Source organism: Nilaparvata lugens, chromosome 3, assembly GCF_014356525.2.
Source record: "Nilaparvata lugens isolate BPH chromosome 3, ASM1435652v1, whole genome shotgun sequence".
Lineage (NCBI taxonomy): Eukaryota > Metazoa > Arthropoda > Insecta > Hemiptera > Delphacidae > Nilaparvata > Nilaparvata lugens.
The window spans coordinates 39,454,287-39,526,375 of record NC_052506.1 but is presented as its reverse complement, the minus strand read 5'-3'; the positions used below and the strand labels follow the sequence as shown (position 1 = coordinate 39,526,375).

At 33.8% G+C, this 72,089-nt stretch overlaps 2 protein-coding genes across 4 annotated transcripts; one reads left to right on the top strand and one right to left on the bottom strand.

Moving 5' to 3' along the window:
* Positions 1-7,461: 7,461 nt before the first annotated feature.
* Positions 7,462-8,578, bottom strand: LOC111048627 (vacuolar-sorting protein SNF8). The gene has a single exon (XM_022334553.2). The coding sequence runs from the start codon at positions 8,243-8,245 to the stop codon at positions 7,493-7,495; it is 753 nt and encodes a 250-aa protein (XP_022190245.1). The 5' UTR covers positions 8,246-8,578; the 3' UTR covers positions 7,462-7,492.
* A 10,094-nt stretch (positions 8,579-18,672) lies between these two features.
* On the top strand, positions 18,673-64,698 carry LOC111048633 (52 kDa repressor of the inhibitor of the protein kinase). 3 transcript variants are annotated; one of them, XR_002605929.2, is made up of 5 exons: positions 18,777-18,999; positions 46,286-46,544; positions 50,676-51,274; positions 52,095-52,198; positions 64,085-64,698. XR_002605929.2 is itself a non-coding variant. In XM_022334558.2 (3 exons), the coding sequence occupies exons 1-3, from the start codon at positions 18,890-18,892 to the stop codon at positions 51,171-51,173; spliced, it is 867 nt and encodes a 288-aa protein (XP_022190250.2). In that variant the 5' UTR covers positions 18,673-18,889; the 3' UTR covers positions 51,174-51,181. The 3 variants fall into 3 exon arrangements, 2 of the variants coding, with proteins under 2 accessions (XP_022190250.2, XP_022190251.1); XM_022334558.2 differs by lacking the exons at positions 52,095-52,198; positions 64,085-64,698 and having other exon boundaries at positions 18,673-18,999; positions 50,676-51,181; XM_022334559.2 differs by lacking the exons at positions 52,095-52,198; positions 64,085-64,698 and having other exon boundaries at positions 18,756-18,999; positions 50,660-51,702.
* The last annotated feature ends 7,391 nt before the right edge of the window (positions 64,699-72,089 follow it).

Here is a 72,089-nt window from a genome sequence, read left to right as displayed (position 1 = left end):
ATCCCTCACACATCCCACCAATACAAACCTATAAACCTGTTATAGAATAAATTGTATATTTATATTATATAAACTCATGATATTTTAATTATGCACTGCATACTGCTGTACGGTATATTACTAGAAGTTGATTACCCTACTACTACAGCCTACTCCATTTTATTCATCTATGATTCGATCTTATCTACCCATATAATTATTTTACTTTATTAATTTTCTGCTTTTCTTTCTCTTGAATATCATATGGATTAAAACTTTTACAATATTTCCATTTATAAATAAATCCTCAGATGAATTGATGAAATTAACGTTTTGGTAGAGACTTAGTGGTAAGGATATTTTGAATATTCTTTCTGAAGAATGGACATTGATATGTCCAAAGCTCCGCCAATTTAGTAGATGCATAATAATATTATCTTTAGTTATTACAAATTGCTTTTTTCGTATCATATACAGTTAAATAATTATTTTCTTATTCTATATTATGTAAATTCATCTATAATTTTGCTGTATTGTAAGCTATTTTATAAAAGTGTATAGGCCATTATATATTGTAATCTACATAAATAAAGTAATCAAATCAATCAAAAACAATAACTGAATAGCAAGCGATATAAAAATTTCTGTCAATAATGACCACCATCTTGAATTTTTCAATGATGTCGAATATTTTCTTTGTTTCCATCATCAATATTCTTATTCGACTTGTTGTAACGAAAAGATTGAGACCATTTGCAAGTCTTTCGATTTTATAGTTCAAGCTTGTTACCTCATGCATACAGTATGGAACTACGCACCAGAAATCATGCAGGGTTTTCATTGGAGGGCGCTGTAGAACACATACTTGACGTACAGCACATGAAGGTATATATAGTTTCAAAGCTGAAAAAACGATCAACATTTTCATAGATTGATATTAATTGAGTACCACTTTCAAATGAATTGCTTGAGTGAGTGGGGCTGGCGTGAAGCACTAAATGTGCTCTTTTAGGACAAGGGAATGAGCACATTTTTTCAAAGTGCATATTGCGAGAGCACATTTTTTTGTACCATTTTGAAAGCATTCGGTTGAGTGGGTGGGGCTGGCCCCACACTAAAGCACTAAATGTGCTTTTTTCAGGGCAATGGAATGAGCACATTTTTTAAAAATGCATACCCTGAGTGCACATTTTTTCTGTGCCACTTTCAAATGAATTGCTTGAATGGGTGGGGCTGAGCGTGGAGCTGGCTCCACCCCATGGTATTTAGATGAAAATATTTATTTATTTCTTCTATATACCTTGGCTCCACCCACTGAATGTGCCTTTTTCAGGACAAGGGAATAAAAGCAAATTTTTACTTTCCTTGTGCTATTACCATTTCAAAAAGATGGATCTACTGGAATTAATCAGGATTAAAAATAACCCGACTTTTTTGCAACCGGCACCAAGTACCTGATTGATTATAAAAGTTCAACAGCTGGGTCATAATTTTGACACAGTCCCACACACATGAACTCGCTCACTCACTTCCATCATCAACAGACGATGAAATAATTATTATCAGCTGTTTTTCCAAGGATGACATACATTTTCAACAAGTCACTTGAAGAAGGCAATTTCCCTGAAAACTGGAAGTTTGCTCTGGTTCGCCCTCTAAATAAAGTTGCACTTATTCATGCTCAAGTTGTAAAATTTCTAGACAACAATAGAAAGCTTCATAACTTTCAATCAGGCTTTAGGAAATTCCATTCAACTGAGACAGCTCTCCTTTGTGTCACTGATGATATATAAGGTAAGCTATGGACCAAAGAAAATGCACCATCCTCACCCTATTTGATTTTTCTAAAGCATTTGATACTGTTGATCATAAAGTTCTTTTAAATAAGTTAGCTATTCTTGATTTTAGTCACAACTCCCTAGTTTGGTTCAAATCCTATCTCTTAGGTAGGAAACAATGTGTTTCTGTTGGTGACAACAAGTCAAATTGGAAAAATGTTATGCATGGAGTACCACAAGGTTCAATTTTAGGCCCTCTCCTATTCACTTTGTATGCTAATGACTATTCTTCCATTATCAAGTTCTCCAGCTTCCATACTTATGCAGATGACCTTCAAATTTATTTAAGCTGTCCTATAACAAAAATAGATGAAACAGTTGGAATTATGAATCAAGATATCAATTTGATACTTGAATGGACAAAGAAAAATGGCATTAAGCTTAATCCCAACAAAACACAACCCATTATAATTGGATATTCTCGTCTTATAAACAATATTGACCTTGAATCGATCCACAAAATTAGTGTAGATGGTAATGACATTCCTTACAGTAGCTCAGTAAAACATTTAGGAATTATTATGAATAATACTCTTGACTGGTCAGAACAAGTGAACAAAACATGTAAAAAGGTATTTTCAGCAATGCATTCATTGAAGAAAATGCATGACATCCTCCCTAGAAACATTATTTTGTTATTGGTTCAATCTCTTATCTTCCCACATTTAACGTATTGTAATTCTGTTCTCAACGATAGGCAAGTCACTCTGAATGATAAACTACAGTGTTGCCAAAATTATTGTCTACGTTTCATCTACTCTCTTCAATGTCATGAACATATCACCCCTGTCCACATTGCCAGTTCAACATTGAAGCTTCCCGATCAAAGACATTTTCAAATAGTCAAGCTAGTTAGAGATATCTTGAAATATGGAAATCTGAACTATTTCAAAGATGATTTCAAATTTGTTTCTGAAGGTAGGAGGATAGATGCTTCACATACTAGAACCGGTGAATGTACTTTAAGGATACCCAACCATCGAACCACTATTTTCACAAAATCCTTTTTAGTCAGTGCCTGTCGTGCATGGAATGCACTTCCTGTTTCTATCAGGTCCATCGAGAGCCGAGTGAGCTTCATCCTGACTTTAAAAAACATCTTTTGGAACAAATGACTGAAACTGTCCAGCCCTAGAACGATCACATGACAACCATCCCTCACACATCCCACCAATACAAACCTATAAACCTGTTATAGAATAAATTGTATATTTATATTATATAAACTCATGATATTTTAATTATGCACTGCATACTGCTGTACGGTATATTACTAGAAGTTGATTACCCTACTACTACAGCCTACTCCATTTTATTCATCTATGATTCGATCTTATCTACCCATATAATTATTTTACTTTATTAATTTTCTGCTTTTCTTTCTCTTGAATATCATATGGATTAAAACTTTTACAATATTTCCATTTATAAATAAATCCTCAGATGAATTGATGAAATTAACGTTTTGGTAGAGACTTAGTGGTAAGGATATTTTGAATATTCTTTCTGAAGAATGGACATTGATATGTCCAAAGCTCCGCCAATTTAGTAGATGCATAATAATATTATCTTTAGTTATTACAAATTGCTTTTTTCGTATCATATACAGTTAAATAATTATTTTCTTATTCTATATTATGTAAATTCATCTATAATTTTGCTGTATTGTAAGCTATTTTATAAAAGTGTATAGGCCATTATATATTGTAATCTACATAAATAAAGTAATCAAATCAATCAAAAACAATAACTGAATAGCAAGCGATATAAAAATTTCTGTCAATAATGACCACCATCTTGAATTTTTCAATGATGTCGAATATTTTCTTTGTTTCCATCATCAATATTCTTATTCGACTTGTTGTAACGAAAAGATTGAGACCATTTGCAAGTCTTTCGATTTTATAGTTCAAGCTTGTTACCTCATGCATACAGTATGGAACTACGCACCAGAAATCATGCAGGGTTTTCATTGGAGGGCGCTGTAGAACACATACTTGACGTACAGCACATGAAGGTATATATAGTTTCAAAGCTGAAAAAACGATCAACATTTTCATAGATTGATATTAATTGAGTACCACTTTCAAATGAATTGCTTGAGTGAGTGGGGCTGGCGTGAAGCACTAAATGTGCTCTTTTAGGACAAGGGAATGAGCACATTTTTTCAAAGTGCATATTGCGAGAGCACATTTTTTTGTACCATTTTGAAAGCATTCGGTTGAGTGGGTGGGGCTGGCCCCACACTAAAGCACTAAATGTGCTTTTTTCAGGGCAATGGAATGAGCACATTTTTTAAAAATGCATACCCTGAGTGCACATTTTTTCTGTGCCACTTTCAAATGAATTGCTTGAATGGGTGGGGCTGAGCGTGGAGCTGGCTCCACCCCATGGTATTTAGATGAAAATATTTATTTATTTCTTCTATATACCTTGGCTCCACCCACTGAATGTGCCTTTTTCAGGACAAGGGAATAAAAGCAAATTTTTACTTTCCTTGTGCTATTACCATTTCAAAAAGATGGATCTACTGGAATTAATCAGGATTAAAAATAACCCGACTTTTTTGCAACCGGCACCAAGTACCTGATTGATTATAAAAGTTCAACAGCTGGGTCATAATTTTGACACAGTCCCACACACATGAACTCGCTCACTCACTTCCATCATCAACAGACGATGAAATAATTATTATCAGCTGTTTTTCCAAGGATGAATAATAATTATCCTTTTAATGTCCTTCAGCGAGTTTTCCCAGGGATGAGACCTAGTGCAATCGAGTTTTTATATTATAAACCTACTATGTTCTGAATTTCGTGAGAATCGTTTTCGAGATCCGGTGAAATACAAACATATAAACAGAAATTGCTTGTTTAATAGTATAGGATGAATCGTAAAAGCAACAACACTTTCAATTCATCTGTCACCATAACACTCATACAACATGAAAATTCAATGAGACTTGAGACATCGAATCTGATGAATTTATAGGTTATGTGCTATTATATGATGGCTGTGACGTTGCATATTGAGCTACCTGTTCATAGCTGGCAATCATTCTCTATAAAGGCCAGTTAGTTGATTTCTAATAACTGTTCATTCCAGTTCCAAATAATCAATTATATTTTATTAAGCTAGAAATAATATTTTTCAATAATTGCATAATTAATTTTCATTATTAAGATGAAATATTTTGTTAATTACCGGTATTGATTCTACATTGTTAAAAGACGATCTGGCAACAGAGCAAAACGAGAAGAGATAGCACTATCCGCTTTGTCATGATATCTGCAATATTATTTTCTGAATCAACCTTTACTATGTCAATAGTACCATCCAAATAATTTTCATGAACAAAATGATAATAAACTAAATGATAGTACTTCAATATACTAAAAATTAGCTTTGCTTACCGCTAAATGCTTTGTCCATTTAATGATAGACAAGGACAGAAACACCAATGCTAATCAAGTGTGACCTCACTATAGCGCATATTGAATTTTTGCGGTAGGTGACCAGAGGCGGCTGCAGCAGGGAGGCGCTTGGACACTGTCCTCCCTCACTGTAATTTTTAAGCAAATTTAATCAGTAAAAAGACTCAATAATCAATTTTGTTTCATATTTTCAGTTTCTATTACTATTTTAAATAGTAAAAAGTCAAGATAGATGGTTTAAAATGTTCAAATTTGTTGCTACTGCAGGTGGTGTTCTTTAGAAAACATCCATGTTTGATGCTTTTTACCATCAATCATTGAGCCAAGCATCAATGTGGTTCAACGTGACAACATTGTACAACGATTTTGTACGGGCTGCAATTCATGGACACCGCTTGGTGTCCCATCCTATAGCATGAGTCTATGTATCAGTGTTGCCAATTTTGCAATCATAATCCACAAGCTAAAATGTGGCTCGTTGAGCCTCCGGCCTTTTTAAATTCTAACCTCAAAATTTTCAGTGCAAATCTGTAGTATGAGATTCCATGTTCGAGACTTACAAATAATAATAATTATTGTTATTAATTTCATTTTTAGAGGTGAATTTTCATATGTATTTTTTATAATATGTTTAAGGCTACTGGTATGTAATTTTCTGTAAATTTATTGCTTTAAAAACCTGAACTGATCTGTAAATGGTGAGTGGATAGTGGATTTGCTTTATTTCATTACAGAGGAAATATAGCATTTATGCTAACTTTTCTCTGTGATATTATTTAAACATGTTATTACAATTTTCAAGTATGACATGATTCAAATAGGTGCCATATACTGAACCTAATAAGACTTCCTAGTGACCACAAAAAGTGCTAACTTAAGTGACGTTTCTGTGGTCCCTACAGCCCCCTGAATCAAATTGAAAATAGGTAGGCCTTATGTCCCACTTATGTTCAGTCAAAGTCGCCACTGTAGGTGACACCTCATGTAAATTGTAGTGCAACATTTCAAAATTTTCTGTCACAAATATTGTTGTTTACAGAGACAGTGATTATATAATCCTAGTTTCAGCGGTCTCAAGAAGATATAAATAGCCTACATGAATATGGATATCTATTAGTAGAATTAAAAGAGCTTCAAACTTTGAGGGATATGTGGAGCAGAGAAATGGAGAACCAGTTCAACCAATTGATGTGATGAATGGAGTCATAGAAAGAAGCGCGGTTGCCAAGTTGACGATCAGATAAGTCCATGCAGTGCTCCCAGAGAGGAAACTGGGTTTGAGTGCCATCAGATGTTGAACACTCACTAAAGACTACAGATCGGTGTACGTTCTAGCATGGACATTGCCGCCGTTGCATCCCTACTTCTCTCTGCTCTGCATATCCCTCCAAGTTGAAAGCTCTTTTAATTCTACTATAATATATCCTCCTGAGACTGCTCTCTTTTGCACACAATAGAGTTTTATTCCCACAAATCAGTGTCAGTGAAAGTGACCTGTACAGCTAGAATATTATTCCCAAGTTTCAATGGGTCTATTCAAAGTGACCAGTACAGTGAGAATATTATTATTATTAAATGGAAATCCAAATTGCTGTGATTCACCCCGAAGACTTCTGCTACTGCAAATATTGACAACAGGGTAAACAGCTGGATGGAAATTCGATGAGCGCTACTATTAAAAAATTATTTGTCAGCCCGGGAATCGAACCCAGTACCTCCTAATTGCCGGTCAGGAATGCTTACCCTTACACCAAACTGACAATCTCTGGATAGAATTGGCTGAAAATTGATTTTTGAATAGTAGCGCTCATTGAATTTCCATCTAGCTGTTCACCCTGTTGTCAATATTTTCAGTAGCAGAAGTCTTCGGGTGAATTACAGCATTTAATTTGGATTTTTGTTTAATAATAATAATTAATTTATTAGCATTTGAATAATTGCAATATTTCAGTAATTTCCATCTGTATATTATTTCCAAGAGTTTCAATTGGACTAGTCCATTTATAATCGCTCAGCCAAGCTGAGTCTAATAAGAGCTCATAGAGATAATATTTTTACTGTGCTGGTCACCTTTACTTTTACTGATGTCTATAATATCCATAAGAATCCAGCTAAAAGCTTCAACAAGAATAAAGATTTTTACTTGGAACAGTTTTTGATAATTACAATATGAATATAGGCCTACTTTGTATCACAAAAAAAATTCAAAATATTAGCACCTAACTTATTTATTTTCAAAGCTTATCGAGCAGAAACACACTCTGAAAACATACTAGGAAACCAATATAATAATTCTTCAGTGTTTTGTTTATCAATCCAACAGAGTCCTTCCTTAATCATATGTTCCAGAGCTTTTTTAGCACGCTCCTGATCCCAATTGAGCTGAGTTTCAAGGATACTGATGGAAATATTTGCATTACCAAGGCTTGCTGTCTGCTGCAACACTGCGGTATGGTCCATACTCAATTCACCAGGAACTGATTGTACTAGGTACTGTCCTTTCCCAATAGGAACTATTGAAAACCCATTTCCAAATATACGTAATTTCCTTGCTGCACTCAGCAAATCCTCTATAGTTATTTCCTGATGCTGCTTACTTCGTCCCCGAGCTTTGATCAGACGTTGTCTCAACTCATCCAAACTTATCAGTCCACCATTCTTGAAGTTAGTAGCTAAACATACTTCCACAATTTGAACACTCAACTCAAAGTAGAAATCTCCTATACCCAACACGGACCAAAATCCTTTTCCAGAAGCAAGAGGATCAACACCAATAGAAGCACACATTTCTTGAAACTGTCTACGAAAAGTGGAATTTTTCTTGATTTCATTTCTATGCTTCCCTGCAAATTCTTCCAGATTGTTTCGAAAAACTTCAAGTTGTTTTGACATTTGTTCCAGTTGGCTCTCTTGTAATTCGCTTCCCTTATTTTTGTATTTTTCTTGTTCCAGCTTCTGTTTATGAACTGCGCCCATTCCTGCACGTCGCCTCATATTTGCAAATAAAATATTCCAAAGAAAATAGCACGAAGCACTAAGTTACACAAAACTATTAGCACATTCTAAAAATAAAATATGAAAGTAAAATTACAGCACAATACCGTACCAATCCTGCAAATACGAGTAGTTTATATTTCACATTCTAATCTTTCTATCACTTTCATTTATTTTCTAAATTGCAAATATATTATAGGTTTAGGTTAAGATGTGATAGGGGAGACACCGATTGGCGATTGAACAACGAACCGATTAGACGACGTTGTAAACAAACCACTCAACAATAATTAGTCGACGTTGTAAACAAACCTTAAACCAGTTATAGAATGGACACGGCCCATTGTAAATTCATTCTGAAAGTCGATGAAGCCAACATTTACTGCTATATCACCATATCGTGACGTCAGCATCGGAAAGAAAACTTCTGTAGAGTTTGTTTACATTGATTTCTATTTCAGCGGAAGTTTACCATTTTCATAAATAATAATTTACTTCCATCTGAAAAAGACACAATCAGCTATGGAAAACAATGTAAACAAACTCTGCAGAAAAGTTTTCTATCCGATGCTGACGTCACGATATGGTGATTTAGCAGTAGATGTTGCCTTCTGAGTCTAGACTTCCCATCGTGTCTATTCTATAACTGGTCTAAGAACTGGTCCAAGCCAGCAGCTTCTCTTTGTCACGGGTCGCATGAATTGGGAATATCTGGAACTCAAAATATCTTGCAGCTGGCCGGAATTGAAAATATATGGAACTCCGAATATGTTGACAGGTGGAACTCCGAATATCGTGCAGACTGGCGGAACTCAAAATATCTTGTCAGCTGGTGGAATTGGAAGTATGTGGAATTGGAAATATATCGAATTCACAATATCGATCGTTATTAGCAAGACTGTGTAGATGTGGAATGAAACAATTTTTTTGCAAAACAAATGAAGGGTTCTATAGTTAACCTAAAATAAATTTATCAACACATCAACAGTCGTCAGTCTTGTTTGTTGAAACAGATAACAGAGTTTTGAAAGCTTGCATAATATGTATGAATATAATGAATATAATTGAAAAAGAACGACATACCAGGTCCAAAAGTATTCTATTCCCAAATTTTGATAATGAAAAACAAGTCCAAAAAGATCAGCCAAGTTGTTTCTACTGTTTAAAGTTCAAGTCCAATATTTCCATTCAAAATTAATATATAATGAGCTATGAATTACCCTAAGTGGGCTAATTAGTCCATATCATTCCAGAAAATAAGTCAGACTTGAACCATTTCTCAATAACAAACACATTACCAGTACTCCCACTTTGGCACTGATATTCTGAGTTCCAGATATTTCCAATTCCGCCATCTGACAAACAAATAATTTGAGTTCCAGATACTCCCAATTCCGCCTAGCAACATATTTCGAGTTCCGGATATTTCCAATTCCACTGTCTGACAAATATTCGGAGTTCCACCCAGCAACAGTTTTCAAGCATAGGACATTTAACATTGATATTTTGAGTTCCAGATATTTCCAATTCCGCGGCCCCTTTGTCAGATACAGAGTAACGGCCAGCAACGGTCACAGTTATCACATAGTTATTCAAAAGTATTCTTTGAGTATCTATAGTGAGGTCCACGTTATAATGGTAGTGTGTGATTTGCAATGGTGTTGCTATCCTTGTGTATCATTCAACAAAGCAAATGGCACTATCTCTTTCACGCATTGCAATGTAGAAATTCAACTAATTGACAAAATAGGGTTAAGGATTAGGTTTTATTTAGGTTATATTTAATAATGTTTCTTAAGGATAGGTTAGGTTTTTGCTTTGAAATTGCAATATGCTAGAAGGTCTAGGGTCTAGGTAGAGTTATGTTTTTTTTGTTTCTATTGGATATCGACGAGTATCGATGTGTACATTTATATCTAGTATTGATTACTAATATCGATTGTTCATTACTTGTATTCATGTATCAATTGCACTTTGCAGAAAAATGGCGACTGACGTATTTTAATTGTGCTAATAATGTTTATCCAGTTTATCGTATTGGTTGTGGTTTACAAGTTCAATAAATGTGAGTTTCATAAAAGTGTGTATTATTATTAGCATAATCCAACATGGTAGCCGACCGTTGGTTTAAAGGAGAAGAAATTTCCAGAAACTGAAATCGGTAAGGAACGGTAACGGATAGGTCAAGTTTCAACAAGTAACAAGTTAGTGTAAACGTGAAGTAAAATTGCAAGTCATGGTGGAGAATATGGTCAATATTCCAATATTTGATGAACAAGAATATGCATCGTGGAAGAAGTGGTTAATTATGTTTTTAAAAATGTGATGTTGTAGTCACTCGACAAAAGACTGAATCAGACAAGGACACAGATTGGATGAATATGGATGTGAAAGCTATAAACTTCATGAACTGCGGCATAACAAAAAAAACAGTTGGACTTTATAAGTGATTTAGAAACGGCTTATGACATCATAAGAAAATTTGGTCAAATGTATTTAAAGGAGTCGACTGCATTACAGATCGTTTGCAGAAACAAACCAGATAAGATACGACTGAAAGACTACACCGACGTTTCAGACTTTTTCAGTGATTTTGAAAAAACAATGAATGAACTAAAAAGTGCTGGTGCTAAAGTTACAGAAAAAGAAAAATTGAACTACATGCTAAGAATGCTCCCAGATTCATACAATTATATTGGTGACTTGATAGACGTTCTTGAAGAATAAGATCAGACAGTGGACTATGTGAAAAGCAAAATTCAGTTGATGGATACTAAAAATAAAGGCAGCAACAATCTTCAACCTAATTCAAATGCGTATGCAGTTGAACATTCAGTTGGAGACTCCAAAAACGTGAAAAAAGAATCGAGGTCATGCTTCAATTGCAGAAAACCAGGACATCTGAAACAGGACTGTCGTTATAGGAAGAACAACTTGCAACCAAGGAATAAGTCTGGCTCAATCTACCAAAAGGGACAATTCCAGAAGTCAGGAATGAACAATTTCAATGTTGAAGTACAAAATGCTAAAATTGAAAAACATCAAGTAAGTATGCAAGGTAAGATTAAAATAGAATGGTAACTTGATAGTGGGTGTACTGATCATGTAATTAACAATGATGAATATTTTGATAAAAGTATTACTTTGAAAAATCCAATAGATGTAAAAGTGATTAGTGATTTCAATGTTTTTAATAGAAAAGAAACGATTCAAATGAAAAATGTATAAATGTATAGTTCATACAATCAGGAACCTAATAAGCTATTCTAAAATTACTAATGAGCATAAAATTATTTCATGTGGTAACAGTTCTAAAATCTATAATCATGAAAATAGTCTAATAGCTATTGCTTGGAAAGTTGACAATTTGTACAAGATGACAAGTTTTATTAATTGTAAAGAAAGTAATGTTAATATTTCAGAAGTAGGTAAAGAGACAAATTTGAAAGGGAAACTTCATCGTATGCTAGGTCATGTAAATTTCAATTATTTGAGAAATATGATTGTGTAAAGATCAGATGCTAGAAGGTCTACCTACAGACCTAAGCAAAGAATTTATGAAATTTACGATTTGTATTGAGAATAAAATGCATAATTTACTTTTCAATAAAAACAGAACTAGAGCTAAAGAAATACTTGAGATAGTTCATACTGATTTGAATGGACCACACAATACCACTGGATATTGTGGTGCAAAGTACTTTCTTACTTTCATAGATGATTACAGTAAGTTAGGTAGGGTGTATACTATTAAATCTAAGAGTGAAGTATACAATTGTTTTGTAAGCTACATTAACGAAATTGAAAACTTAACTGGAAAGAAAATTAAGAAACTAAGATGTGACAATGGGACCGAATATATAAATTCTAAAGTGTATGATTTAGCTAGAGAGAAAGGCATAGTTATAAATGCATGTCCACACTATGTTCATGAATTGAATGGCACAGCTGAACGTTATAATATGTCTATCATGGATATGGCAAGATGTTTGTTAGCAGAAGCTAGAGTGCATAAACGCTTTTGGCCTGAAATAGTTTACACTGCTGCTTATAAGCCTATCTTAAAAATAGAACTTTAGCAAACACAATTGAAAATAAAACTACATATGAAATAGTATTTGGTAAGAAGCACAGTATTGAATATTTGAAATTGTATGGCATTAGAGTTTTTGTAAGGGTACAGTACCAGAAGTAAAACATATTTCTAAGTGGGACAAAAAAGCAGAATTAGGAATTTTGTTAACATACAGTGATGTTGGTTATAGAGTACTAGTGAATAATAAAATCATTATTGCTAGGCACGTTGACATTGTAGAAGAAGATACTAAATTTATTGATTTATCAGATAAGGCTGAAATTGATGAAAATTCTAGTATTGAGATTGAGACTAATTGTGTAACTGAAGTAGATGAAAATATCCCAGATGTGACCACCCCAGAAACCTCAAGTAAACCTCAAAGAAATAGGAAGGCTCCAATCAAATTTGATGATTATTATGTATATAATAATTCTTTGGATGTGAACTTTTGTAGTGTAGGAAACCCTGAAAATTATGATCAAGCAATACAATCAGATGATTCCAAAAATTGGATTGAAGCTATGGATAAAGAAATAGAATCATTAAATGAGAATAGTACTTAGGTACTTGTTGACAGACCAGAGGACACAAAAATTATTGATGTTAAGTGGGTCTATACCAAAAGTCAGAAATCAATTTTAAAGCTAGACTAGTAGTGAGAGGTTTTCAACAAAAAGAAATAGTTGATGATATCTATTCACCTGTAGCTAAAATGTTGTCATTGAAAATATTATTGTCATACTGTTGCAAAATGGGTTTATACATAGAACAAATGGATGTTGTAACAGCATTTCTAAATGGCAAGGTTCTATCAGAATTATTTGTACATCAAACTAAGGGATATGAAGATGGAACTAATAGGGTTTGTAAGTTGGATAAAGCTTTGTATGGATTGCGAGAGAGTCCAAGAGCTTGGTATGAATGTTTTGGCGAATTTATTGGGAATTTCACTAAGAATTCTAAGTATATTGAAGTACTATCATTTAGTTTATTATCATTTTGTTCATGAAAATTATTTGAATGGTACTATTGACATAGTAAAGGTTGATTCAGAAAATAATATTGCAGATATCATGACAAAGTCTTTGGCTACGTATTGTAAAATTTAATAAGTTCAAGAAAATTATTAACTTGGTTGCTCAGGATAAGTGCATTATTGAAACATATTGTTCTATTTTACTCATTTTGTGATTTGTTATTTAGATATAATTAATGTAAGGTGTATTGGATATCGATGAGTATCGATATGTACATTTATATCTAGTATTGATTACTAATATCGATTGTTCATTACTTGTATCGATGTATCGATTGCACTTCGCAGAAAAATGGCAACTGACGTATTTTAATAATTAAAATTAGTACCAGGTCTTTAGTATGCTAATTGAGAGCTTTATTGTGCTAATAATTTTTATCCAGTTAATCGTATTGGTTGTGGTTTACAAGTTCAATGAATGTGAGTTTTATAAAAGTGTGTATTATTATTAGCATAATCCAACAGTTTCAAAGGTGAAAGGATAGGTAAGAGGGTTAGGATTTTTCTTTGAAGTCCAAAGTATTAAATGTGAAAGGGTCTGGGGTTAGGTTTTTTAAGTTATATTTGATAATGTTTCATTAAGGTAGGTTAAGTTTTTGCTTTAAAATTGCAATATGCTAGAAAGGGCTAGGGTACAGGTAGAATTATGGTTTTTGATATTTCAAAGGTGAAAAGATAGGTTAGGAGGTTGGGAGTTTGCTTTGAAATTGCAATATACTGGAAGGGATTATGTGTTTTTACCAAGATTTATGTTTATTAATGCTTTAAATATAAAAGGGGAGTTTAAAGGGTTAGGTTTGAAATGACAATATGCTGACTTAGTTATAGTGTTTTTTAAGTTTAGTTAAATAACAACCATTATATTTTATTAATTATATTATTGAAAAGTACTCTTTCTTTTATTGAATGAAATGATGATATATTGATAATTATATCGAGTTTAATGATAAATCATCATTGGATAATAATAATAAATTATCATCATCAAAATGGAATGACGATTGGCTTCAGCTACGGTGCTCGGTAACCATCATCACAAAGAACGTTACATTCAAAGAACTGACTGAATGGAACGGGAAAAAACCATTACTAACGCATGCGCGATACGGTGCTGTCTGAGACCGAGAGTGGTTTGTGTTTAATTTAAGCCTGGTACTATAGTGAGGTCCACGTTATAATGACAGTATTTTTCAACTTTGGTTTTGCTATCCTTGTCTATCATTCGACAAAGCCGGTGTTACTATCCTTTTCTAGGTTCACAACGATGCCAATTATGTTTTTGACAGTGTTGAAATATAATTAATTAATGCAGAGAATCAGTATCGCTATTCTTCTATTTTTATCCACTGCCATTATAACGTGGACCTCACTATAGCCAAGTTTGAAGTTTCCATACTGTATGTATACTGTGACTGTATCTCGACCTTAAACCAGTTATAGAATAGACACGCTGGGAATTCTAACCTCTGAAGCCAACATCTACTGCCATATCTCCAAATCGTGACGTCATCATCGGATAGAAAACTTTCAGATTGTGTCTATTTCAGAAGGATGTAAATTATTATTCATCAAAATGGTAACTCCAGCTGCGCTCCCGCTGAAATAGACACAATCTGCTATGGAAAACAATGTAAACAAACTCTACAGAAAAGTTTTCTATCTGATGCTGACATCACGATTTGGAGATATGGCAGTAAATGTTGGCTTCATCGACTTTCAGTATGAACAAAGACCTTGAAGAGATCTTCAAGGTCCTTGAGCATGAATATACAATAGGCCGTGTCTATTCTATAACTGGTCTAAGATCTCGACCGCCGACTGAATGACAACCGACTCTGACAGCTGTTTCGGACCTGACTCCTGTACAACTGTACACCTGTACTGGCGAAGTGAAACGTTTGTAGATGAAAAGAAAAGAGAGATTAGTTAAATAAAACCGCTGTAAAATTAGCGTATAATTAAAAAAAATACATTCAAAAGTATATGTATTTGAATGTGATATATCGGACCAAAAATATCAATATAACTGATACTATCGGGACGAATTTGTTGATGGCAATATATCAGCCACAGAATATTGATGTATCAAAAATATTGATATATTGCTGCCATCCTATCGACAACACGACAACTCGTGAACCGCAGAACTGGTGATGCCACTGACACAGAATAGGTACAGAATGGAAATTGTCAATAAAACGCCTATCTAACCGATGCTTTTTACATGGTGCAAATACTATAGACACGTCACGTGACCTTGGGAAGTTCCAATCCTGGTCTTCTGATTGGCTCGTAGAAGTGAACAAGATCAATTGAACCGCATCATTAAAGTGATCCGAACCTACAATCAATACTATTATATAACAATATGGCGCTTCCTAACAAGATGGCGGATTTTTGCAACAGTTCTTATATAGTAACGTTATAATGACAGTATTTCATCAACTTTGATTTTGCTATCCTTGACAATCATTCAACATAACCGGTGGTACTATCCTTTTCTAGGTCCACAACGATGCCAATTATGTTTTTGACAGTGTATAAATATAATTAATTAATGCAGAGAATCGGCATCGCTATTCTTCTATCTTTATCCACTGCCATTATAGCGTGGACCTCACTATAGTACCCTGACGCAAAAATCCGCCATCTTGTTAGGAAGCGCCGCATTGTAAATTGTAATATAAGCAGCTTCTATTTGTCTCAGATACAGAGTAACGGCCAGCAACGGTCGCAGTTATCACATAGTTATTCAAAAGTATTCTTTGAGTATCTATAGTGAAGTCCACGTTATAATAGCAGTGTGTGATTTGCAATGGTGTTGCTATCCTTGTGTATCATTCAACAAAGCAGATGGCACTATAGTGAGATCCATGTTATAATGACAGTGGATTAAGATGGGAGAACAGCGTTGCCGATTCTCTGCCTTGTTTATGTAACCGGTGGAGGTATTTTCAACCCTACACCACACCTGACATCATTGTAATTGGAGGAGGTATCTAACACTACCCCCACCTGAAATCATTTCTGTAACTGATGACATATTTGTCTCTATTGAGTTAACCTTCCAAAATATTAAATATATAAGAGTACATGTGGTTTGATAGTCATTCTTGCAGAGACTATACCACCGCTGGCCACCAATGTAAACCGGAGGGGGGTTGTTTCTTCTTTTCTATAATATTTGCTAAAGTTTACTGCTATAAATTCATCTACCGGTATTTGAATCCTTGATTGGTTGGGAGCTTTTAGTGGATTTGTTCATTCAAATGCACAGATTATCATCATTGTCACATATTCTAGCAAACATAGTAACTACGAGCCAGGAACTTCAATGAAAAATACTTTTTAAAATTCAACCTCAGGTTTATTGAACTCATTAACGAATCAATAGAAATCATGTCAAATTTTCAAACAGAGTTACTCAGAAAAAGAAAGAATACTCAATTTCAATCTATACATTTTGGGAACCTGCTAACTTGCTGCATTTAAATTTGGGCCTCGGTCATTCTATGAAATTAAATTTTGAGCTTAATAAGAAAAACAATAAAAGTTTGGCACTCACCATTTTAACAATATTCAAACTTGGACTCTTCAGAAACACTCACATACGCTTTAATAAAACTCACTATACTCAAACTCACACGCACAAATAATTACCTGATTCTACTCCTTCTAACTCCATGAAATTTGGTTTTCTATTCAACTGGATAAAAATTACTGATAACTGAAAGTTTAACAATTTGTCCCTCTGAATGGGAAATTGGCCCATTCAGAGGACCGAGGATCGCACACAGTTACATGATTTTCCGTTCACATCTCAATTCCAACTGTGGCCTTTTCACTGAAAATTATTCCCCCTCCACGAGCGTTGAGCACAACTTCCAGTGGAAAAGCCAAAGCTGCAAAAAGGTCAATGCTCATACAATTTTCAAATACAGTGGCTTTTTCGACATGAAATTGAAACTGCACTTGGAAAATGCACGAAAATTGCTTTAATTTTGACAACTAAGCAACAAGTTAGCAAATTCAAACAAGACAGAGTCAATTCTCACACTAAAAACGCAGGGTTCAACATACAGTTAGAATCAAAGTTCATTTCAGTTCAAAAACCTGAAAAACAATATAAGATACACAAAAACAACTACAATAATACCCACTCAATATCACACTATTACATTTAATTATCTTTCCACATTGTCAAAAACAGATTTGGCATCGTTGCAGAGAAAGAAAAGGATAGTACTACCTGCTTTGTCGAATGATAGACATGGATAGCAACACCAAAGTTGATCAAATACTGTCATTATAATGTGGACCTCACTATATCTCTCTCATGCATTGCAAGGTTGCCATTGACACATCGTTTATCAACAATGTAGAAATTCAACTAATTGACAAAATAGGGTAAGGGTTAGGTTTTATTTAGATTATATTTAATAATGTTTCATAAGGATAGGTTAGGTTTTTGCTTTGAAATTGCAATATGCTAGACGGGGCTAGGGTCCAGGTAGAGTTATGTTTTTTGTTGTTTCAAAGGTGAAAGGATAGATTAGGGGGTTAGGATTTTGCTTTGAAATCCAAAGTATTGAATGTGAAAGGTTTAGGGGTTAGGTTATTTCAAGTTATATTTAATAATGTTTCATAAGGCTAGGTTAAGTTTTTGCTTTAAAATTGCAATATGCTAGAAAGGGCTAGGGTACAGGTAGAATTATGGTTTTTGATATTTCAAAGGTGAAAAGATAGGTTAGTGGGTTAGGATTTTGCTTTGAAATTGCAATATGCTGGAAGGGATTATGGGTTTCTACAAAGATTCATGTTTATTTATGTTTTAAAAATGAAAGGGGAGGTTAGGGGGTTAGGTTTTTGCTTTGAAATGACAATATGCTGACTTAGTTATAGCACAGAGGAAAGAAACACTTTATGCTTATTCCGTGGTTATAGTGTTTTTCAACATTAGTTAAATAACAACCGTTATATTTTATTATATATATTATTGAAAAGTACTCTTACTTTTATTGAATGAAATGATGATAATATATTGATTATTATATCAAATTTAATGATAAATCATCATTGGATAATAATATCAAAATGCAATGACGGCTCCAGTTACGGTGCTCGGTAACCATCATCACAAAGAACGTTACATTCAAAGATCTGACTGAATGGAACGGGAAAAAACCGTTACTAACGCATGCGTGATACGGTGCTGTCTGAGACCGTGAGTGGTTTTGGTACGTTCGGATCACTTCAATGATCCGGATCAATTGATCTCATTCACTGCCACGAGCCAATCAGAAGATCAGGATTGGAACTTCCCAACGTCACGTGACGTGTCTAGTATTTGCGTCATGTAAGAAGCATTCTTGGTTTGATTACAATTATTACAAGTTTCCATTCTGTTCTGTTTCTGTACCTATTCTGTGACTGTATGTATACTGTGCTACTGACACTGACTCTGAGCTCATTCTTGTAAATAAAGTTTTTTTTACGTACCGTATTCAATAAGCCTCCATAATTTATTATTATGTATAGGAAGAGAAAAGGAGGTCGTTGGTGCTCAGCACCCAATTGCCACCGAAATTCAAACTCATATCCTGGAATGACATTTTTCCGGTTTCCAAAAGATGATGAACGGTTAGTAACTTATTGAAATCTCTTCTCAACCTAACAAGGACAAAATGAAAGTTGAGAAAGATCAAACCATAATGTAATAATATGTTGGATTTTAGTTAGCCTACTTTTTTGAACCATTAAGAAATTGCATGTGCGTTAGATTACTTTTTAAATTCATTGTTTTACGTTTTGTTTCTGTTGAAATCATTGATATAAAATTGAAGTATTTTAAATAGGCTAGGTGTCATTCATATTGTATTTTAAATTTGCATGTAGGCTTTTTCTAAAATTATGATATTTCAAATAATATCAACATATTGCCAGTTGAAAACACAGATCGAAGCTTTTTTGTCTGTGCTGAAACCTAACCTCCCCAACTTTTATTTTAATTTTACCTCCTAAACAGAATAATTGAACCAAAGACCTTAAGATTAAGATGCATCTGTTTAAGGTATTTGAATTGAACAGTACCTTTTAGGTTAGACCAGTGTAATAAAAACCTCTGCATTAATGATGACAAATGAATTTCCAATAAATTGAATTAGAATTTAAATAGTTGAACATCTCATACCAAAATCATATAAGAAAAAAGCACAAGTCGTATGATGATTCAATATCATCATTCTTCCCTCCTGCGTTTACACCGGAGGTAATAACACAAGTTTTTAAAATTTTCGGTATTAACTGATGTTAATTACAAAAGTCATTAACATCATGTTAAGTTGCGTTTACACCGGAGTTGAGTTTACACGAATTATTAACAAAATGTTTTCAACTTGACAGAATTGACAAAAAATTATCTTAACAAAAGTTAATAACTTGTGTTTTTTATAGAAAATTCCATGTTATTAACAAGATTATTATTTATCCATCGAGAATCGGTAAAGATTAAAGGAAATGAGTTATGTTAATAACAAAAGCCTCTTTTAGCGCATTAACCTTTGTTAATAACAGGTCCCCGCAACCCCCTCGCCCAGCATCCCTACACTTCATCTACAGTTGTTCCCTACCAAATACAACTGCAGACAAAACACGTGACAAAGTTATTAACTTTAGTTGATAACAAAACTAGCCGCCAAAAGAAAATGTTATTATGTTAAAAACTTTTGTTATCAACTCTGGTGATGATAAACGATTTGCACCTGGATGGTTCCAGCTTGCTTTTTGCTGATGACACCACCATCATTAGTCTGGGCAGACGGCCCCATGATGCCAAATTCGAAGCACAGGAGCTCTTTTCTGAGGCTAAGAAGTGGTTCTCTAATAATAAGCTGAAATTGAATGAGACCAAGACTCAGGGAATTGTCTGTACCCTAAGTAGAACAGAGATTCTTGATGCTGGTGCTGAACCTGTTTCCTTACTCGGTTTTTGTGTTGATAAAAAATGATCATGGGAGTCTCATATTTCCAAAGTCTGCAAGAGGCTCTCAAGAGTGATTTATCTGCTTCGGAAGATGAGAAGACTACTTACTGTTGAACGCCTGTTGATGCTGTACCATGCAGTATTTGCCAGCCACATACAGTATGACATCTTGATATGGGGACATTCGGCGCATGTGAAGGACATACTCCTGCTCCAGAAAAATTATACTCCGTGTAATGACGTTTAGCGAGTATGATGCACACTGTCAGCCCATATTCCAACGCTTGGGCATCCATACAGTTTATGGCATGTACATATTGTCATCGCTCCTACACGTCAGGAGAAACATCTGCACGTTTGCTAGAAGGGAGGAAGTGCACTCACATGGAACTCGAAGGGGGGTTGACTTGGATGTGCCGCGCTGTCGCCTGTCAAGAGTGAAGGACAGTTTTCCTGTTTTGGCGGTGCGAATGTTCAACTGCCTGCCGAACTCGGTTAGGGCACGCCCAGTCAATGTGTTCAGAAGCTCATTGTCAAAGTGGCTTGTTGGAAGGAGCTTCTACCGGTTAGAGGATTTTTTCGGCGAAAGCTTTGCTGGACTGTGACGCTGCCTACAGTTTTATGTACCATGTTTAATTGACACGAACTATCCAGGAAAACCTGGCCATGATTACGACTTTGGATATTTGGTGTAAACGCACTATAATTTGTTTACATTAGATCAGATATGAAGATCATTATGTTAATGATCACACCTGTTTCAATATTTTAAATTGTATTATTGACATTTTTTTTCTTTTTTCCTGGTTGTTATATTATTATGTGAATACTCTCATTAAATGAAATCATATGGAAGTCAGTTATATTGATAACATAAATCTTGTTAATAACAATGTATTTTCTGTTATGAGTTATTAACTTTTGTTAAGAGAAATTTTGGACGATTCAGTCAAGTTAATAACTTTTTGTGAATAACTCGCGTTATTAACTCCGGTGTGAACGCAGCTTTAGGAATTCAATGAATAGTCTTTCAAATAGGAAGGCACTCTGTGCTCTCTATAAGATCTTCGCAGGATGCCATCAGGAGGATCTGCTTTATCACTTAGGCTTGATCCTGTACTGCGTGTATCATCATGTTTTCCATTTTCCATAATAATTTTCTTGATTGTTCTCAGGTTCTGCTTGATCACTCAGGCTTGATCCTGTATTTGTATCATCTTCATTTTCATCATATTTCTCTAGATTGTTCTCTCCTCGAGGCTCTAGGTTCTTAGTGGTGGTCTCTCTTCCATCATTAAGCCGTACCTTGGCATACTGTGGGTTGATTTGAAGAATATCTACTTCCTCGACCAATGAATCGAATTTCTTTTTTATTATAGGGACTTTCATGAGCAATCTGAAGGGGCAAGCCAGGTTGGAAGTGCTATACTATTAGATGATTGTCTAGTGTCGGAACATTCTATCATGTGGCGTCTCATTAGTAGCCGTGCACAACAGGGATCGAATATAATGTAGATAATCTGGAAGCACGGATTCCCAATCTGATAAATCCATATTTCTATGCTTCAATGTAAGAGACACTGTGCGCCAAATTGTATTATTTTCTCGTTCAATGTGGCCATTTCCTGGTGGATTATAAGGTGATGTCATGGAAGTGGCAACTCCTCGATTATGAAGGAATTCCTGCAGCTCTCTGGATTTTAAAGTGGTTCCTCGGTCATTATGTACAAGGTAAATCAAATGTGGCGAACAAGTTCACAAGACACTGAATTACAGTTGATGAATTCATATTTGGACAAGGATATGCAAATGGAAACCTGGAGTATTCATCAATTATTGTCAACCGGTATTTGTTTTTTGTTTTTGATGGAAGAGGACCCTTGAAGACCATGTTAATTCTTTCAGATGGATGTATCGCCTTTATGAGTATTGATTTCAATTTCTTGAAAAATTGAGGTTTTATAGCATTACATGTTCGACATGATGAAGTCATTTTTCTGACATCCTTACCTGAATAGGGTAAATTATGGGCTCTTACCCAATGGATCATTCTACACCTTTTCCAACTGTATTTGAGAAAGTATCAATTGTAATTGAGAGTGGTAATTTGTATTTGAGAAAAAGTCAAATGTAAATGAGAATAGTCAAGTGATGAGAAGTCATCACTTGTAGTTGAGAATAGTGAATTTTATTTGAGAAACTATCATTTCAATTTGAGAACATACGATTTGAAATCGAGAAGTTGTCAGTTGTAATTGGGAAATTATTTTAAAAAACCAGTGCCTCCAGTACTTATATTTTTCATAACTGTACTCATAAAAAACAATATGATAATACTGTACCTATATTATTTTGATATTCCAATAAAACGTTAAATCTTTGAATAAAAAATCATTTTCGAGCCACAAAATCCATTGAAGAATAATTGCTTGATCAAAAGATCATAGAGAATTTGATCTTCATCAAGTGCAATATTTCACATAATGTTCGGAGACAAAAGTCGAGTTGCCAATACATACATAGAAATGATACTCATTAATCATTCGTAAACAGTACAGGGGAAATATTTTCACCATTGAAAATATTAATTTGCCCCCATCAAAGCCTATGGTAGTAATTGGAACACTGTGTACGTATTACAGAATCCTTTCCTGCTCTGATCAAACCTGTAGGCAACAGTAGGCTACAGAAGAGCCACGACATGTCAATTGGAAAATTTTCTCATTTTCAATTGATATCTTCTCAATTACATTTAACGATTTCTCAAATACAAATTTATTTTTCTCAAATACAATTCACTACTCTCAATTACATGTGATAACTTCCCAAATACAATATGACTATTCTCATTTACATCTGACATTCTCTCAATTACAAGTGACTATTCTCAAATACAATTTATACTTTCTCAAATAAAATTGGAAAAGGTGTAAGTTACTCCAGGGTGACACAGGTCGTGTTTAATATAATTATCTTAATAAATCAAACAGTTATCATGTGATTGAATAACATCACATGATATCCAAATATCTTCCCCTTTTACTTTCTCGAACATTTTCTTTTTCAACCTTTTCTTTGATTTCATCTTATTCTTAAAAACCTCTCATTTCCTCTTAATATTCTTCCGCTATTGGACTTCACCACATAATACCGTGGGGTATCAGCTTCATTAATAACTACTCCAGGCTCCCATAATTTTGTTCAATCTTGGATATAAATGGGCTGTTTTTCTTTGAAATAAGAGACACGTTTCTGTGACTGTTTATCGTATGTTGCTTTTTGTTGAATTTTATAGTTCTCTATTTGCACTGCTGTTTCTTTCCGAGGAAGTTGATGAAGTTTCAAACTATCTTGAGGATAAGGAAACTTTGTTCTTATCATTCGACCAAACATTAACTGAGCAGGAGAATTTAAATTTCAATAGACATCTCATTAAATACAAAATTCATATTATATTTCAATCCCTCTAGCTTTTAGCTATTTGAGGGATATGAAAAAAATTAAAATACAATCCCCATTTACTATGTTGCACTTTTATTTGTAAATTTCGCAATTCCAGAGGTAATGAGTTCAGAAGATATGGAATTCTGCACTCTGGAGTTCTTTTACCATAATTATTGTTGAATCTCTGGGGTCTATACATTCTGTTTCTCAATCCACTGTTTATTTCATTTATTTCTCTAAATTGGTTTATGAAATAATTCCGTGTCAAATCAGTATAATTGGCTAGGGCCCCCATGGACATAATTTTCCAATAGCTGGCGAACAATACCTTCAAAAAGAGCTCTTATTATCCTTTTTACAATATTCTGTAATGGCTGTTTTATATATTTCGGAGCTAAACTGTATATTGAGATACCATAGTACAGGGTACTCTGTATCATTGAATAGTAAATAATTATTTTAGTGCCAACAGGCAAATAGCTACTTATTCTAGAACACTTATAAAGTGCTGCTCTCATTATGTTTTTAGTGAATCTTTGTGCGATTTGAATCTCATATCAGAATCGAAAGTTTAGGTGTTATACTTTTACTGTAATCTAATCCTATCTGGTCCTGAGGATGACTTACCATTCAGTTTATTAATAACCAAATACAGAGAATGCAAATTCATGTTCTTGAAGTTCATGCTTAATTTATTGCCTATTGAATGATTTCCCTCTCTTAAATGCTGAGATAAGTCAAAGTGTTGCCCATTCATCCTACCATTAACCTCTTCAATTGTCAATTTAAATTTTTCCTTAAATTTCTCGGTCAAGTCATGCATATGATTTTCTTCAGTTACTTTGAAATTATTTTTGATTGATTCCATTATGGTTGGTTTACGTTTTTTATTGATAAATTGATTAATAGTTTTCAAAGTCTTTTTTGTATTATTAAAATTGTCGGAAAATAATCTATGGTAATAAAGTCTCTTCTCCAAACGAATTTTATTTGTCAGGTCATTTCTAATTGCCTTGAATTGGTTTCTTAGTTCTAAACTAGTAGTTCTGTGAACAGTAGACCTCGCGCTCAGTAAGTTACATTGACCTGTTATGTTTCTCAGAAATTAATAAATAATTTATCAATTTAAAATGTCTAGAAAAAATCCTAAATAAACATATAGCTTTCTGTCCTATATCGTACTGTGACGTGTCGTTCCGGAATGTGAGTGTGAGCGCTGTTATCAGGTCTGGCTGCAACTGTCTACAACGTAGATGAAAAGATAACATTTTTTGTGTTCGATTTTTTCAGGTGTTCGATGTTTTTGAACGGCTAGTATTATACTCAACTGTCTACTAACGTTGATGGAAAGATACATTTTCAAGATGTTCGATGTTTTTGAACGTGTAGTATTATAGTCCACTAGACAGCTGATTTATGATGAATAATTCTATAGTCTGATTTTTACTCCAATATTGGCGTATGAAGGAGGCTCCTTTTTCCTTTTATATTATCCTTGAAATGCAAAATTTCCAAAAACCTTGTATATACGTCGACGCGCAATTTAAAAAGGATTATACCTGTCAAATTTCATGAAAATCTATTACCGCGTTTCGCCGTAAATGCGCAACATATAAAACATTCAAACATTAAGAGAAATGCCAAACCGTCGACTTGAATCTTAGACCTCACTTCGCTCGGTCAATTATGTTCATCCTTTGCCATGTGGGATTTTTCGTATCTATTTGTTGCTTGATAGTTTCATTAATCCAGGGATTCCTATCTGGTTTATTGCTCACATTTATCCTTTACATTTACATTTTATCCTTATTGTACTATTAACATAAATGAATTCAAATCTCTTAACAATTTCATTGTAGATATCTGATGGGTCTCTAAGATCTAAGATAGGCCACCAGTTTTCCTAATTAATTCATAAAATTTTTTTGTATTGATAACACTCTTATAATCATTATCTATTTGTCTATCTGAGGATTTATTCATACTGATCTTTACCCCTGTCCAATAATGGTCGGAGATTTTGTTCTCAACAATAAAAGAAGTATAAGAGCTTTCATCATTCACTTTAACATTTACGTGATCTAAACATGATGACAATAATACATCATTATTTATCTCCTCTCTAGTAGGCTTTTGAATACTATTATAGAGACCATATGAATACAAAACACTGAGATAATTATCTGCACCATATCTATCATTCAAGTAACATATATTAATATCATCCATCATTATAATATTTTCTTCATTTTTTATCCACTCCAGAGATAAGAAACTTTCCAATTCATCATTAAAAGAATTAACATTTCGATTTGGAGGTCTATAGAATGCTGCTACGATTATTGATTTATCCCTATCACTAACTTTCAAACATATTATCAATTCAGCAGATTCAAAATTACATGTAATCTCTTCTATTTTCAAATTCTTCCTATAGAAGATTGCTAATCCCCCACCTCCTCGACCATCCGGTCTACATCTGAAAATACTAGAAAATCCAGAGATCTCATACAATTCAATTTCCTCACTCCTTAGATTAATCTCACTCAGTATAATTAAATCTATCTCATCAATTAATTCATTTAATTCAATGTTCAATGTATCCCAATGTTTCCTCAAAGATCTTACATGTGTACATATACATCTAAATTCAGTTATTGATTTATCAGTCTGTTTTAAAAGGTTTTTCGTATCTATCCAGTCTGAGAAATTTATAAATGTATAATCTGTACTCAAGTCCTCGTCTTCGAGTTGTATCATTGTTGTATGTTCTTATCTAATATGAGAAGAAAAATCTAATCACTAGTCAAAATCGTGAAGAATAGTAAATAATGTACAGTATATATTATCAAATTACCTGAATTGCACAATCAGCTCCTGCACCTCTATATATTACGACTGATGATTGTGCTTTTCATCAACATGGCACAGAGACAAATAAAAGGGGGGGAAAATTTTTGAGTCTATCCTGAAAATACTAAATCAATTGTGATAACGTCTTTAATTCATAATAATTAGGATATTATCTTCCGCCTGCCAACACTTTATCATTCTCCCGCCACAATCACTTTTCCCTATCATAGTACTGCCAAAACCGTTGATATGATGGAAATATCTACAATTTCCGGATTTTTTTCAACAATCAAATCTCACTCTAAAAATATATTTTTCCATAAATCGTTTTCAGCAGGTGAAAGAGAAAATTATATTGTACATTTCAAGATCAAGTAATGACTTTTATGGGGTTACCGAGATACATAGCTTTGAATAAAGAAATTGGCCATTTTTTGTGTATTGGAATATTGGAATTTAGTACACTCAACAGTAAATTTTCCTCTTTTCGACCGAATTTGACTTATGATGCATGATTTTGGACCGCCTTGACGAGCCGAGAATGAAGTGTAGTACGATGAAATCTGAGCATTGTGTCAGAAGTTATAAGTGTTTGAAATTTTGATCCTTGAGGTGTCCTTAAGCGCGCCACTCCACTAGAAAATACTGAAATGAAGTGCATCTAACGGGCGATTCTCATAGAACATAATCTTTTGAACTTATGTCATTGTGCGAAATATCAATGTGAAGACTATGTAGTTGGTGATGATGGTTGAAGCTGAAAGTTAGGTGTTTTTCACAATACAAGGAGCATTGTTGTCAGGTGTACCTGGAAATCTTTTTGAGATAGATTGCTCCACTTGATCTCAGATTGTAGAGCACAAAAAAACGCCTAGAGGGATTTTGAATTATACATCTAAATGGTAACAATCGGAAGATATTGTTGATCAAAATTGATTTTTTCTTCAAATTTCACTCATTTTTGAAAAATCATAACTCAGTACTCATTGAAGATAGAAAGTTCCGAATGATTTCATTTTATTCAGAATTTCATAATCTAGAAAAAAAGCAAGAGCAAATTTTTCCGTCCGATTACGAGATTTGGCAGAAATAGCTGAAAACTGGAAAATGAGCCGAAAATACGAGGTTTTTGGGCCACTCTGTATCTAGCACAAGGAAATTTTGCATGAAGAAATTGGTTCTGGGCTTCTCTTATGTACCCAAATAATATATTGAAAAATCAGAACTACAATATAAATTGCAAGCACACCCCCTTTTTATGTCTATATCGACTGGAATATTACCTATAAATAGATTTTTAATAGTGTAACTATTAGTGTTAGCCTGAAGCTGCGTTTTTACACCGGAGTTAATAATACGAGTTATTAACAAAAAGTTATTAACTTGACTGAATCGTCAAAAATTTCTCTTGACAAAAGTTAATAACTCATGTTTCTAACAGAAAATTCCTTGTTATTAACAAGATCTTGTTATCAATATAATTGACTTAGCCCAGTCAATAAAGGTTTTATCAATCCGAAAATTAAATAAAATCTGAATCTCCCACCATCGATAGAACCCTTCCAGAGGGTCATACTCCCAAAAGTCCCAAGAAATCCCCTTGGAGCTTTCCCCCCTAGCCCCCCTCAAAGTTGGAAAATGCAGGTAATCACGGGAAATCAATTATCTCTGTAACCATTGATAGGAAATAGTTCTATTATACGTCATTCGATTCCTTACATTATGGACTACAATATTGATTATATTCATTTTTTCTATTAACTTAACAGTTTTCTTGATAAAATAATAGATATGTGAAAATTCAGGGAGTATGCGATTTGATTTTTCTGTTTTCTTCGATTAACTTCGAAGAAAGTAATTTTAAAGAAAAATGAGCCAAATAATAAATGTAGCCACTCTCATTGCGAACCCATTGATGTATATTTTTATGTATTTGCGATTCGATTTGACGCCGTGGAAGGGGAAACTGACGACGCGGTACGGCGCGGTATGGCTGACTCGTTTAGCCATAGTAAACAGCAAACAGTAAATCAATTATCTCTGTAATCATTGATCGGAAACAGTTCTATCATACATCATTCAATTCGTTACATTACGGACTACAATATTAGACGTATTCATTTTCTCGATAAAACAAACAGTTTCCTTGATAAAATAATATATATATATATATAAAATTTTTGGGTTTTTCGATTTGATTTTTGTTTTCTCCGATTAACTTCAAAGCAAGTAATTTTAAAGAAAAATGAGTCAATTAATTAATGTAGCCACTTTCATTGCGAATCCATTGTATTGTTATTTACTTGCGATTCAATTTGACGCTGTGGAAGGGAAAACAGCCGACGCGGCTGACTCCCTTCACCATAGTAAACAGAATAGTAATGTTTTCTACATTGCATCTCATTCACACTATGGCGCTCGATACAATTAATTTAGTCTATTGTTTTGACATGCGCTGAATCTAGATTTTCACTTTTCATTACTCTAAAATATTATAATTTTCTCGATTTAACCACGCTGATGATAAAAATCAGGATTTTGTTGTCCGCTCACAGAATATATTATTAATTTGAAGTGTGCCTTGTCAATACGAGTCAGAGGTATCACAATATTATTTGATATTTATGTTTTTCAATGAAGTTTGATGATATATTACCGTATGTGTCCAACTCCTTCATCTTATCCTTATTTTGTGAAAAAAATTTGAACACTTGATAATGAAATGAATATCATCATCAGATCATGTGAACAAAGAAAATCAATCAAATTCTTTATTTACACATTTTTGTACAAAATAAAATTGTATCAAATAGTGTATCGTCAAAAATAAAATCAAAACATAAAACATATATGCCATACAGTAGGCCACTACATCAAACATGTATAGTGTGAGTAATTTCTTATATTATTGTAAGGTTCCATTATCAAAAAACTCGTCAACACTATAAAATGTCCCTTTTACCAAAAAAGAAAAGGCATCTTTTTTGAAATATCTGCGATTTCTACACTTGATTGCAGATGGCAGGTGATTAAAGAGCTTGACTCCCATGTAACTAGGCTTCTTCTCGAAAAGGCTTAACCTATGTGAGACAACACACAAATCACCCTTGCCTCTAGTATTGTGTTGGTGAACCTGTGAGTTTGTCGAAAACTTTTCTTTATTAAATATGTTAGCAAGAGTAATTGATAAATATAGATGCAAGGCACAGTCAGAATACCCTGAGTTACGAAAGCTCCTCTACAAGATTGACCGAAATCAAGTCCAGCAAGGTATCTAACAGCTTTTTTCTGTATGAGAAAAATGTTATCTAAATTTGTTTTACTGGCGCTACCCCAGAGTTGCCGTAAACCAAATACGAATATATTAGTGAGTAGTATAAAATTTTTCCAGTACCAGGTGGAGTAATTTTGGTTAGTGCGTAACAAGAATATACTTTTTGAGATTTTACTAATGAGATTCTCTATATGTGGCACGAAAGTGAGCTTGATGTCCAATAGCATTAAGTATCTTTACTACATTCGAACTTTCTATAGGTTGAGATTCAAGAACGAGCATTGGCAGAAAGATCAAAGGCTTATTTTCAAACATTATCATATTACATTTCTTTTTATTTACACTAAGGTTGATATCATTGAAATACTGGGCCACATTATTGCTATTTAGATTCATGTTCACCTCTAAACTTTCAATGACCTCAGTTTTATATTCATTTGTAATAACATTATCGATGCATGTATTACTTGCCGACCGGGTAACCTCATTAATAGTATGGTGCAAATCAAATTGATGCAATACATTTTCAAAGCATTTAGTCAGAGAGCTATCTACAAGAAAGTTTACATTGAAATCACCCAAAATAACAATTTTACGTTTCAAATCTGATGATTCTCGCTCAACCATAAGAGAAAAGTTATCTAAGAAAATACTCAGATCTCCACTAGGAGGTCTGTATACCCCAATAATCATAACAGTTTCATTTTGTGAGACTAATCTTACAGCTGCTAATTCTATGTGTCCCTCCACACTATACGGTTTTGTGTCAATTGGTATGCATTTCAATGCAACATCCATTAACTTAGTGCTCACAAATAGAGCTACTCCCCCTTTGCTCCTTTCCCTTCTACAAAAATTAGCAAAAATCTTCATATTCTTTAGAATAATCAAGTCTTTAATTTCATTTCTCACTCCAAACTCACTAAGTGCTAGTATATCAGGCCCTTCATCCTCAACGAGACAATCAACTCTATCAATTTTGTTGACAATTGAATTAAAATTCTGGTGTACACATGTACAAAATAAAAGGGTAGGCCTACCTGTGATACTATATGATAACACTGTATTCCTGATAAGTTGAAAATTTTCAAGCTGAAATTAGATTTATTTTTTGCTCATTCGTTTTAAATATTAACAAATGTTACTAAATATTATCTCATACAGTGAGAACAAATTATTCTGAAGCTTTCTATTCTCACTGAACATGAAGAGACAATACTAAGCCAGAATTTTAGTTCCGTTCACAACCATTATTATCAGAACATTCAAATTGATGCTATGTAAATTTAACTATGGGATTATCCCCATCTCACAATTTCCCTATTTATCCTTATCGTGATTTAGAATAAAGTAGTTAATGTTTATAATCACAAAAATGAATGTACAGTACCTATAATAAATATTACAAATACTAAAATTTCTAGTAATAAAGCAATTTTTTTTATGTACGAATTTTAAGGCTCTCAAAATGACTTTTTCTCAATTCCAATCATTATCATAATAGTAATTTAATGAAAATTGTTTATATTGTACATTGTTCGACTTAAGATAGGCTACATCCTTAATGTAATCAACTTATTTATTATGATTATCATGTTTATGAATAGAAGCGAGACTGAGATAAGAGATTAGTCAAACTGAAATATAAAAATTATATACAATGCTTATTTCTGATCTACTCAAATTAAAAAAAAAATGATAGTATCAAGCCGAAATGAATTGAGTAACTGAATTCCAGTGACTATCCACTGTTCAAATTGCACTGTGATTTCCTTTTGCTTCCAAATGGATTAAATTGCTTGACTCTTCAATGTAATAATTATTGTAAAAGACCAATTTACAGTGAAAGTTATCCAGATAGCATTTAAATTTGAATTGTCAGATCATGAAATTCATAACAAACTAATTCTTGAGAGAATAGTGATGAATTGCAAACAGTGGTGCATGTAACATTGATACAAAGCGATACAATGAAAAACAACATCGATTAATTTAATACTGGACTTATCCAATTCATATTACCGTACCTTTTAAGCTTATAAAATGTAAAACCAACATTTTCAATTTTCTCTGCTGGAGCAAATCATCGATACAAAATGAAGAAGAGCCCATTATAACCACAAAATACTTGTACTAGAATTCACCTGAACTAATTCACTTCAACCCTTCAACGATCACAATGAACTAGAATGGTATAAAAACTATAAAATTGATAATCAGGTAAATTTTTCAAATAACTCCACTCAACTTAATCTGCGAATGCCAAGTCATAAGAAATAATGTTCAATACTTCAATAGATTTAATTTGAATGCTTCAACATATAAATAGAAATTGATCTATTCTTTTGGTGCCCGAATCAAAATTAATGTCAATCACCATTAATCAACATCAAGAAAAGCTTCTGCCAACCTTGTAACTCCAGTATGATTCTGCTCATGCTTTACTTCGATTTATAAAGCTCTCATTAAAGCCCTTAATGCGAGTAGAGTTGAAGAATCGATCTGTTAACAAATAATAGAAGATGATGAATCATCTTTCAATTCATCTTATACGGTAGGATACTTTGTACTTGGTTCATGATTATTTACGAATTTTCCATCTCCAATGGACCGTACATCTGGTTTTCAATATTGAATATTCAATATTTTCTATCCTACTTGATCAACTTGTGATATTACGAGGGTAGAATGTAAAACACTTTTATGATTTTCCTACTTTTTATGCATGCTTACTCTTCTTCCTTAATTTGTATGATTGCATGGCTTTCATCTTTAGAATCTACTGAATTTTTATATTGGACTGTTTAGATAATTTAGATTCGACTAGTAAGAACGGAAGATGAGCTACTTTACCGAGAGAATCATAGAAAGTTTCAACTCAACAAGCACAATGTATAATTTTTTGATGCCTCAGCCGTCATATATATATTTTCCTCAACTGTAGGTATATTATCAACTTGGATAGAGAATATTAACTGTGTGAAACAGCAAACATTGCACGCTATGATTTTTTCAGGAAATTGTCACTGTTAACATTATTGTAATCTATGATTCATCTCAGTTTTTGACGCTCATAACTTATGATAAATTATAGCCTAGAATTATGATCATAAACATATATACAATTATTATATTATGTATTAGTATGAATATTTTATCGGTTGCAAAAAATATCTTTGTCTGTCATAGAATGCATGATTAAGAACAACAAAATGATGAGTTAATTATCACATTTCATTCAAAACATAGACAGCAAGATGATGACCGTATTGTAATAGTGGCATTATAATTAATTCACGTAGAAAAATATTGATTTCCTGAACTGGCAATGAAAGCTGAATAAATTTGCTGTAATCAAATTGGCTCAATCTCAAACATTTTAATATTTAGAATAATTAAGAGAACTAAAAAGTGTAAATTTAGTTTCAGCGCAAGTCAGAACAATAGACAAAATTGATTGTTTCCAGCGCAAATCTATATAATAAGAGAGAGTAGGGTTAAAACATGTCAACTTGTGGATTGCATACCGGAAAAACGGTAATGATTTAGATCTTCAAATTTTGCACATAGATTCTAAAAATATCAAAATCGTGCACCTCGAAGCCCGAATTTCAATTTTCTTTCTAGATTTTTTAGAATTAATGTTCAAATTCCATTTTAGGTACATGAATTTCATACAGAATAGCTTACATTGTTGAAAATGTGTTTGTTTATTAGTAAGAAAATAATAACGTTAGTTCAAGGCATCTTGTTTGAACGCAACTGTGGTCTAGAGGTAGAGTACTCGGTTGCGGCGCGAGCGTGCCTCGGTTCGATTCCCGAATACGCGTCCGTTTCTTTTTGTACTTAATTTTTTCCCTCGAAACGTATTAATAAAAATTATTTTTCGAAGGAATTTTTTTTCATCAAGATTGATCATAGATTTCATTAATTAATTATTATTCTATGTAAAATTTTGCAACCAGTACAAATGAAATGGACATGGGTTTCATGATGTGTCATTGGAATTCATAAGAAATGCATAAATAGATAGATCATAATAAAATTAGTACCGTAATAGTTGATATTCTTCAGTTATAATGTCGGCCTACTATTAGACACAAATTAGGAGTGAAACGAATTTTTAGGTATTTTGTTTGGAATTGGGGAAGCAAAAGGCTGCCAGATTCAAATTGAGGAGGATCTAATCGATACTATGAGTTTTTAAAGTATTATGTTTTCTTCAGTTACCGTATCTATACTAATAAAGGAAAGAACTGGCTTATACTTGTAACGGGATAGGAAAATTATGTTTGACGCATCATCACGTCTGAACTACTGGACTGTGTAATTTAAAATTTGCATAAAGATTCTTTATTAACCGAGGATGGTTATAGGCCTATTTTCAATTTTCCAATATTTTATTACGTCAAGTTTTCAGTTCGTAAAGTTTTAAAATAGACCCTTGCGGAGCACGGGTAACCTGCTAGTTGTAAATAAGATGCAACTTAGAGCATGTTCACATGACAGCGATTTACGCTCGGTTGTCGCTCGATTGGCAAATCGCTCGGTTTGCCAGCCTCATACACATGACTTCGATTCATGAGCGGTTTGCGCTTGGTTATGATAAATAATTACTAGGTACAACATCTATGTACTCAATCTTAATCTATGTACTTAATCACTATATTACTCTTAAACATAATATATTACTGCTCTGATCGAAACCGCTCGGTTGACTGAAGACATGTGTACGCTCTCATGCCTGCTCTAGTATATCGAGCCGCCCGGCAACCGAGCGAAAACCGAGCGGTTGTATTCTGAGACTACAACCGCCGCGATTCGCCGGCGACTACTAAAACCGAGCGATGCATGTGTACGGCACCATGTGTTTCCCTATACCTGGCAACCGCACGGTTTGTCAACCGCGCGACAACCGAACGTGAATCGCTGTCATGTGAACAGGCTCTTAGAAAGCAGTACTATTTTACTGTTTACTATGGTGAAGAAGTCAGCCGCGCCGTACCGCTTCGACTGTTTCCCCTTCTACAGCGTCAAATCGAATCGCAAATACTTAACACAATGACAATACATAACACGATACATCAATGGATTCGCAAAGAAAGTGGCTACATCAATTACTTGACTCATTCTTTAAAATTACTTGCTTCGAAGTTAATCGGAGAAAACAAAAAAAAAATCAAATCGAAAAACCCCTAAATTTTTACATATATATTATTTTATCAAGGAAACTGTTTGTTTTATCGAGAAAATGAATACGTCTAATATTGTAGTCCGTAATGTAACGAATTGAATGATGTATGATAGAACTGTTTCCGATCAATGATTACAGAGATAATTGATTTACTGTTTGCTGTTTACTATGGCTAAACGAGTCAGCCGCGCCGTACCGCGTCGTCAGTTTCCCCTTCCACGGCGTCAAATCGAATCGCAAATACATAACAATATACATCAATGGGTTCGCAATGAGAGTAGCTACATTTATTATTTGGCTCATTTTTCTTTAAAATTACTTCCTTCGAAGTTAATCGAAGAAAACAGAAAAATCGAATCGCATACCCCCTGAATTTTCACATACTACTAGTGAAAAACACTAGTAGTGCTCTAATGTGATCAAACTTATTCAACTCATAAAGAAACACTTTTCCGATAAACGTACTGTTCCAGACCTCATAGCAGAGATTGCTATCATGAAAACTTTTCAACATGAGCATCCCCTTGACTTTCTTGACAGACTCACGAAAAGCGAACCAGGGTAGTTACTCGCTACAAATTAGACTGTGTATCCGGTGACTTACTCAAAAACCTTCTTGAACAACTTGACATGACACTTGTAAGGACACTTATTCACGACGTTCATCCAAAACTCGGAGCTCATCTCCAAGTCTACAAGCTTAAGAACTTGGACGAAGCCCGTGACACTCTTCGTAGTGATTGCAGTATTGTGCTAAATCAATTGAAACTTACGGAATCTGTGTCTGATGGTGCAGTTATCAATCCTCAGTTTCGGCAGCGTAACTTCTTTCAACCGCGTTCAGTGTTTCCCCAATTCAGGCATTATTCACCTCGCAGTTTTTATCAACAGCCCTTCAAGCAAAATTTTGCTCCTCTTAACCAACATAGGTTTCAACACAACCAATTCCAACAACCTCCACAAATCCAATCTCAACAGCCTCAACAGAATCTAGTACCATTTAACGCAAGATTTCAGCAGTCTCAATTTCAAAATGTCGAACCAAAATCCTTCAACAGTAACTTTCGTAATTTCCAAGGCGATGCACACAATGTTCGACAGTCTCCAAATTGGAATTCTCAAAATACTGTCTCAATGCGTTCTGTTTCAACCAATCGTAGTAACAACTCTGCTCGGAACAATTCGTTCCACGATGCTCATTATCTGGAAGAAAATTTCATTGACGAATCTAACGTAAATGTCACTCCACTTGATGAAACTAATTTCGTTCAATCTATGCAAACTCAAATCGATTCTCTCACTTCCGCTGTAAATGAATTGGCAGATCGTTTTTTGGAATTAGGCCCAGCTCCTTCGGGGAACCCGCCAATCAGTTCGAGTTGAAGATTATCAACAAATCCCTCCCGTACTTTGTCAATGATTCTAATCTAAAATGGCTTGTTGACACTGGATCAGTGAAGAACTACATAAATCCCGCTATTGTACCACCTGATGTGACTAGATTTAAGGAAGAATTTATCGTGAAGACACCTGCTGGTGAAAGAAAAAGAGATGAGTATATTTTTATGAACTCGTCACAAGTGTTTCCAATGTATGCTAGAATTTAAGATGTATTTATTTGAATTTTCTAAGAAGTATGACATTTTATTAGGACATGAAACTCTAAGTGTACTCAATGCCAATGTTAATTTCAAGGATAAGATATTAGATTATTATAATGGATCGAAAAAATTATTATTTGTAATGAATTCTAGTAGTAACGAAATTGAATTGAAACCAGGTTTTAATGTGATAACTGTCCCAGTTAGGTCTATTCCCAATGTAGGACGAGGATTGCTTAAACCTCTAACAAATGATAAATTTAGTATTGACGAAGGTATAGTAGATATAGTTAATGATGAATGTACATGTCTAGCGTTTTCTCATGAACTCATGACCATCAGTCCTGAACCCAAGGAAATAGATGAGATAGAAACTATTTATGAGCCAACTAATGAATCAGTGACCGAGAGTCCCGAAAATTTTGCATTAGTGAAGAACTTGATTTTTGAAACTTTGCGTACAGATCATATGAATGATGAAGAGAAAGGGGAGATATTTGATTTAGTAATTAAATTTCACGAAATAATCAAACTTGAAAATATCCCTCTAGGGTCGACGAACTTACTCAAACACAAAATCAACACAGTTGATGACAATCCTGTTTACACTAGAAATTATAAGTACCCTCAAATTTTCAAGAAAGACGTTCAAATTGAGATATGTAGAAAAGTTGCTAAAGAACAAAATAATTCAACCCTCAAACTCCCCATACAACTCTCCAATATGGGTAGTTCCCAAGAAAATGGATGCTTCTGGTCAAAAGAAAATTAGAATAGTAATCGATTACAGAAAACTCAATGAAAAAACTATAGCTGACAAATATCCTCTGCCAAATATTGAAGATCTATTTGGAAAAATCGGACGAGCTACGTATTTCTCGACGATAGATTTATATTGTGGTTTCCATCAGATTGAAATGGACCCAGATCTGTCCCAAAAACAGCCTATTCAACAGAAGACGGCCACTTCGAATTTTTATGGCTTCCCTTTGGATTGAAAAATGCACCCCCATTTTTTCAGCGTAATATGAACATACTATTTGCTAGAATGCCGAATGTTTTAGTGTATATGGACGACATCATTGTATTCTCTGACAATTTAGAGGAACATTTGAGATCCGTTTTCAAAAAATTGAAAGAACACAATCTTAAAATACAGCTCAATAAAACTGAATTTTTCAAACGAGAATTGTTGTACCTAGGACATGTAATCTCAGAAGAAGGAATTCAACCAAATCCCGCCAAATTGAAAGCAATCAAGGACTTCCCGATTCCCAAAACCGAGAAACAAATAAAACAATTTTTAGGATTAACTGGTTACTACAGAAAAATGATAAAGAACTATGCAAAAATCGCTAAGCCTCTGACTCAAGCTTTGAAAAAAGATGTCAAGGTTGACATTTCCAATAAGGAGTACGTTAATGCATTCGAAAAACTGAAAACAATGCTCCAAAACAGTCCAATATTGCAATTACCCGATTTTTCTAAACAATTCATAGTTACTACTGACGCTAACAATTTTGCTATTGGAGGAGTGCTTTCACAGATTTTCAATGGTAAAGATCTATCTACCTGTTGCCTATGCTTCAAGGACATTGAATATAAATGAGATCAATCTCTCAACCATAGAAAAAGAACTATTGGCTATTGTGTGGTGTTGTAAATATTTTAGGCCCGGTACTTATATGGACGTAAATTTCTAATTCAGACTGATCACAAACCTCTCCAGTGGCTTCATAGTATCAAAGAACCAAATTCCAAATTGATAAGATGGAAGCTTTTGTTAGAAGAATTCGATTTTGACATTACCTACATAAAAGGTAAAACCAACTTTGTAGCGGATGCTTTGTCCCGTCCTTATGACGTCACAATGATGGAAAATGAAGAGAATGGTTTTCGAGGTTTCGAGGATGATTTTCAAGGTTTGGAAAATACTAGTGATGACCCCCACGAATTTGATGATGTAAATATAGACGATTTGATAAGGTTCAATACTAATACTGACGTACCCTCGATAGATAGTAGTACTTACGAAGATTTTTTTTCATCGAATAGGTAGCGAGCGGAATGATAATACTGGTAATGATAAATTAGTAACTAATGCTAATCAAGGAAACGTTGTAAATAATAATGCTTATGATGACATTGATCGTGAGATTATAGTGAGTAATGATAATAATGATGATGACGAACAAGAAGCCGAGAACGATAATCGCAGCTTAGCTACGATACACTCGCAAGAAAGCTCGAATGAACAGGTAGTTATAGCTGATGATGATAAGTTGCTTAATATTGAGCATAACCAACTTATTCTTGAACGAGGTGACCAAGCCCCTCAATTGAGAAAAAAATTTGGTAAAAGACGATTGACCATTTATTTTAGAAACGCTAATGATTATGATGACATGAAAAATAAATGTATTGAGTTTTTGAAACCAAAAACGGTATATGGAGTTTTCTGTTCGCGAGAAGGTGTTTTGTATGATGAGTACAAGCAAATTTTCAACAACTTTCAAAATGTGTTATTAGAAACGTTTGATTCCATAAAACTGAAAAGGTATAAGACAATGAATTTAGATATAGTGGATACTGATGAACAAAAACAGATAATTTCAAATCACCATGAAGGAAAGACATACCACAGAGGTATCAATGAAACGTATAATCAGATAAGGAGAAGATATAACTGGTCATCAATGCTAAGAGACGTAACAAGATTACATTAACAAATGTGCTGTATGCCTGAAAGTAAAGTATGATAGACAACCTGTTAAAGTCGCATATAAAGTCACTCCTACTCCAGATAAACCATTTGAAAAACTACAAATTGACTGTTTCCAATACGATAAAATAAAGTTTTTGACAATGATTGATTGTTTTTCCAAACGATTAACGGTCCATCCCCTAAAAAGTTTGAACCAAATCGATATTCAAGAACGCCTGAATGATTATTTTTCATCTTTTCCCATACCCAAAATTATACAAATGGACAACGGCCGTGAGTTTGACAATGCAGGTTTACGCGACTTGTACGGTGTTGAAGCATACTATGTCACTCCTGGACACCCAGACTCTCAGGGCTTAATTGAAAGAGCTCATTCTACGCTTATCGAAATCTTAAATGCAATTCAATTGGAAAATAAAAGCAATACAACAGAAACAAACATGAAACTAGCAGTTATAGCATTTAATAATACGCTCAACTCAACTCTGAAAATGACTCTCATGGAAATAACTTATGGCATGTCAAACAATCCTTTTGTTAACGGAGTTATGGAAAGATTGGTGACAGAACAACAGTCTCACCAATATTTAGAAAGAATGAATTTAGTTCACAAGTTGATAAAGAATAAAATTGAATCCGAAAAACAAACACGCACTGAGCAACTGAATGTCAATCGTGAAAAGGATGTAAAAATTGAAAAAGCACCTTACATTAAAACGACTTTTAACAAAAAAACTAAACCGAAATTCTTCATAGTAAACTACAGTAAAGACGATCAACTAGCTACAAACCCTCGAGCAATTCAGAAACGCCCATTTAAAGTACACCCCAATAGAATGAAACGCCTCAAAAAACTGGTGAAACGAAAGAACTTATGTGTTACAGGACACGATGATACCAATCCTACTTCTCCTGTTGCTGGCCCCAGCGACACCTTACGAAATGATTGACCTGTGCAAATCCTCCGGTGTTGCTCCCATTAAAATTCAGAACTCCTTTATTGTTAACACGACACACATATGTTCATAAAATAAGTACTAGCTATTTAAGATTAGAATTAAGTAATATAGAGACATTTATTGATTTTTTAGCTAATAAGGATATTGATAAGAGTCGTTTAAGCATCATGAAATTTAATTTAAAGTATACGAAGAGTAAATTAAATAAAATCCAATCAATTAATTATAGACAAAAACGAGGCCTTTTTAATAGTGTAGGATCTGCACTTTCATGGCTCACTGGTAATATGGACGCAATTAAAAAGGAACAGAAAGATATTATCAATTCAATTGAAAACTGTTTTGGACGTATCAGCGACAATAAAAAAACTATTACTGGACAAGGGGTTAAAATCGATTCGTGTATTGAGGATTTAGCTTCGGCAAAAAGTGAAATTGCAAAGTTGCGAAATGAACTAGATAGGGCCAATAGTGAAATTGCAGGTTTGCAACAGTACTCACGAAAAGACTGCATTAATATTGTTGGAGTACCAGTACAGGACAATGAGAACATTTTTGATATCCTGAAAAGCATATCTTCGTTCATGAACTTTGATTTCAATAAGGACATGATTTCTAACTGTCATAGGTTGTCCGGTAAAAATCGTGAGATGGCACCTCCTATCATTGTTAGATTTGTAAGAACATAGACAAACAAAAGTTCCTACAATGCAAGGGTAAAAAGGGAAGAATATTAGCCAGTGATATTGGGTGGTCGAATGATGCTCGTGTAATCTACATTAATGAAACTATGTCTCCGTTCTGCAAGAGTATCTTCAACAAAGGAAAGGAACTTCAAAAACAAGGTCATTTGAAATATGTGTGGTTCAAAAATGGCAATGTATTCGTCAAAGCTGATGATCTTTCCAAAGTGTACACATTTCAAGAATTGAGGACTTCAATAAGTTAGTTACTAAAAGATAAATTTTGATTGATTGATCTATTTTTGTCATACTAGGCTATGTGGGCATGTAGAGAGTGCAAATTGCCGTCTAATGTTTTTTATATTATTTATTCTATTTTATTTTTTTCTATTCTTATTATGATTTCAATAATTTTGCTTGCTTGATATTTGATTATTATGCCAATTTGCTTATTAACTGATACACGTTTTGAATGCTATGTGAGTGGAACAAGAATAATTAAGTTAATTGCAGTTAATTTTCAATATATTTCATTCTATTTTATCATAAACTAAGACGTTTTTACAATACGTTGATGAATTAATTCATTTCAATTCTATTATTATTGATTTTGTTTAATTGATTAAATTGAAAACGTTAACATTAATTTATGAACGGTGAATCATGTGATAAAGGCAATATTGGTGTTTCACATTATATGTGATTTTTTTAAAAGTTTCTTTGAGGAGTCTCCTGCTTTGTGCATTATTATTCAGATTCAGTACCTATTGTAGATGTACCCAATCTGTTTCTGCATTTCGTCTAAAATATCATTTATTATGAGGTATGAATGTAGTGTGAATGTTGCATGTGGGAATAAAAAATTATTGTTTTTCTGTCACAACTTACTAAATTGTATGTCAATCTTATCATTCTTTTATGGGGGCTAATGTGAAGTTTTTTGAGAGTGTAGATGATGTTAACAATTGTTTTCTTACTGGTAATAATAATCTTACTATAATACACCAAAATATTCGTAGTATGAACCGTAATTTTGACTCCTTTATCACATACTTGAATTGTTGGAATAAAAGACCGGATATTATAGTTTTATCTGAAACATGGACTCAATCTGAAAATGATGCAGCTATGTATAACATTGAAGGGTATGATAGATATCATGCTGGTGCTGATTTCACAAGAGCTTCTGGTATTATAATATTTGTTGCAACTGAAGCGGGTATAACGTGCTCTGAAATTACAGCAAATATCATCGGTGCTGATTCTGTATTACTTGAATGTCGCATGTTTAACTATTGTTTTAGTATTCTTGGTATTTACAGATGGCATGGTGTACAAATAGAGAATTTTCTTGATAGTCTTAATGAATTGTTGGAGGGCTACCAAGCTGCAAATTGTTTTATAATAGGTGACATTAATATTGATATAAGCAGAATTGGTGATATTAAAACTTTAAAATACTTAGAAATGTTGTTTAGCAATGGGTATGAGTGTCTTATAGACATGGATACTCGCTTATTGAATGATAGTTCATCTTGTTTGGATCATATATTTTTTAGATCAGCCTTAATAAAAGAGCTGTATCAAGTGCAGTAATTGAATCTCAGATTACTGATCACAGAGCTGTAGCCGTTTCCTTATCTAAAAGTAGTTGTGAAAATTTCAGATTGTCTTCAACGGAGAAATCAATAATAGATTATGATAAATTAAACAGCTTATTAATGCATCATGACTGGAGTTCGGTATATTTTTCTAATGATGTTAACTTTAAATTCAATACATTTATTGGTGTTTTGAATAATTACTTAAAACAGTCAAAGTACACTATTCTTGTAAATTTAACCAGCCATGATAAGAAATTGAAACCTTGGATGACTGAAGGGTTGTGTGCTGCTATCGTGATAAGCTTTACAAAAAAATGTCCAGAAATCCAAATGACAATAAATTAAAATCAGATTATTTGAAATTTAAGAAAAAGTTAGTTGTGTGGATAAATGAACAAAAACATAGGTATTTTTCTCATCTCAATGTCTTACCTATCCAGCAACAATGGAAAGAAATCAATAAATTGTGTGGTCAAGCGTCAAGAAAACAAACAATTAGTTTACAGATAGGAGGTACAATTGTTAGAGAAGATCAGACTGTAGCTAAGGAGTTCAATAATTATTTTGCTAAAGCAGCGGTTGAAGTAACTTCTTCGGTGAAACCTTTATCTGATGAAAATAAGCAACTGTTAAGGAATAAATTTAAAATAAAAAATTATTACAATTCAATATTCCTTGAGCCTTTTCATTTTGATGAAATTGATAAGTTAATTCAGAGTTTAAAGAATGGCAAGTCTCCAGGCATGGATGGATTTAGTGGTAGGTTATTAAAAATAGTGTCTACATCAATTATTCCCGTTCTTTGTGACATTTTCAATAGTAGTATTTCTTGTGGAGTATTCCCTGATGCCTTGAAAATAGCCAAAGTTGTGCCTATCTATAAAAAAGGTTCAAAAACTGATATTGCCAATTACAGGCCAGTATCTTTGCTTTCAGTTTTTTCTAAAATACTAGAGAAACTAGTAAAGAAGAGAATTGTAGATTTTTTCAATGTTAACAAATTCTTCTACAGTGGCCAATTCGGCTTTCAACAGGGTTTGAGTACTGAAATTGCGCTGAATCACTTTATGACAAATATTTATAATAGTTTGAATACTCGTGGTAAGATGAAAGTTTCAGGGCTCTTCCTTGATATTAAAAAAGCTTTTGACACTGTTGATCATGATATATTGATAAATAAGTTGTTCATGTCTGGGGTTCGTGGAATCCCCTTAAAGTGGTTTAAATCTTATTTAGAGAATAGGAGCCAATGTGTTAGTATAAATGGTATTAATAGTGAATTGGTTGTAAACAGCAATTGTGGAGTCCCTCAGGGTTCAGTCCTGGGGCCTCTCTTATTTTTAGTATATATAAATGACTTATTCTCATTGAATTTTCATGGATCTGTAACATCATTTGCTGACGATACTGCACTGGCCTATTCAGCTAATAGTATAAATGAATTACAAATGATGTTACAGTCAGACTTGAGCAATTTGAGACTCTGGTTTGATGGGAACAAAATAGTGTTAAATGCTTCTAAAACTAACTTCATTAATTTCTCCCTATCAACGGTTTTTGAATTCTCAGTCCCTTTAAAGTATCACGAGATAGATTGTCAAGCAGAGTCATGTAAATGTAATAGTATTTATCAAGCTAATTCCTTGAAGTATCTTGGTATGACTTTGGATGACAGATTAATTTGGACAAATCACATAACAAATTTGAAATGTAGACTTCTTTTTTTAATTAGGAAATTTTATAATCTTCAACATTCTTACCTAGATATATTCTCCGTCAATTGTATTTTGCATTTTTTCACTCAAAACTAGATTATGGATTATCTTGCTGGATGTCAACATATGCTTGTCACTATAATCCAGTTGTAATTCTACAGAAAGCCATAATACGCATCATTTGTGGTGTTAAAAGAAGTATTCACTCGTTCCCTTATTTCAAAATCTTGCAAGTTCTGCCATGAGAAGCATGTATGTGTTCAAGGTGCTGTCGTTGTTCTTTAAAATGAGTGGGAACCGAAATATGGGGATTGCGCCTGAAACTCATCCAATGGGTGAAGTGGTAACACGGCAAAGAACAAGAGAGTTGCTAGCAACACCAAGGCCTTATTGTACCAGGTATAAAAAGAGTACCATCTTAGTAATAATGTAGAAAAACAATTTGCTGTTAATCATAAATTAATGGAGGAATTCAACAATGAAATGAAAACAATACGATCAAATAATATGAAAATCAGTAATTACTTTAATTCATTGTATAACGAATCAAACAGAATCGAACTTAATCAGCAATCCTCATTGTTATTTGACTCTCTCTTGCTTTTAAATAATAAAATTTCCGATATTGTAACAAGCTTAGAATTTTGTAAATTGAATGTACTCCACTCGACTATTATTTCTCAGGATGAACTTTTTCTCATGCACCGAAATTCGAATTTTAGCTTCATTTCAAACGATGTCAGTGTAATATGGAAACTCAGCAAAGTCCATTGTGCAATGTTAAAAGACCACATTTCTTATTTCATTGAAGTACCACTACATTCGGCAATTTATGAAACATTTTTCCTATGATTCTATGAATGGAGACATACGAGGTCTGCTATCTCTTCATAGTGAATGATTTAATAGAATCAACAGTTGCCAACAGTTTGCAATTGAAATAATAACATTTCCTCAAATTTCGAGCTTATTTTAAATTTTAGGTGAAATTGTTATCGAACATTAATTGTAGAGATTTTCATGCTCAATCTTTTCCAGTTGGATTCTTTTTTTTAAATTGTATCTGAAGCCTGATAATTGGGAATCTAAAATCAAACTTTGCATAGATGGGATGGAGCTCCTGGAATTTTTACAGATATGAGACTTTTGGCAGTTGATAGAGCTTATCGATGACTATTTTAGGTATGAATTTGATCAAAATCGTTGGAGCAGTTTCCGAGAAAATCACGAAAAACCCTGTATATATATATATATATATATATATATATATATATATATATATATTATATATATATATATACAGACAAATACCCAAAAACCACTTTTTTGGACTCAGGGGACCTTGAAACGTATAGAAATTTAGAAATTGGTGTACCTTAATTTTTTTCGGAAAGCAATACTTTCCTTACCTATGGTGATAGGGCAAGGAAAGTAAAAATTGTAATTCTGGCGTAGATAACGATATTGTTAATACAGATTCTCAACAAATGTATCCAAGATTGCCATGTAACTAATACTTAATTTTTGAACATGTACTTGAAAGTATTTTATTTTTGAAGCTGAGGGCAGCTTCACACTTGGGGGGGAGGAGTTACATTTGGTAACCCCCTTTATAATGCTGATGTAGCTAAGCATTGTTATTTACTAGCCATTAGTTTAGTTGCTTTTTCGAGTCAGTCTGTTGCCAGAGCTCGTAGAGCGTACATCGCTTATAACCATGTATTAGATGTATTAGTATGTTGAAATAAATAATTATTTTTAAAAAGCCGGTCAAGCCGTGTAGGTTGTGTATGCAATATTTTTAGCAATATTCTTTGTAAAATATTGTTTTTTCAATAAATACATTTTATATCTTTATCTATCATAAGTTATATCATGTTTTGTATTTTCAGTGCAAGAAAATGGATCGTTAATTGCAAAAGACAAGATTTGTTTGGGAAGGATGCAAACTATTTGCATCAAAATCTTAAGTTATGCAGTCTTCACTTTGAAGATAAAATGATTGCCAATTTCCTAAAAAATCGTTTGAAGCCAGATGCGGTGCCAACCCTGTTTCCAGTGTCAAATCCTCCAAAACTAAATCAGACAAAATTGTTTGTGGATAGCATTCAAACATCATCCAGATTTTACGATGGACTTTCACAAAATGAGGTAAAAATATAACATATTGGTATTTTAAAAACTAAAAAAAGAATTCTTTGTTTATTTTTCAATGTTTACACTTTTGAATCTAGGGCCACAAGTCTCCCGTTGCTATACTCTGATCATCAAATTTTCAAGTAAATTCAATCATTCTGAAGTTTTAATTCTTGGTACACAGCTTGTATGATCATATTTCTAGGAAAAATCTTTGACCTGTCTTCAATAAAATATACACACTCGGTGAACAGAGTAGGCTACCGTATAGTATGTAGCCTATTCATTACATGAATTACATTAAATGATGCTATAAATTGATTCCAATTACGATTTCGGACAAAAAAGCACAGAAGATGCATTGATACAATTCACAAATTATACCACAAAAAATAATTAATGGTGGTGAAAAAGTGATTTTTCATTGAACCGTTTTTTGAACCTGGGAAAGGTGATGGATAGATACGGTGCTACATAATACATTCACCTCATGAATCAAGTATATCAACTTTTAGTCACTGATTAGATAGATATATTAGATCAAATAGTCTTTTATTAAATTAGAAAAATATAGTAGTATAAGAGGGCTGCGATTAGATTTATTACAATGCTATTTGAGTGACCGATTTAAGATTTTAATACTTGAAAGTTAGTCAAGTAAGAAAGATTAGCCACATTTTACATTTAAATGTATATTTATATAGAGTGAGTCATATACAGGGTGATTCATAATTATGGTAAAATAATTCAATACGTGATAGTAGAGGTAAAAATAAGAAGAAAAGTTCTTATAAACATATATCCATAAACGCTTCATTAGCGAGCTATACAGGGTGAAAGATTTCGCCCGGAATTCAGTTCCTCTGGTGAAATACACCAATGATGAATTGTTTGGCGACTAGTTTTTAAAAATATTATGCTGGATTCAGATGGAAAAATATCTGAAAACTGGATAAAACTAGTCTAGAAGCTGTAGTATGAGTAGTTTTTGAGAAAAAAGTTGAAATATGCAAAAAATCTAAGTAGAAAAACACAGACTTCTACGTTTGATGCCCAATAACTTTCTTTAATGACCAGTGAACAAATAATTTTTCGCAATAAAGATTGTAGAGTATTTAATTCTGAAAAGAAATATGTAAGCTGTGTTAACTAAATCTGGATAAAAGTTGAATAAAATGTATTCTTATGTAGTACATTACACCACAAAAATTTGCTGTTTTATGAGGAGAGAACTAATAACTCATAAGTTGTAGCAGATTGCAAATAAAATATTTGGTTTTTTTATGAAAAGTTTTATTTTTATATGGTAGTAACATATATAAATGACATTGAACTTATACCAAAAGACTAAAGATGATGTTCAAAGTGACCTCCGTTGTTCTGAATGCATATGTTCAGACGTCTTCTCATCGATTGTCGGACCCGTTCAAATATTCTAGGAGTCTGCTTTATCATTTCTATTCCGTTCAAAATCCTTAATCGGAGTTCTTCAATGGTATCAATAAGAGTATTGTATACTAAGGTTTTCAAGTGTCCCAAAAGATAAAAATCCAAAGGATTTAAGTCTGGTGACCAAACTGGCCATGGTACTGGCCCACCTCGGCCTATCCATTGATTTGGAAAGCTGTGATTCAGGTGTTCACGAACAGCAACACTGAAGTGTGCTGGAGCTCCATCATGCATAAACCAAATGTTTTGGCGCAACTGAACAGGTACATCTTCAAGTAAGATAAATAGCTCCTCTCTCAAAAAGTTCAAGTAGATTATGCCATTAAGCCTGGGAGGAAGCTCGAACAGAAGTAGATGATCTACTATGATTCCTGCCCAAATGTTTACTGAAAACTGATGTTGTGGACGATTAGGATTGATGGCATGAGGATTCTCATCTGCCCAAATATGTTGGTTGTGGACGTTAATGATAGCTGTTCTTGTAAAGTGTGCCTCGTCGGTTGATAAAACGGTTGTTAAAAAGTTTGGGTTAACAAGTTTTACTAAAAACCATTGGCAAATACAAGCACGGGAAATACAGTCTCGTAGCAATAGAGTATGAACTTTCTGGATGTGTTATGGATGTAATTGTTGCTCTTTCAGTATCCTCCAAATAATAGATTGATTGACATTAAACTGCACTGACAATTCTCTCGTGCTCTTCTCTGGATGTTCATAAATTTCATTAGGAACTTGCTCTTCTAATTCAACAGTCTTAGTAGATTGGAGTCTGCCTGCATAAATGTGCTTTTTGGATATCAAAGAACCTGTTTCAGACAGACGTTGATGAATAGTGGCAAAAAACCTTGAAACTTGGACATACTCGGTTAGGAAAGTTCTCTTGATACAAACGTCTTGCTTCAGTACTATTACATTGTCCTATCCCATACATTGAATGCATGTCAGCTAATTCGGAGTATGAATAATGTCTAAAATTACCTGCCATTTTTTAAAAAGTTAACACTTAACACAAAAGGAAAGTGGAATGGTTACAAATGACTGGTTAATAGATTAAACAAAAAACACAGCGCGGTTACAGTAGGCCTAACTTACAGTTTGTTGTTTTGTTCAACAGTGAGCTAAAATATTTCTGAAAATAATTTTCAGCTGATAATTTCTTTTAAATATTTTCTTATTTAGAACAAAATAAATCAGCTGTTTTGGAACAGCTGTAATTAAAATCCATGTTTTATTTGCAATCAGCTACAACCTATGAGTTATTAGTTCTCTCCTCATAAAACAGCAAATTTTTGTGGTGTAATGTACTACATAAGAATACATTTTATTCAACTTTCATTTAAATTTAGTTAACACAGCTTACATAATTCTTTTCAGAATTAAATTCTCTACAATTTTTATTGCAAAAAATGATTTGTTTACTGGTCATTAAAGAAAGTTATTGGGCATCAAACGTAGAAGTCTGTGTTTCTCTACTTGGATTTTTTGCATATTTCAACTTTTTTCTCAAAAACTACTCATACTACTGCTTCTAGAATAGTTTTCAATTTTTCAGATATTTTTCCATATGAATCCAGCATAATTTTTTCAAAAACTAGTCCCCAAGCAATTCAGCATCGATGTATTTCACCAGAGGAACTGAATTCCGGGCGAAATCTTTCACTCTGTATAGCTCGCTAATGAAGCGTTTATGGATATATGTTTATAAGTACTTTTCTTCTTATTTATGGGAACCCGTCAGTAAGTTGGAGACTGTTGTAGATATAATAGGTACTGTAATTTTCAGGATAAGTTATTGGTCAAATACTCTACCTTTTGGCGTACAACTGAAGTTCAACCCCTGATAAGGGGATGACTTAGGGGTTGTAACTCAAATATTTTGAATGCAAACACTCATTGTGTGGTACATCATTTTTAAAGCCTCTTTAATACAAGAAAGATGACATCAATAAAAATGTTCTATGTTTATTAAAAATGGCTGAATGAAGTTTTAGTTCTTAAAGAAAATTGATAAACTTCATTCAGCCGCCATTTTGGATAAAAGTATCATAGAAAATTTTTATTGAAGTCATCTTTCTCGTTTTGAAAATGCCTTTTAAATGATGTATCACACAAAGGGTTTTTACATTCAAAATATTTGAGTTACAACCCCTCATTCCTATAAAAACTAAAACTTCAATCAGCCGCCATTCTGGATACAAGTTTCATAGAACATTTTTATCGATGCCATCTATCTTTGTTTTGAAAAGGCCTTTGAAATGATGTACCACACAATGGGTGTAAAATATTCGAGTATTAAAATATATATTAAATAATAAAATAATAATATATTTAGAATATTCGAGTTACAACCCCTAAGTCATCCCCTTATGAGGGGGTTGAACTTCAGTTGTACGCCAAAAGGTAGAGTATTTGACCAAATACTTATCCTGAAAGTAACAGTACCTATTATATCTACAACAGTCTCCAACTTACTGAAGGGTTCCCATATATATATATATATATATATATTATATATATATATATATATATATATATATGACTCACTCTGTATAAATATACATTTAAATGTAAAATGTGGCTGCCCATAGGCCTACTGCTATATTTCATAAAATAAAAAATATTTCCACTTTGTCACTTCATTACTTGAACCTTTTGCACTCATATTTTTACATATATTTTAGTTTACGTTGGTTTCAGGTGGCTACATGTTCCCCAGTGAAAGCTGAATTACTACAAACATCGTCCTCAGAGAATATGGTTTGCTATTCAGCTCCTTCATCAATATCGTTAGTCGAGATGGACAATGATGAACCTGAATTACCAGAAACATCGCCCTCAGAGAACACAGTTTGCTATTCAGCTCCTTCATCAATATCGTCAGTCGAGATGGACAATGATGAACCTGAATTACCAGAAACATCGCCCACAGAGAACACAGTTTGCTATTCAGCTCCTTCATCAATATCGTCAGTCGTGATGGACAATGATGAACCTCAAATTCAGGACTCCAATCCAATTGAACGTGAGATTGGTGTGAAACAAGAAAAGAGAACTAAAAGCTCAATCAAATTGAGAAGAATAATAAATCGACAAACAAAAATTATTGCATTCCAACGTCGGCAGATTTGGCGAATGAAGAAAAGAATAGAGCTACTAAAAAATATTTTAGATGAAAATGGACTGTCAGGAAGATGAAATGAAAACATTCTTTATTTTGCAGAGTTGAACGCCAAATTTTGACGGAGTTAGGACTTTTGAGTCATCTCTAAGATGATACATTTGCTGTCTTTTAGAAGGTATTTCAGAATTTTGCAATTTCAACTATAAAAGTTTTGACATTTTTCTTTCATTATTTTCCTTAATAATGTAATAGTCAAGTTTTAACTGGTACATCGGTTTTTTCGAAAGGGATATCATAACAAACATTTGTGCGTCAATTATTGTTTCTCCTATAATTTCTCACGTTAGATGATGTAATAACGCAGCGGTTTCTTGAAACTTGGCATTGATATTGAAATATTGATTATCTTTCTAAAAAATATCAGTCATCCTTATAAATTAGAATATTTATTACAGTCTCTGTTAAACTTTTAACTGGAACTAGCTTGTACAAAAATACATAGGCTAGATTCTGTTCTTGCAGATCATTTGTAATATTAATTAGTCTTTGTAATTTAATATCTCAAAAGTAATATGACAAATAAATTGAAATTGAAGAAGTAAATTATTTTTTTCTTAGAAAAGGATCTCATAATAATCACTTTTGTGTCTTGTGTCACAAAATTGTTTCTCTTATCATTACAGTATTATTACAGAGACTTGTTAGAGTCTCTGTGTTTAAACGTTGAACTGGAACAAATAAAGTGCGGGTTGTATCAATAAATAAGTTAGGTTCTGTTCGTGCAGATTATTTGTAATTAGGAATAATATCAAAAATTGATATATTCAAAAGTAATATGACAGTATAACTTTGAATAACAGAAATATAACTGTAAAATTACCGTTCTGATTCTACTGAAAAGTGCAACCCACTGTCTGCAACCCAATGTTGAATGTTAGAGGCTCATATCCCAAGTGGATGAATCATTTTGTTATTATTATGCTTCTATTGTTCAGGTAACAACTTGTGAAATCAAGACAAGGAAGTGTTTAAGGATGTATTACAGTAACATGTATGGAGCAGTGAACCAGATAGCTAGGACTACTATGTCCGACTACTTGTAAGTATTAGCAATAGCTATAACTATAGACTACAAATTAAATTTGGTGATTAGACTGTTACGATATTCGACGTTCTGTGAACATTTATACAGGATACAGATAGAAATAAATTAGAAATTGCATTTGTTCCAATGCTAATTAATGAATAATTATTTTTGAACGAGAATTCTAATTTAGTACTGTAAATGCTGCAGCAGAAGTCATCGGTGTAATTCGCAGCATTTAATTAGGATTTTCGTTTAATAATAATTACCGTATTCATTAATTAGCATTTGAACAAATGTAATTTATAATTTATTTCCATCTGTTGACTGGCTGGCCGCTATGGCTTTGTATAAAATGAGTGCTGCTATCCAGAAATTGTCAGTTTGGTGTAAGGGTGTTAGAGGTACCGGGCTCGATTCCCGGGCTGGCAAATAATTTTTGGATAGTAGCTCTCATCGAATTTTCATCTAGCTGTTAACCATGTTGTCAATATTTGAAGTAGCAGAAGTCTTCGTGATTTCTTACATCATTTAATTAGGATTTTCGTTTATTAATAACTATTTATACATGGAGGAGATAGTAGGTGACAAAAAACATAAATGCAGCAACCTATCAGTTTAGTAATATCGTCAACTACAAACAACCTATATGACTATTAAGAAAGTATATTAAGGCTGTTTAGTCAATAAAGACTATTCACTACACGAACCAAGCTTCGAAACAACAATTATTGACAAAATATTGGTGATGAAAACTATGATTGAATATGAAATAATCATCAAAAACTAGAACTTGGCAACATCTCTATCAATTTACCACTTGTAGCATTAGTCCAGTAACCAGGTACTTTGAGCTGTAAACAATTCCGAAATAGCTGGATTTTTGTGCAATGATTGTGGAGTATTGGACAACTTGAATACAAGAAGTCGACCATCCAGTCATGGAGCTTTTCTCAGAATGCCCTAAAAACCGAGAAAGATACAGTCGGTTAAATAAAAAATTCCTTTAATTTCGGAAGATACAGTCGATTGAAAACAAAAATTGTTTAATTTCGATTTTTCCGAAAATTTTAGTTCAGTAGGCTACTTATTAAAGATAGAGAGCTTTGAATGATTTCATTTTAATCGGAGATTTGTTATTAAAGAAAAGCGAGTGATATTTTCTGTCTGATGGCTCGATATGGCTAAAATCGCAGAAACGAAATGGAAATGGAACCGAAAATCCGAGATTTTTGTGAACCCTGTAAAAAACTCTTGGGTTAGAAGGTCAAGTTTTTGTATTTAAGTAGATCAATTCTCCAGAATTCAGATAGTTTGAGATTAATTCCCCCTAACAGACATTTTTCAGTACCTAGTAACTGGACTAAACTCAATGACTAGCTCAATCATTTTGGTGAGCTTATGTATTATAAGGTGAAGGTAAAACTGTTATCAGTTTGAATTAATATTATTGTTATTCAATGTTGTTTCCCATCACAAACTGCTTATTATCAAATCACTTTTTTTCTATTGAAAAGAACGATTGAATTTTTTTCAATAAATGAATTTATTCACTTACTGTGACAACGAGATCATTTGGCAGGTCCGCCTCCGCCATCATCCTGGTTGTACTCATAGACATTTACAGGGATTGGATGGCAATTTTTAGTGTGCTGGAGGTGTCTATTGGGGTTGTTATTGCTGACAAGTTAATCAAAGAGGATGTGGAATTTGGAAATTGGTTTGTTCATTTAATAAGCATTGTCTATTGCTTTTAAATTGGGTGTAAATTTCAAACAGTTCTATTGTGTCTAGTTCTGGTCCTTTGTTTTGTATGTGTATGATTTGTAGGTCGGTATTTTTGTTTGTGAGTTTGTGATTTTCTTGTATTAGGTGGTCAGCAAATGCAGTATTTACTCGTCACAGTAAGTGAATAAATTCATTTATTGAAAAAAATTCAATCGTTTTTTTTAATAGCAAAAAAAGTTATTTGAATAATAATTATTCTAAGGCCTGATCGTCTAATGAATGTAACCGTGATTAACCACTGACTGAAGACGTCTTTCGCTTCTCTCATCCTTTCTTGTAACATCCAACCGTCATTTAATCACGGTTAACTCTGATAGATGTAAAAGTGCAACTGTGAGTAAGTTTTTCAATTATTATAGGGGTCGGATCATCAGTTTACTATTAAACACACATGGATGAGATAATAATAATGACAGCCTTGTTTTAACAGGAAACACTTAGAATCAAATCATTAATTTATCTATGAAGAAAACTGTATCTGTTAACTTATTTGGACTTTGAAAATTTTAAATAGGGAGCTATTACTTAATTGTATCAAAAGTGTCACCTATCTTGTGAAACACTTCAGATAAAAAATCGAAAAAGTAGTCAATGTTGTAGAGAATTTTCTCCTCTTTCCGCTCTCATGAATCGTTTTCCTGATTTCAATACCGTTCAAAAGTTACAGCTAATTGAAAAAATGATAATGTTCATTTTTCTGCAATTTTACTGTATTCAAGAGTCTCTAAAACGAGTAAGATACATTATAGAAACTTGCGATTGGTTTCAAATGAAAGAGAATTACATGGTCTATAAGCTACGTTGCTTTAAACCCATCTTGCATGACTGTTTATTATCGAAAAACTGTCTAGACTGTGAAAATTAGGAAAATATTGCAAATTTCTTGATTTTTTTGAATCAAACGTATCTTACCTCATCATTATATTTTTACAAAACTAATTTACCTCACATGGAAGAGGAGATTCTGTTCTTCAAATCAAGACCAAGTACCATTTTTTATCATTTCGGGTTACCGAGATATACAGTTTTGAATATAGAAATTGGCCATTTTTCTGTGTATTTAAATAGAGGCTAAAATACACTAAAAGTGGATTTTTTTATTTTTTCATCAAATTTCAATTATGATATATGAGAAGAATGAGCTGTAGTACGTGGAGATCTGATCATTCTGTCAAAAGTTTTAAGTGTTTAAAGTTTGATCCTTGACGTATCCTTATGACGTACCCCCCACTAGGAAATACTGAAATTAAATGTTTCTAACGGGCGATTCTCATAGAAAATAACCCGCGTGAGATGATTTCAGCCGAAATATGTATTTTTTTTGTTAGGAAGGCCTTGAAAAGGTATTAAAATGAGTATTTTGGCTGTAGGACATGATTATCTATTTTTGGGTATATTCCCCCTCCCCAACTACTAAATTCGAAAATTCCTAAGGAATCCTGTTCATAATGGATTGTTCTTTTATGTGATGTGAGGATTTTTATCTATAGTAGAAAATATACATGTTGTATAGGGTAGAAGTGGTAGGTTTGCATAATTTTGAAAACCCCTTAAAAAATACCCCTTTTTTGAAAATTTGTAGCTCCGGAACCAAAAATGGTAGAATCCTGCGCTACGTCTCAATTTATTGGACATTTTATTCTCCTTAATTTTGTCGAGAATGATTTTTCTTGAGAAACTCAAGGTTCACGAGATAAAATGGGAAAATTTAAAAAAGTCCGAAATTTTGGGGGTGAAGCCGCCCTCTGGCTTGTCAGAAAATTTCAGATTCGAATTCAGCGCCCCAAAATACATATAGAACCGTCGAGAAAAATTCTTTCGGGGCTGTTTCCTGAAAAACGACCATTTGACTGGACTATTATGTTTCCCACTGCATTGAAGTGCATAGTGATCTACTTCTGCCTCCATAACATTATTTTAGAAAGGAGAGAAGTTAATGTTCCAGATACTGCAGATGCCATTCAATACCTATAATCCATACAACATTACTTTTGACTTGGAGGGACATGCGGGCAAAGAAAAGTAGGGATACAACGGTGACGATGTTGCCGTTCTAAAGCGTCCAGCGTTCTCTAATTTCTAGTGAGTTCAAGTGCTCATAATAAACGTACGAAGTTCCTCTCTGAAAGAACTGAGTCGACTGAGTCTAATTCACAAATTGACAATTGCGCTACGAGACCTATGACTCTATTCATCACAGTATTTGGCTGATCTCCGTCCATTTCTCTGCTCTGCATATCCCTCCAAGTCAAAAGTAATTTTGTTTGAACTATAAGACATTTTCCGGAGTTCGATGCAGCTCTCAATCAACATGAAAATTCTGCACACAAGAACCAGTATAACAGATTTTCTATATTTTTTACCATAAATAGAAACAGTTTCCTTGTTTATGTGTACCACACACAATCTTTCAGAATACAACTTCACAATAATTGTGATAATGAAAAAATAAAAGGATAATACATAAATAAAAAGATGATTCACAATAAAAGAATAATTATTGTCCTTCTATTTTATTTGATGACAACTGGTTTTGAGTATAGGTTATTCCTATATATTCTACTCATGATTATAGGAGAATCAGAATATTTATTTACTTCGAAATAATTCATTTGAACACTTCATAATGGGATGAATACCCGAAACTGGTAATGTCATCCGAGAGAATGGTGATTCCATAAACACAGAGTGAGTCATTTATATGAGAACCATTCAATAAATTGGAGACTGTTGAAGATATAATACTGTAACTTTCAGGATAAGTTATTACTCAAATACTCTACCTTTTGACTTGACGTACAACTGAATATCAACCCCTCATAAGGAGGTGACTTAGGGGTCGTAACTCAAATATTTTAAATGTAAACACCCATTGTGTGGTATATCATTTCAAAGGCCTTTTTAAAACAAGAAAGATGGCATCGATAGAAATGTTCTATGATACTTGTATCCAAAATGGCGGCTGATTGAAGTTTTAGTTTTTAAAGAAATGAGGGTTTATAACTAAAATATTTTGAATGTAAACACTCATTGTATGATACATAATTTTAAAGGCCTTTCTAAAACGAGAAAGATTACATCAATAAAAATGGTCTATGATACTTTTATTCAAAACTAGCAGGTAACCCGTGCTTCGCAAGGGTCTTTCTTAAAACTTTACGTAATGAAATCTAGAAGAATTCAAAATAGGCCTATAAGAATCCTCGGTTGATTAAGGATTTATATGCTGCATTTCAAGTAAATCAGTATGACCACCTTTCAATTAAAAAAAGAAGTTGGATTCAAAATGGCGGAAAAAATTTGGGTGTGACGGAAAACCTGTTTTTATCATTCGAAAAGGATCCCCAATCATACCTATCTTCTAATTTCCCTTTTAAGGGAAATCTTCTGCTGCTTCCATACAAACTGGAAGCATGACAAATAATTGAAAACTTGACAAACTGAAAACTTGATGTAATCAAATCTTGAAGAATTTAAAATTGGTCTATAACCACCCTCGGTTAAGCAAGAATCTATATGCAAAATTTCAAGTTAATCAGTTCAGTAGTTCTGACGTGATAATGCGTCAAACATAATTTCCCTATACTTTACACCTGTATAGGCTACGTTTATAATCCAGTTCTTTCCTTTATTATAGTATAGAAGATGATACATGGATGGATGATCATTGTTATTTTAATAAAAGATAGAATAAGTTGAATAGTTTCCCTTTCAGAGGGAGTTTTGACAACCCACAAAACTCATTTTTCATTTGAAGATATAATGAAAAGGTGCATATGGCCTTATTTATTTGCTCAGCTTGCCAAAATACCCCTCATTCCAATATTAAAATTCTCGACTGACTGTACAGTGAGTCAGTCAGTCATTCTATCAGGGATCGAATAATTTTGAAATTTTAATTAAATAAAAATGGAAGAATATAATTTCTTTATGTAAATAACAACAACTTCATTCAAAGAAATATTAACTGCATGTGTTTTCATATTGCCGATACAGCATTGATGAAACTGTAGACGTTTATTTAGCACTTTGTCTCAAAAATTGTTCTAGCTCAATGGTCGCCAAACTTAAGAGCCTGTGAAATGTTCTAGTGAGCTACCAAGGAGTATTAGACTGAAGAAAGTACGGTATGAAAAATGAAATTTTTACACTTTTATTGCCTCTAAAGATACATTTTTAGTGTTGTAATCTACTTATCTCATAGCAAAAAGTATAACAGAAGTTGAAATGTACATTTCAATGAGAGCGGTGGAACTCTTTTTGGTCATCAAGTATTTTCTTGATGTTTGCAGTGTACGTTGTAGCCATCATTCTGAAGCAGTTGTCCAAATGTTCATCAGTCAGTCTGTTCCTATATCGATTTTTTATGAATTTCATACCTACTTGAAAAAGATGCTTCGCACAAGTAAATAGAGCTGAACATGGCTTTCAACCTCAATGCAACTTGAATAATATTTGGATATTTTTTCTTTGGGGACTTGAGGGCAAATATTTCCAGTTTAAGAAAGTGATCTGAGAGACAGATCATTTTGAAAATCTACAAATTCCATTTCTGAAGCCTGATTTCCACCAAAATGTTTTACAACACAAGCTGCAAAATTTTCTGCATAGATCTCTACAAAAGAGAGTTGATGAATTGTACCATATTTGATATGCTTTTAAAATCTTGAAATCGTTGATCAAACTGTTCTCTCAAATCTGAAAGAATTGTAACGTATTCTTTGTTATTGCTGCGGTGCTGTGGAGGATTTTTCTAGTCATTGATTTTCTTCAGACTGAGAAAGTGTTTATATTCAAACTGGACGACATTCTTTTGCACGAGCATTTCTGTGAGCTACCAAAAACTGCCCCACCCGGGGCTACCGGTAGCTTGCGATCGACTGTTTGGCGACCACCGTCTAGCTGAAAAATTAATAATCCATGCCACGTGTAGGCCTAAACATTGCATCAGGAAAACGAAGTTTAAAAACTATGTTTTTTCAGGTAGAAAGCAATATAGAAACTGATGTTCCTTTTCTAATTTCGACAATGATTTGGTGATTTTTTAATGAAATTGAATGTGCCATTAAGGAAATTTAAACATTAATTCTGAAAAATCTAGAAGGAAAATTAAAATGTGGGCTTCCAGGTGCACGGGATTGATATTTTTAGAATCTATGTGCAAAATTTGGAGATCTAAATCATTCCCGTTTTTCCGGTATGCAATCCACAAGTTGACATGTGTTTTGATACAAACAAACACACGAACAAACATAACCCTACTCTCTCTTATTATATAGATGGCGGCTGATTGAACTTTATCAATTATTTCTTTAAAAACTAAAACTTCAATCAGTCGCCATTTTGGAAAAAAGTATCATAGAACATTTTTATCGATGTAATCTTTCTTGTTTTAGAAAGGTCTTAAAAATGATGTACCACACAATGGGTGTTAACATTAAACATATTTGAGCTACAACCCCTCATTCCCTCAAAAACTAAAACTTCAATCAGCCGCCATTTTGGATACAAGTATCAAAGATAATTTTAATTGATGTTATCTTTCTTGTTACTTTCCTTGCCCTACTACCATAGGTAAGGAAAGTATTGCTTTCCAAAAAAAATTAAGGTACCCTAATTTCAAGTTTTCTATACGTTTCAAGGTCCCCTGAGTCAAAAAACATGATTTTTGGGTGTTGGTCTGTGTGTGTGTGTGTGTGTGTGTGTATGTGTGTATGTCTGTGAACACGATAACTCCATTCCTAATCAACCGATTGACTTGAAATTTTAAACTTAAGGTCCTTATACCATGAGGATCTGACAATAAGAAATTCAATAAAATTGAATTCAAAATGGCGGATAATTACTAAAAAACCATGTTTTTCACGGTTTTCTCGAAAACGGCTCCAACGATTTTCTTCAAATTTATATCATGGATAGCTATTTATAAGCCCTATCAACTGACATGAATCCCATTTCTGAGAAAATTGCAGGAGCTCCGTAATATACTTGAGAAAAATGGCGGATAATTACTAAAAAAAACATGTTTTTCACGATTTTCTCAAAATAACTTGACCGATTTTTTTTCAAATTCATACTCTGTATAGTTATTTATCAGCTCTATTAACTGGCATGAGTCTCCTTTCTGGGAAACTAATGGGGGTCCACCCCATCCTTGAGAAATGGACTTTGTAACCTCCTTCTCGTGCATGAGGTAGGTAGGTAGAGCAGTTCATAAAAAGAACACATAGTCGAGATATTTCATCTGTAGAACAGCTGTTTTGACGACTTTTTAAAAATCATCGAATTTCACAATTTACACAAAGGAAAAAGTACTCTGAAAACAATTATATATACACATATACAAAAGTCTGATCGTAGTTTCAAATATGAGCAAGGAAAGTTGTGTGAGTGTACCACACCAGATTTTTTTTTAAAATGTCTTCTAAATGATGTACCACACAATGGGTGTTTACATTTAAAATATTTGAGTTACAACCCCTAAGTCACCCCCTTATGAGGGATTGAAATTCAGTTGTACGTCAAAAGGTAGCACAGGTAGCATTTGACCAATAACTCATTCTGAAAGTTACAGCATTATATCTACAACAGTCTCCAATTTATTGAAGGGTTCCCATACATATGACTCACTCTGGATAATAAAACTATCAAGTAGCCCTTTGGAAATGAATGAAAAACTTCATATATTTATTTGAATATTTATATACAGTGACTTTGTCGCAATTTTGGCGAGTTGATATTTTAAACAGCTTGCAATCAATACCTGAGTTAAAACAAATCTCTTGCAATATTTTTTATTTTGCTCTGCAATGTTTGAAGAGTATTTCTCATTTTAATAAGTTGATATTTTCCTTCACTTCAACAAAGATATATACTGTTTTGAAAATAAGAGGAAATGTCAACCGGAGGTTGGGGCGACTTTGTCCCACTTTGAAAAATATATGGAAAAAGTTAATTTTCAAGAGTTAGACAAAGTGAAACCAACTGATGACCTTTAAAATAAATAATCACATTAAAAACAAATGGTCTTCAAAGGAATACAAATTATTGAAAAATATTTCACTTTCTGCTGCCTAAAGATCTTTTGTAGAGTCGAGGCATGTTGGCTCCAGCTGCAGAATCAGCAAAAAATGAATATTGATAACTAGTCCAAACAATATAGACTTAAAAAAGGGGGTGTGCTTGCAATTCATATTGTAGTTATGATTTTTAATATATTATTTGGATACATGAGAGAAGTCAATTTCTTCATGCAAAATTTCCATGTGCTAGAGTGGCCCAAAAACCTCATTTTCCAGTTTTCAGCTCTTTCTGCCAAATCCAATAATCGGACAGAAAAATTATTTCTTGCCATTTTTTTGGATTATAATATTCTGAATAAAATGAGATAATTAGGAACTTTCTATCTCCAATGAGTACTCACTTATGATTTTTCAAAAAATTAATAAAATTTTCAGAATTTATTTTCAGCTTCAACCATCATCACCAACTACATTGCCCTCACATTGATATTTCGCACAATAATTTTATTTCATGAGATTATGTTCTATGAGAATCACCGGTTAGATGCACTTCCTGTAGTGGAGAGGCGCGCATAGGATCAAAATTTCAAACACTTATAACTTTTGACACACTACAGTTCATTCTTCTCGGCTCGTCAAGGCGCTCCAAAATCATAAGTCAAATTTTGTGCAACTGAACTTTAATTTTTATTCATTAGAGAATAGAGATTAGCTACAGTGTATTCGTCACTCTTATACACCCTGGTACAGTCATGGTCCTGTAGCTTTGCTTGTCAGCGGAGAGCAACTAGACTACAATACTACCCGTTCAAAAACATTGAACGTCTGTAGGGAGCTTCCTCCATCTAGGTACTCTGGAGCGTATGTTTTTTTAAAAGTAGGAATATCACCCCGCGAACCATTATCTAGCCTATATGCAGTTTCAAAGTCATAGAGTCAAAGCTACGGGACACGGTCGTACTATACGTTGTTGATTTCCAGCTGGTGACCAATCACAATACGTTGATTCTACTTCAGTTATACTAGTAGTTCTGTGAACAGCAGACCTCACGCAGTATTCTCATCCACAAGTACCTGATTGAAACTATAGACCTTATGGAAATACAGCAACATACAGTGTGGCTTCTCCACACATCTGTGTAATCACTTGTCAGCTGATTTATGATGAATAATTCTATAGTCTGATTTTTACTCTAATATTGGCGTATGAAGGAAGCTCCTTTTTCCTTTTATATTATCCTTGAATTGCAAAATTTCTAAAAACCTTGTATATATATATACGTCGGCGCGCAATTAAAAAAGGAACATACCTGTCAAATTTCATGTAAATCTATCACCACGTTTCGCCGTAAATGCGCAACATATATAAACATTTAAACATTAAGAGAAATGCCAAACGGTCGACTTGAATCTTAGACCTCACTTCGCTCGGTCAATCAGAAGGTCTTTGGCAAAATTAATTACTGTCACTGTAAACATTATTCTGGACCAAATGACGTGCGAATCTTTATATTTCTATATGTGAATCTTTACCGTATGTATTTTGAAAAAGTAGTTGATTAAATGTCCTATCATCGAATCAACAATTTTCTGTTCAATGTAAGCCTATGATTTGTTCTTTTATCGTTGAATAATAAATGAAGTAAATAAAAAATGTGAGATAAGTCAACATTGATGATATATGGTGCTATATAAAGGCTTTCTGACAGAGCTAAGTATCATTAGCATCATGGTTTGGAGCTGATTTTTAAATAGAGAATTTAATAAAGCGGCGATAAATTTTATTTGTATGAAGGAAGTGTTTCAATGAAGGACCTTGCTTCCTTCCGTTAAAAGAGACTTTCATGCTCGATTTAATCACCGGTTGATTTGAATTATGTAGCGCAGGGTTGCAAAAAGCTGTATTCTTATCAGAATATTCAGTTATTCCCCATTTGAGACTTTGTCAAGATATTATGAGAATTATTGTATTTCAAGCTCTATTGTATTTTTAATTGTCTTATTGTATTTGTCTAGATCTTTGAAATTTGAGATAGGAATAATGTGGAGAACTTGAAAAACATTCATATCAATCAAATCCTCTCAAGTATGAAATTTGATCTCTGAAAAGCTGAGAAATTGCAGGAAAAACACCGATTTTGGGATCATTTCAAAGCCCTTCTAATACATTTTCCCATCTCAACTAAACCTTTGTAGTACAATATTTGAATATTTACTTACCATCGATAATTATTGGAAAAGTGAGAAAACGTACAAAATATCTGGAAAATGCCGATTTTGGGCGTATCCTTGACGAAATATTGAAGTTCTCTCTTTAAAAAATTCTTAGACCCTAGTTAAACGTTTATTACCAAATTTCAACGTTTTTCGTCAATCTGTTCTCGAAAAAGCTGAGAAAAACGCATATCAGCATTTTTACATCTTAGCTGAACTTCTGAACCGAATTTGAACATTTTATGTTTATTTGTTCTCAAAAAGCATAAAATGCCAAAAATGCAGTTGACTGGAAAAACGCTAGAAATAAACTCCGATTTTGCTATTATTTTCAGGGTTATCTTGAAGTCCTTCTAAAACAAAATTTTCTTACCCTAGTTGAGCTGCTGTACTAAATTTGAAAATTTTCTATTCATTTGTACTCAATAAAGCGGACAAATAGCAAAGAACGTTGGAAAAACGCAGATTTTGGACGTATCTTTGGATTTTTTCTCAAATTTGCTGCTAGTGCGCCCATCATATCTACCAAATTTTAACGATTTTGTTCTAGTATAGAAATATTTATTTTATGTTTGGTTTTAAAGCATTAAAATATAAAAATCTACTTTGTGAAAACAATTAAGTACTGTAAATTTTGTGAAATTAACAACTACAAAACAACCTATGTCGGACTATGTCGGACAACCTATGTGCAACCTTATCTAAATTTGGGAGAGGAATAACACAAGGTTACCTTATTCTCTTCCTATCATTTTGATACCGTAATGTACTTATTGTATGAATCAGTAAAGAATAAAGAAGATTTTTATTTCTGTTGATGAGTGAGTGATCGCCTTTTCGCTTTTGTATAGATTGAAAAATTCAATTACTTTTACAGAATAAATGCTATTGGAACAGCTGAATTTGAGCTGAAGAAGACCACATTCTGAAGAAGTTGAAAAAAAAGAAGAAGAAGATGAAGACTTGTCTGAATTTTCCACTGAATCCATCTCATTTTTCTGAACATCGCAGTTTGTCAACGAATGGCATCGCAACCTTCATTCAACTCCAAGTGGATTACTCCAATATCAGTAATTTTTAAGTAATCCTAATAGTATTCCTTATTTAACCGATTGAAGTGTCTAGGGTGGTTTTTTACTGTTTTTTATTTTTCACTGCTATTACTGCCAATCTAAGCTGACTTGCCTTTTGCAATGTTTCACTCGTTTCTGTTAGGATATTTACTAACCTGCATAAAACGTGCCTCCGGAATCCAAAAGTCTCCACATCAATAAATCACCATGTAAAGTTTATTGAATTCCGGAATTTGAATTAAAAATAAAAAATTACTGAATATGAATGATAGAAGGAATACGGTAGTCAATGATATGACATGTGGTTTGTGACAGACCACAACTCAAGCAAGTGTTTTTCACTAGAATGGCTGGGGTCTTTTTCATTACTTAATTCATTGTGTGATATTGCTACATTGGGCCAAACTGAAGTGTCGAGTTCAGCAGCATTTGACCTGTAATTGAATGATCCTCTCTTCCCTCTTTTGACTTGCTTTCCTCCACAGAACTTAGCAACAAGAGACATGTAGTTTTCGGCTAAGTTGCTCATTCTGTTGTGCCTTAACATAGATGCTTTGAGGAGCAGAGGTTTCAAAGCAATTTATATTTTCTTTAGCACATTAAGAGTTTGGCCTTCAATCATATTCCCAGTGCCAATATTTTTACAAAAGTATGCCTTACAGTTTTTATGATAGCCCAAAGGACCGTTCTCTTTCCAAATCATCAATGCTTTTATTTGATGTGTAATGTGCTACTGTTCCACACACTGCAGCCTTCAGTCTTTCTGTAACAGTATGATTTAGGACTTGTTCTTCAACAATCCCTTATATCTTGTATAGTCTTTTAGTATAATTCTTATTGATATGGTTGCTGCATTCTATTTTCTCCACAAACCACACATATATGGCACCATGTCAATTACCTTTTGGTGGTTGCTAAAATCTCTATCACTGATAAATTTTCTGTATTGAAGGCTGTTGATTTCCTCGCTGAAGTTGAATGTGCTAACAATCGTGTCAGACTCCATTGAAGCACTAGCCCCATCTCAATTCTTGTGCTGAACAGTGGAAACACTTTTTAAGTGAAACCACACCTTTTTTATGTATTCACCGAATTTGATGATTTTTTAGTTTTGTTTGTTATGTTCAAGACCAGGTTTAAGACCTATCAAATTTATAATGACTTCAGGACTCTTTCCTACGATCATTCAAAAAGTGTGCAATAACTCGTGTTATTAACTCCGGTGTAAACGCAGCTTTATGGGAGAAGATTTGTGATCTGGCCACACATAGAAATAAAAATCAGCTGTTATAATCATTGCGTCATCCAACAGCCGTCGGTAGATATGTTTTTAAATTTTCTTTCTACTGATTCACAAAATTTTAATTCTTACTAAAGCCGCGGTACAAACGACGTCCAAACTTGGGTCGTAGAACTCTAAATGCTGTAAATTTAGATTTAGATTTTTTTGCACGGGAAAATCAGCAGCAAGGAGATATACCATTCAATTCCCAGCAAGCTGCATTCAACTATAAGTATAAAAACAAACTGCTGCACAACTAACTAAGCACATAGGAAGTCCATATAGAGATATAAATGTAAATACTGATTGTTAAATAATTTTCATAAAAATATGGTGCATCAGATTAAGCTAAGGCTAAGCACACCTGAGGAGGCGCGGCTTTGTGATACAAAGTGTTGATATTATGGAGATTGCCTTATCACACCGTTCCTCGCCATGCCCGATTCAGTGTGTGTGAGTTCTAAACAATAAGCAAGAAGCAACTGGATGCAAAATGCCGCATCGCACCTTCTCAGGTGTGCATCCAGCTAAAGTTTTTTCATGAAATGTATTAACTATTTGGTGGTAGGAAGTTCGCCGGGCCAGCTAGTTTAAATAAAAAATAATGGATCTTAATAAATCATAATACGAGATGATAAAGATATTATCGTTGGTCATGTCAACAAATATCAGATAAGGTTGATCAAGTTTGTTCATCTATAATTGCCAGATAATACTTCTCATGAGATCCTCTGATTGATTCCAATAGTTCAACAGCTGAACATAATTCTGTCTCTCCCACACAGGCACTCGCATCCTCCATTATCAACAAAAGACGAAATTATCATCTGTTTTTCCAAGGATGAATAATAATTATTTTCCTTTTCATGTCCATCACCGATTTTTTCCGAGGATGAGACCTAGTGCAATCGAATTTTTATATTATAAACCTACCATGTTCCAAATTTCGTGAAAATCGTTAGAGCAATTGTCGAGATCCGTTGGACATAAATATATAATCAAATATATAAATAAATAACCAAATATATACAGAAATTGCTCGCTTAATATAATAGGTGTCAGATAATGAATAAATAATACTGTTCATATCAACCATCTTTATTTTAATTCATTCAAGACTGAACTGCTATTAATGTCTTGGTAACTAGTGTATTGAAATCATACAGGATGGGTGAAAAGTCCGAGAATGGCTTAATATCTCATACATAAAGGTAACCTGTCGGTGGGTGTGATGATTATTGGATCCTACTCAATTTGAAATAATACTACTTTACTATGACTTTGAAAATCTGGTCCGTCATAGTGAATGCAACTTTTTTTTAAAATAGGAAGGTTGTCATGCAATACATGATTTTGATACGGAATTTCAAGAAAATAATAGCGAAAACCGTATATCGATATCTCAAATCTCAAACCGTTACGAATATATTCACATTTTTAATCAATACTATTCTAAACAGAAAAGAGAGAAAAAGTCCGAGAACCGCTTAGTATCTCATACACAAAGGTTATTTGTGTTGTGACGGGCAAAGAATATAGTAAAAGACAACTTGATAATAATTATATACGTTCTATTGAAACTCAAATATGACACACACTTAACAAGTACTGACATGACTTCGACTGCCTCGATCATTGATGACTATCGATACTAGACATTGACTTATCGATATGATAATATCGACTATCAATCATTACATTATTCACCTCTTAGAATTAATATGTAATATTATTTTATTATTCATATAACAAAATTATTTATCATACATGCTATGTGAAAATCTAGTTGGAGGGTTTCTTACCCTAACTGGTCTGAAACTGACTGTTTCATTAGACTCAATACTTTGACTATCAGTTCTTTCAGTTACATCATAAGTTTTATCAGATACTACAGGCCAATACATACTCTCATCTGATAGAGAGAGGATATGACTGCCCTCCGTGTGTAGGCCTATGCTACCTTTTTCTCGGTCAGAGTGTATGCAATGCAGTGTCCAGCAGACACAGATTTCCTATTTTCTAATTTTTAAGATATATCTCAAGTTTAAAGTAATTGAGAGGGATAAGAAAAAGTATTAGAATGACTGAATAGATCATATATTATAATAGAAAAACCTGACAAAATGATGACAAAATATGAAATATGATACTGGAAATATAATTGATAGAGTCATTTGCAAATCACTCACGATTATGCAAGCACATGATACATATTTTACGTGAACATTCAAGGCAGATTGGTTTTTCACATTCTATGCACTTGTATGCAGTATTTCGATTCTTCTTATAAGAACAATTGCTGCACTTTTTTTTCCTCTCCATTTTATCTGAAGGAACTTCTGATAAAATTGATCAGGATCCCGCTTCTGGGGTTGTTGTTCTCCATGTGCAACTTCAGAGATGAGTGATCGCAGCTCAGATCCCAATGTTGGTTGTTGTAGGCGGTCTTCTAAATGTGGTTTTATGAGGCTGGTGGCAATTTCCTCAATGAAGTCAAATCTGTCCAATAAGTCTTTGGCCCTCCTGAAGCACAGATACAGGATGTGACTGTTTGTAGCAGCAATATTCAATATTCGGAAGAATATGGCCACAGGCCATCGAAGAGTTCGCCGGCTTGATGAATAACTGGCACACTTCTGGTCTAAACTGTCAACGCCACCCTTTGTTTTATTGTAAAAAGTGTTTATTTCAGTTTTGTTCCCTTCATGATCCCACCCCTTCTCATGATGCATTGATGAGAGAAAAGTCACTGCCCTGTTACGATGTTTAGGAGGGACATAGCTAAGCAATGTAAAATCTTCTGTGAAACCATACAGACATGACCCAGGTACCCGTTTTCGATCTGAGAGGAATTCCTTGGGTATCTCCCGCTTGGATTTTCTGAGAGTCCCTACAAGAGTTAGACCTCTCTCTTTCAAAGATTGACCCAACTCAATGGAAGTAAACCAATTGTCCATGGTGATATTGCGGTTACTCCCAATTGGTGGATTCACTGAGGATCGGCAGCCTTGAGGCAAGATAACCTCTCTCCCTCACCCCTCCTTCATCCTTCCCGTTTATCTTTCCATCCATCACTTCAAGAAGCGTGCTCGAGAAGTCAACATCGTTTTCTTTTCGTTTCTCCTGTTTCCGTGGCGTTCGAGCTGAACGCAATTACCTCGTTTCGTTTTGTGATATATGTACTATATCATATAGGCCTACGCATAAAGACAGGATATCGTCAGCAGTAACTTCTACACACGAGATACAGTCCACTTCCTCGCCAGTTCCAAGGTTAGTGCAAATTAAAGACTTACTTTTGGGGTTGTCAATGTTTTCGTGAATTAAATCTCAACTGTACCCCAATCCATAGGTTTGGGGACAGGACGGGATTACCACCCAATAATAGGTTGTATCAGACGAAGCACAGCCTGTGTTGGTTACTGGAGTGTTTTTTCTTGCTGAGTCAATCCCTCTCCATCTGTTCCTTTTCCGGAATAAATATATCCATTGTAGAAGTATCCGGTCTAAGCATCACAGAGAGTCACAATTTTTATCCCATATTTTTCTGGTTTATTGGGCATGTACATGATGAACCCACAATTACCCCTGTACCCAACCAACTGCTCATCAATAACTGCATACTCTCCAATGCAATACAAACTTTTTGAATTTGCTGAGAACAACTCAAAAAAATCATCAATGGGAGCAGTTTTCTTAATTTTTTTTCGTTCCTCAGTTGTACCTGGATCATCAAACCGCACATATTCCAGATATTCCAGAAGTGTTTCAAACCTACTAGAGGACATTATTGCACGATATATAGGCCTTCCAAATAATTTTGAGGTGTATGATTTCCTTAAATTCTCATTGCTCGATTTGTAAATCGTAGTGAACATCAGGTAACCAATGAAAGCTTTCATCTCATTTTTGGTTGTTTCTTTGAGATTATACTTAGCTTGCTGATACTCCTTACTTGCTCGAATTATTGCGAATTTTCTATTTGTCCATTGAACCATTTCATCGATCATTTGATCTGTAATGAGTAAAGACCAAATTTCTGATGGAGCAGGAGTTTGTCCCAAATTACAACCTCAGCACTCATACCTGGCAAACAATTTCCCAGCCGAATTATGTTGTGAGCAAGTGTGCGTCTTGTTCTTGGAGGCTCTACTGCAGACCATCTGAAAGCAACAGGATTGGCTCGTTGTCCTTCCAAAATAGAACTCTGGTTCCTCTGTTGCAGGAGGTTCGCCTCTCAGTGTGGGTTGTTGTTCACTTTCTCCCTCTTCTTCTTCTTCTTCTTCTCCATCATCATAATCTACAGCCTCATCAGCTGATGGTGCAAAAAGCTCAGGTGAAGGAGGATTCTCATCAGGCTCTAGAGAACAAGGAAGTGGTACGGTTGGATCATTCTCATCACTATCACTTCCATAAATATTGTCTGGGAGATCAGATGGGGTATCTTGGAAGAGCAGCTGGTGAAGTTTTACATCAAATTCTGGGTCGTTCAAATCATAGACGTCTGAATCATGACTGCCCTTTGAAGAACCGGCCATCTTCTTAGAAGTCTATTCACTAATAAAAACTGAATGTCTATCCACTAGAAAGCATATTGCATACATAAATTCGTAGAACCGACCATCTGAAATCGGAAGTTTATTTACTAATGAAAATCAAAAACCTATTCACCAATAAAAACTAAATAATGTCTATCCACTATATCCACTAATAATTCATGTATCCAGCTTAAGGTGGGTGTGTATGAAGTGTCTGTTGGACACAGATCTTTGTCACTGAACTTTTCGAACACCTTACTATCTCACTGCACTGAGTCTGTCTCTCAACTGACAGCCACAATGTATCCAGAAAGAGTGGGAGAGAGGGGTAAGCATCCTGAACAGTTAGGCCAACATAATCATTCAAAAATTGCTAGGTGTCTGTCAGACACTGCATACACACCGAGGGTTACGTTGAAAACGTAAAGTCAGCTGAAAACTTCAATTTAGGCCCAAACTCAAAGCCGGTGACCCGGTCATTTGCATAGGACAACTTTGGAGGGTCCAGTCGACTCTATTTGGTCAACATATGTCAAATGTCATCCACCACTGACCACTTGAATTTGTTATGATTGATCAGCGTGCAAATTTTATTGTAATTTCTTCATCAGAATGCTCTGTAATTAACCCTACAAATCGCCTAATATTGCGTTCCCTGGAGAACTTTGCAATAACCCAGTCATTTACATTTACATTGGGCCTACTATCCGAAATAAAATCTAGAAAACTACAGTCTGAGTCAGATTCTGATGAAACTTCAGATTCTGATGTCTCAGTAATCAGTAATCTAAATGAGGGTTAAGTGTAAACCTAGCGCCGCAGTGCAGGATGGTTTCTCACAGCTTGGCGTTGTTGTCATTCGAGATGGGTGTCTGGCTTGGAAGTGTTTCGGCCGCATTGCAGGATGACTGTTAACGGTTGCCGGAAAATCAACAGCTGGATTTTTTTCATTATTTTTCGTGATAGAGAAATTCTAATTGCAGATTCGTTCTCAGCGACCCCAAGTTTAGCCTAAAAGCTCAGAATGTCAACAATGTTTTTAAATAATTAAAAATCATCATGAAAAGTCATTAATATGGTAGTACACCACGTTTCTGGGTGACTGTTTACTGGTGACTGGAGTTATTATTGAAACACAAAAATCAAAATAATCGTGAGAAAGAAAACTGCTGATGAACGCGAATAAGACCGCCACTCCATTGTTCTATTGTCTCGGCTGCTTGGCTGAGCCTGGCTGGAGGGTTCAAATAACCGACTGGTTTGATCTTTCGTCTGTCCGCTAGGCGGAACTACGCCGACCATTGCTGGGTGGAAGATGTTACTGCGGCCGCTCGCATTCCCACCAACGCTGCTATTATTTGCTGTCTCAGCGCCTAGTCCGATTCAGCCAAGCAACCAGCCTGCACTGCGGAGCTAGGTTAAGAGAGGGCCGACTGCGCCGTAACTTCGCCCTCCCAGGTATAAAATAAAGGCAGTCATTCTATTTTATTCTATTCTATTCTAATTTTCAAAGGTTGTTTTTTTTTTCATACATGCTATGTGAAAATCTAGTTGGAGGGTTTCTTACCCTAACTGGTCTGAAACTGACTGTTTCATTAGACTCAATACTTTGACTATCAGTTCTTTCAGTTACATCATAAGTTTTATCAGATACTACAGGCCAATACATACTCTCATCTGATAGAGAGAGGATATGACTGCCCTCCGTGTGTAGGCCTATGCTACCTTTTTCTCGGTCAGAGTGTATGCAATGCAGTGTCCAGCAGACACAGATTTCCTATTTTCTAATTTTTAAGATATATCTCAAGTTTAAAGTAATTGAGAGGGATAAGAAAAAGTATTAGAATGACTGAATAGATCATATATTATAATAGAAAAACCTGACAAAATGATGACAAAATATGAAATATGATACTGGAAATATAATTGATAGAGTCATTTGCAAATCACTCACGATTATGCAAGCACATGATACATATTTTACGTGAA

Bases quoted from the DNA above. Each gene is read 5' to 3' on its own strand.
- LOC111048633 (XM_022334558.2), top strand. From the start codon at position 18,890: ATGTATAGGAAGAGAAAAGGAGGTCGTTGGTGCTCAGCACCCAATTGC. The intron at 19,000-46,285 runs GTTAGTAACTTA...TTGTATTTTCAG, and splicing joins TTTCCAAAAGATGATGAACG to TGCAAGAAAATGGATCGTTA. The intron at 46,545-50,675 runs GTAAAAATATAA...CGTTGGTTTCAG, and splicing joins ATGGACTTTCACAAAATGAG to GTGGCTACATGTTCCCCAGT.
- LOC111048627 (XM_022334553.2), bottom strand. From the start codon at position 8,245: ATGAGGCGACGTGCAGGAATGGGCGCAGTTCATAAACAGAAGCTGGAA.